The sequence below is a fragment of the Macrobrachium nipponense genome, chromosome 22 (assembly GCF_015104395.2).
Source record: "Macrobrachium nipponense isolate FS-2020 chromosome 22, ASM1510439v2, whole genome shotgun sequence".
Taxonomy (NCBI): domain Eukaryota; kingdom Metazoa; phylum Arthropoda; class Malacostraca; order Decapoda; family Palaemonidae; genus Macrobrachium; species Macrobrachium nipponense.
This window is the reverse complement of record NC_087213.1, coordinates 17,720,743-17,786,520: the sequence shown is the minus strand read 5'-3', so window position 1 is coordinate 17,786,520 and position 65,778 is coordinate 17,720,743. Positions and strand designations below refer to the sequence as shown.

At 35.6% G+C, this 65,778-nt stretch overlaps 1 protein-coding gene across 1 annotated transcript; it reads left to right on the top strand.

The window, feature by feature from the left end:
* The first annotated feature begins 5,265 nt into the window (after window positions 1-5,265).
* Window positions 5,266-46,315, top strand: LOC135198869 (clumping factor A-like). Its single transcript, XM_064226841.1, has 5 exons — window positions 5,266-5,373; window positions 31,647-31,768; window positions 45,091-45,704; window positions 45,745-45,939; window positions 45,975-46,315. Exons 1-5 carry the CDS (start codon window positions 5,266-5,268, stop codon window positions 46,313-46,315), a joined length of 1,380 nt encoding a protein of 459 aa, XP_064082911.1.
* The last annotated feature ends 19,463 nt before the right edge of the window (window positions 46,316-65,778 follow it).

Here is a 65,778-nt window from a genome sequence, read left to right as displayed (position 1 = left end):
ATTTCTTTTACTGTACCTCCGTTCATATTCTCTTTCTTCCATCTTAACTTCCTCGTGTCACACCTTAAAAACCTCCTTTTCTCTTAAGTTTCATCTCAGTGCTGAATGACTTCACAGGTCCCAGCGCTTGGCCTTTGGCCTAAATTTATTATATGTCTTCTAATTCCTTCCTCCAGCTTCCCTGTATTTTAGAAGAGGCAAAGTTGATTTTACATCTCGGTGGCCGCGAGAGGTTGCATCATGCGGTGGATTATGAGCAGACTTCGAGTACCCCGGTGGTCTTCGCGGTGGAGTTCCTCTAGTGATTCAAGGAGAAACTTGGGCCAACTTTGGCAGTCGCAGTGTCAGCCGAGTGAGATATTGTAGCCATTGTCCTTCAGAGTTCGTAATGGAAAGGTTTTGTTTGTTTGGGGTTTGGGGGGGGGGGGGTATAGGGTGGGACGGGAGGCCAGAGTATAGCACTGGAAAGAATTCTTACTATTTGGATGAATTTGTATGTTGCATACATGATGTGTTTGTAAATTTTCATGTATGTCTAGGATATATATATTCACAGATACTAAATCACACTTGTAGAATATTGAATACAGTCTACCTGGGGGTAACTGGAAACCGAAGGTGATGTGTGATATATATATATATATATATATATATATATATATATATATATATATATATATTATATATATAATTGTATATTAAATGGTAGACACCTTTATGGTAGTAAGCGGCACTACCGTGTTACCGAAGAGAGTCACAGCTAAATGATGCAAAGTAGAAGAGTTTGGACAAGTTTGAGAATATTTGTAGAAGTTATGATCAAGGATGTACTAAGGAGAACGATTAAGAAGCTGAAAAATGGGAAACGTACACTCGGCAAGGAAAGTTAAGATACAGTTTTTTTAAATCTTCGGACATATATTGTTCAATAATGCCACACCTGGCAACTCTAGAAAGAGGGTGGAGCTTCAAAATCATAGGGTTTGTTGCTTTTAGATCTCCATTAACTTTACACCATAAAGATTCTGTAGAGGTCTTATAATCATTTATACTTGGATGTAGAAACAGGCTCTATATTATTCGTTAATGTTGGTTTGGTAACGTCAGTTCAGGGTTGAATTTCGATCATCCTATTTCAAAACATACTGTGAAACCTTATTTATAACTAACGTTTGACACTAAACTGACGTAAAATTCATACGTAATTGAAGACGGATCTTAAACAATGAGAGAAAGTGTTTTAAAATTTGGGCAGTATTTGTGGAAATCGTGAGGAACAATACAGTAAAGAATGAAATATTATGACGATAGAGAGAGAGTGCGCAATCATAGGCCTATCGACAGTGATATTTAATTCATTATATTGACTTTGAGAGATTAAGTGATAATATTTTTTCAAATATTTCAAAAGTGGGAAGAGAGAGAGAGAGAGAGAGAGAGAGAGAGAGAGAGAGAGAGAGAGAGAGAGAGAGAGCGTGCAAGCATAGGCCTATCTATAGAGATAATTAATTCAATATATTTACTGTGAGAGATTTTGTGATAATATTATTTCAAATGTGTTTTAAAAGTGGAGAGAGAGAGAGAGAGGGAGAGAGAGAGCAAAATCTGCTTACGTGAAAGCTTAGGCCTATTTATAACTACTTAATTTCATTATGTTTTCTTTGGGAGATTGAGTGGTAATATATATTTTTACAGTATGTTTTAGAAGTGGAGAGAGAGAGAGGAGAGAGAGAGAGAGAGAGAGAGAGAGAGAGAGAGATTGTTAAAAGACGTGAAAATTGGGTTTCATCCACAAATCATTCACGAAAAAAGCTGTGTTAAGTAAAAGTATTTATTACCACAAATAACTCAATATGTATTGCACAGGCAATTAAAGTATTATATCGTGCAAAAAATGCTGATGTGTTAGGAGATCTTTTAACCTCGCGGCAAAGAAATGCAGTCGTGTAGGGCTGTAGGCTACTACGAACTGCTTTGTAATGGGAACAACCAGAAAATCTTTGAGCTGACATGCTACTTTAACCTTGATAAGGATTTATGCTTAAAGACAGTAGCTTTGTAAACAGCAACTAGCATTCGATCCATGTCAACGTCAAAGTAATCAAAGTGTGAAATCCGTTACGTAGCCAGTGTCCAGTACTGCGCTTTCCCGCTCGAAGTTCTAGGGCTCCTCCTCACATCTTAGGAAACGCTCTTGTGGATGCAACTAGATTTGCTCAACCTACCCTAGCCGTCGCAACATTGACTGCCATTGACGTCAGCTAACTTTAATCGCTTTGGAATACAAACATGAGTTTGTAGAAACTAAAATGATTGCATTCGCCACTTACGATGATGCAATAATATCCACGTTCATGAAGGAAAACGAGTAAATATTAACGTCGTGATACATAGTACTACAATCAGAAATTCACATTCTATCTACCGGATCTCGATGAACTAATCCATCTGAGAAATTCCAATTCGGACATATATCGTGTTTTTAAGTATCTGAACGGTTTTGTTTTGCAGTTTTAACTTATAAGATATAATTTTCAGTGTATTTTCATATTCTAGAGTACATTTAGCGATATTATGTCTTTCCAGTAAAAACAAATGGGAAATTCGATGAACGAAAGCTAATGAAAACTGTATCTTCACTTTTCTTGTCGAGTATACATGTAATGGGTTACAAGTGAGATAGTTTAATGGCGATGAAAGGTACGAGACTGGTTGATCATTGTGTGTAAGGCACGTCTGGTGAAGGAAAGGTTCCTGAGTAATAGGTGAGAGGAAGTATTGTTCTTTTGTATGATGATAAAGGTTACATAGTGGACTGTAGTGATCGTTGGGACGTAACTTTTCCCATTAATCCAGCCAATAAGCATGGCAGGATATTGATAAAAGTAAAACAGATGACAGAAGGACTGAAAATGTATAGAGCAGTGTGGTTTTAGGGAAGAGGATGTGTGAATCAAGTGTTTGTTGTGAGGGAAATTCGAAAGTAAGGTTTAATTCTCACCAAATACTATGTTTGTAATTTCACGCATCCAGATAAATTCTTCAGTAAATATGGAAAATGAAAGCTCTCTCGTGAAGAACAAGGCCAGCATTTTATGAAACTTAGAAATGCTTTTGGCTTTGAAAGCAATATGTTCTTCGAGAACTTTGAATTAAGAGTAAATACTCTCCAAATGACGGTACTTAGAGGGGAAACGTTAATTATACTGTTTGTGCAGGTGTGACACCTGATTGGAACACTGAATACATATAAATATATTTCATATATGTATTTTCATATATGTGAATACATATGAATATATTTCATGTGTTTTCATATATATATATATATATATATATATATATATATATATATATATATATATATATATATATATATTTCATTCACGTGTATTTGACAACATTAAACCCCGAGAGAGAGAGAGAGAGAGAGAGAGAGAGAGAGAGAGAGAGAGAGAGAGAGGTAATGTAAGGGAACTTGAGATCATTACGAGAATGGTTCCTCTTCTGTCAATGTACACCTTTCGATCTTCCCCAACACGTCTTGCTCTTACCGGCAGGTAATTTCCATTGGGCCTGGTGGGGAATGAGATAGATTCCCACCGATGTATATCACTTTAATTGCATCGCGGGGGTCATAATCCCCCAACGAGGAGTACACGTGCCATCGCCAACTGATTTACTGAGATAAACTCTGATGATTACCAATCCCCCCTCCCCTCCCAACTCTCTCTCTCTCTCTCTCTCTCTCTCTCTCTCTCTCTCTCTCTCTCTCTCTCTCCTTCTGAACAGCACTAAAAAGGAATTTCTTTATTCCTTTGTCCGTGTATAAGGTCAGATTCTCTCGTTTCCATTTTTTAAAGCCTATGTTTTGACTTTTGTTACTATCCTAACACTTTTGTTTTCAGACGAGATTTGTTACTGTTTTCGCCTTTTTGTTAGCACTGTAATACTTTTGTTTTCAACAAAATTTCCCCCCGCCTTTTTTTTTCATGAAAGTTGAGTAAAGCTCACCATATAGAATCTTCTTAGTTGCTTACTTGGCGTGAATTTATTTTTGTTAAGTATAGCAGCTGATTTTGTCTTTTTTGTGTCCGTTTATTTTTTTTATTTTTTGTTCGTTTTTGTATTTTTGATAGTAACCTTATTATTTTGGCCTACGTTTGATTGATTGCTTGGGAAGTATCTGGCGTAACACTTACTAGGGTTACTGATGCTATACCAGTCCAGTAAATGTCATTTCAAGCCCTTTAGTGTTAGCTGGAAGATAAAAATTTAGAGCAGGGAAAGTTGAATTTAGGCATATAAGTGTGAACAGTCCTGGAAGTACGTAAACTGTAGGTGGTCGGAGCTACCGCCCCCTCCTAACCTTGACCACTTGTGAGGCGTGCCTTTATAATAATCCTTCATATATTCAGAATAAGGAACTGAATATATAATTTTATTTTGTTGGCTTTATGAGGTAATAAATCCATTAGCAAAATCGAATCCCCCTTGGGGGTAAATCCTTCCAGTGAACCTCAAGCGGCGCACTGTAGGTATTGCCTTAAGGTTCTTTGCAGCGTCACTTCGGCCCCTAGCTCCAACCCCTTTCATTCCTCTTACTGTGCCTCCGTTCATATTCTCTTTCTTCCATCTTACTTTCTACCTTCTCCTAATAATTATTTCATAATGCAGCTTCTAGGTTTTCATCCTGTTACGCCTTTCAAACCTCTTTACACCTAATATCCTTATCAGCGCTGATGACCTCATAGAGCCCAGTGCTTGGCCTTTGGGCCTCAATTTGTATATATAAGTTTGTAATAGAAATTTATCTAAGACTTGTCTTCCTAGTTGATTTGATATTATACTGATCCTACGACTAATATACCCTCTGTTGCCAAGATGGCACCTAAGTGTTTAGAAAAAATAATAAATAAATAAATAAAGATAAAATTTACCCAAAAATCCAACGAAACATTTTGAGTTTTATGGTTTGCTCTGAAACTGTGAATTTCGAGTCGCCTGCATTTCATTTAGATTTGATGCAGGAGGATCATGAATCGGAAATATATTAATTTGGATTCAATTTTGGGCGGTCCAATTAAAGTGTTTTGGTGCAAAAAAAAAGAAATGTTTAACCTTGCTTTGTAAAAACCCTTCCGGAAATTGTTACTAGGGATAGAATGATAAAGTTATCTGATAATTGTAAAAAAAGAAAAACTGTGTTTTGATTAATGTCGACTTGAGCTTTGTTTTGAAGATGATCGACAGGTTGGCGCCGTGATGAACTCCGCTGTGGCATCTCATTTAGAGATTCTTACTCGAGACAGGAAGATGAGCAGTTCTGATATCAGGGATAATATCCCAATTAGCGTGCAGCGAGAGCTTCCGGTTTGTAACTGGACAGATCGAAGCTGTATATCATCAGTGACGTTCGAGTTACATTCTGTCAGCGTTAATTAACAACGCATTGTACATCGGACATATTCCGGCGGACAGGGGTTTCTTCCGTGTTATGTAGATCAGAGTTCGCATATGGAGCGGTGGGTTCCAGGTGGGGGGGGGGGGGGGGATGGGCTCATGCTATAAAGGGTGCTAGTTAACGTCGGGGGTACGTCGTTATTATGTTGGCTAAATTAATGATGCATCTGTCGTTATTCGCTTTAGATGTTGTCAACCGTCGCAATGAATCTCCCGTTTATTGCACCCCTCTCTCTCTCTCTCTCTCTCTCTCTCTCTCTCTTTCTGATAATAATGGCCTCGTTTTTAATACCATTTTATGTAGATCCCTTCAAAGATATTATTTTTTGATGATCTCATTAGTGATGTTATTTAATGATGGTATTAAAAGTAACAATATTTAATAACGGTCGTCATTATTGTAATTAAATGATGGGCTTATTATCGAGGTTGGTCGTTGATATATAACCCTCTCTCTCTCTCTCTCTCTCTCTCTCTCTCTCTCTCTCTCTCTCTCTCTCGGTGATCGTTTTGCGAATTCATTGATGTTCAGGCTGACAAACATATATCATTTGTTGAATGTATAAATAATACCCAAAATACATGTCGTTTCAAACGCGTCATGTTTTATTGATTATATTTGGGTCCTCGATTGCTTGGGATATGTAGAGCAAAACATTCGTTATCAGCAGACCTTTTCAAAACAGTTCTGTCGTTGTGAAATTTCATATTATATATTCCATTCTGATTGCGATCAAATATGAATTACAGATTTTCAGTAATGACCCAAAGACCTAGTGTGTGTGTGTGTGTGTGGTGTGTGTGTGTGTATATATATATATATATATATATATATTATATATCAGATATGATATGTATGTATATCATATATGTATATATATATATATATATATATATATATATATATATATATTTATTCATATATATTTATATAAATATATATCTATATATATTATATATGTTATTGATTTAAATTAACCTTTCCCTTCACATTTTTAGATGAGTGATCGTATTCAATCTTTGTCCTACTCGTTTTGTATGCACAGAATTGATCGAAGTCAAACTTGGTTCACATAGTGGCCGAAGTCAGTCGTTTTGTAGTAGTTGAGAGTGCATGAAAATTATATTTAAAAAAGTTCCTGAAACCCTAACGTATATTCATGAAATTGTGTTACTGACTCTAAACTGCAATTACCAACGTTTGTACAATAGCGTTTCTTTTCCTCCTCGTGAGATGGGAGATGGTTGGTTAGGAACTGAATCAGGAGGTCAGCTTTGTAGATGACTCAATTTCAGAAATCAAAGATTGATAAGACAGTTTGAACATATGCAAAAATGCGGATGATCAGTATTTTAAAATTACAGTAAGTGTATGTACCATACGTATACGTGGGCGTTTCCATCCTTGAGAGGTGGGAGAGGAATGATAAGAGAACTTATCAGTAGATAAGCTCAGGGGATGAATCAGATGAAAGAGTTAAAGGTCGATATGTTCGTTTGGGCGCCCTTGAGTCAGTGTGTAGAACCGTCAACATCATCCTAAAATGCTTGCTGAACCGGAAGTATATATTACATTTTGGGTCCTCCTCGCCTTTTCACACACACTGGAGGGGGGGGGGGGGGAGCCATGTGAATAAAAAATAAGGATTTCTTTAATAGTCTACTTTCGCTGGATTCCAGTGCCAAGCTTTAGGCTGTGCTTTGTGAAATTGCTCATGTTGGCAAAGATTGATGATGCTGAGTTAACCGGGCCTGTTGGGAGCTGACATTTTACACCGGAACACCATCCGGAGGTCGTGGCATTCTGTTCTGCTGCCGCTGCTGCCGCCTCGAAATTCTGCTTATTCTGTTTGTTCTGTTTGCATGCTTGGACGCTCGCGTGGAATGGGATCGCGAGGAATTCTTGAGAAACCTTTATGTTGTAAACGGTTCCCAACTCCTGGGAATCTGAGAGAGAGAGAGAGAGAATTTACTCCTTCATATGTCTTCTTTGCTTTCCCGAATTTTTTCCATTTAAAATACAACCCTACTGAAATATTCGTAAGGTAGTCCTATAAAGCTAACAGCTCACAACCCTTTGACACCTGGAAAGAGAGAGAGAGAGAGAGAGAGAGAGAGAGAGAGAGAGAGAGAGAGAGAGAGCGAATTTTATTTCTTCTAGACTTTTCTCCTCCTCAAATTATGTTCATCTATGAACGTTCTCAATTTAACCATTAAGTAATGTTTATAAGTCCATGGAATAAGACATTCTTTTCCTTATATAAATTCTTAGCGTGTCTTGTGCCATGAAGAACCTTGTCAGAAAAATATTCCACTCCTTTCCCATTCGTATCTGCAGTGTCCTTATTATAGTGTCTTAGCAGAAATTCACTCTCGACGTGGTTCGGAAGCCACATAAAGTCGTTGGTCCCGTTGTTGAATAACCACTGGTTCCGAGCAACGTTAAAACACCATACAAACAAACAAACAAAATACAGTCTCTTATCTGTTTTAGCGTCAATCGACTGCTGTCATCCAAGAACACAAGCCATTTAAACATATTAACAATGGCGAAGTCAGTCTTGAAGTGATTCACATCAACAGTGCATTTGACGTCTAGGCCAATCCCTTACGACGCTCCTGATTGGCTGTTGATAAGCCAATCGCAGGGCTGGAAACTTTCAGTCTCTCTCGAGAGTTCACATGGGTAGGATCTATGTTCCACCTCTCCTGAGGGATATGTCTTTCAAAAGTATCCCTCAGGAGAGGCGGAACATAGATCCTGGCCATGTGAACTCTCTCGAGAGACTGAGAATTTCCAGCCCTGTGATTGGCTTATCATCAGCCAATCAGGAGCGTCGTAAGGGACTGGCCTAGACATTAGATGCACGGGTGATGTGAATCTACTATAGGATGTTGTACTCTAAACATCGGCAAGGTCACTGTTAGAATGTTGTCTTTTCAGCGTTAAGGAAGTGTCTATTATTCTGGTGCGGTCGGTGTCATGTTTCTTTAATCCTGTCCAGATCAGAATGAGGATATTACACTATTGGACAGGAGCGCGTTAGTATAGATTATCTCCTTTTGGCAATGTTTTGCTGTTAAGAACTGCTATGTCAGCGTTAGCGTTGAACACTTACCAGTTCAGCGTTAGGCAGTTTGATTCCAGTCAGTAACCAGATGAGCATGAGATGGTTTAACTTATGTCTTCCTTTAATATCCAGATCAGTATTAAGCCGTTTTAAGTCTCTGTCTACTGTTAACAATAAAAAAAGGTCAGTAACCTATTAATTAAGTAATATTTTGTTGTGGACCTGTCTTCAACCATTAAGATTCCATCATATGCTACTATCACCTTCTTAATTCAAGTTTGTTATTATCCCTTTATAAGTTAGACGAACTCTGTAAACCCTAGAATTAACGAAAATTCTTTAACCATTAAGATGCGATCATATGCTACTATTACCTTGTTAATTCAAGTTTGTTATTGTCCCTTTATAAGTTGGACGAACTCTGTAAACCCTAGAATTAACTAACACTTTTTATTTCCCAATCTACTTGTTGGTTCTGTTATTACCCACATTACCCACCAGCTTAGATTTGATTTTCATCTGTTTAATTGACGCATTGACACTGGAATTATCTAATTTAAACCTTGCTTACGATAGCTAACCAGGTTAAGAAATATTTTCTCTCTCTCTCTCTCTCTCTCTCTCTCTCTCTGTTTATATATTTTCATTGATACATATATATACATTACGTTTATAGACACAATCACACACACACGCATATATATATATTATATATATATATATATATATATATGTGTGTGTGTGTGTGTGTGTGTGTGTGTGTGTTTATGTCTATAAACGTAATGTATATATATGTATCAATGTAAATATATAAACAGATAGAGAGAGAGAGAGAGAGAGAGAGAAGAGAGAGAGAGAGAGAGAGAGAGAGAGATTTCTTAATCTGGTTAGCTATCGTAAGCAAGGTTTAACTTAGATAATTCCTGTGTCAATGCTTCAGTTAAACAGATGAAAATCAAGTCTAAGCTGGTGCACAGAATGTGGGTAATGACAGAACCAACGAGTAGATTGGAAAATAAAAAGTGTTAGTTAATTCTAGGGTTTACAGAGTTCGTCCAACTTATAAAGGGACAATAACAAACTTGAATTAACAAAAATGTGTGTGTGTGTGTGCACTATATATGTATGTACGTGTAAAATAAAATTTGCATTGAAATTTTTACTTTTTGATCTCATTCGTCCATGACATAAGAAATAGAGAATTAAAGGTAACACTGCTTAGAATATACAATACGTAAAACTGGCTAATGCAACTAAAGGAATTCAAATTAAACTGACCTGTATTTCTTTGTTGTTTCAGGTACGTGGCCATGAATTGCAGATATGGAAATGGAGTTCTTTAGAGAGGTAAACAGCCCCGCCATCTTGATCGTAACCTTTCGAGTATGTAAACAAGCACCGCTCTATCTTTGTGTACCTTCCATGTATCAAAATATCGCTAATTGTTTGCTCCTCCTGATGGTTACTCTGGTCTCAACTGCTGGGCGCATGTTGTTGTAAAAGTATTAGGTGTTTACACGCTTGTTTCTTCTCCACATGGCCAATCATCGTAAACACTGGATATATTCCTTGTTTTTAAGGCAGCCTTTGACTTGAGAAAGTCGAAGGTTATTTTGACTTACTTTGGGAAGGATATTTTATTATTTCGTTTTCTGAGTTTTTCTTTTTTTATTCTAATTTGATGTCAACAATTGTGAACCGAAATTATGGGAATGGTTAGCCTGAATAAGATTAATAGAATTGCGAAAGATTGATTCCACCAGTGCTAGGCAACTTTTAAGTGTTATATAGTCTTAGCTCTTGTGTTACTTAGTTTGAAGTGCTCTCTCTCTCTCTCTCTCTCTCTCTCTCTCTCTCTCTCTCTCTCTCTCTCTCTAACCAGTAGTATGCGCTGTACGTAGTCAGCATACGATTGATTTCGCCAGTGTTATGCAACTTTAAAGTAAGTTATATAGTCTAAAGCTACTTAGTCAAGTTCTCTAGTCAGTTCTCTCTCTCTCTCTCTCTCTCTCTCTCTCTCTCTCTCTCTCTCTCAAACCTGTTATAGTATGTGCTGTACGTGGAGTCATTAATGGAAATTCAAGTTGGTTTTGAAAATTCGTAGCTGCTGACGAGGAGAAGTTGCAACTTCATTTCATCCGCTGCAGAGTAAACAGGGGCAGAGAATTCTCCCGGCTACATATAATAAAAAAAGAGGTCAGTTCTAAGCAACTGTTGTGTCCTAATTTATGGCTCTGCAACCTCTCCATCCGCCCCCTTCCGATAACCGATGAAAAGGGTCAGATGAACGGATAGAAAAGGAAAGGTTCGTGTGTCTGGGAGAAGGGTAGGGGAATAGCAGGTGGGTGGGGGAGAGGGTAGGGGGAGGGTGGTTGTCTGGGGGGAAAATGTAAAGACTTTGAGATTTGCATAACATTTGAATAGTGTATGCGAAGGAAATTGAGTTAAAGTACGCGTTAGGAAACGTTGGCGCGGATCGTGTTGTAAATCGTTCCTGAGCAGAAAACGTGTCAGAATATATATGGCGACTTTTTTTTTTTTTTTTTTTTACCAAAGCAGTAGCCTAATGCACTTTCTTGTCCTAGATATGAAGAAAATTGTGCCATATACGAAGAAAATTGTCTCATATATGAAGAAAATTGTTGTAGATTCGAAGAAAATTGTCCCAGATATGGAGAAAATTGTCCCAGATATGAAGAAAATTGTTCCATATGTGAAGAAAATTGTCCCATATACGGAGAAAATTGTCCCAGATACGAAGAAAATTGTCCCAGATATGAAGAAAATTGCCCCAGATATGAAGAAAATTGCCCCAGATATTTAGAAAATTGCCCCAGATATGAAGAAAATTGCCCCAGATACGAAGAAACTTGTCCTAGATATGAAGAAAATTGTCCGAGATATGAAGAAAATTGTCCCATATATGAAGAAAAGAGGGGCACTCAAAAGGAAGGAAGTGTTGAGTTTTAATGACCTTAAACTACGAAGGGAAGCAAACCCCAGTTGCCTTTTGACGGAAGGAAGGTCTTCAAACCCCGCAAAAACAGAAGCAGGGACAGAAGTCCGGAACCTGGTAGCCCCCAGTAAAGAAACAACCGGTGGACCATGTAATGCGAGCGAACGAACCATTTCCATAGAGTAAATGAGAGAAGAGGTCCTATAATACCGAGGAATTAGAGGGCGAAGTTGGTCGAATTAGTTCGGAATGTTCGGCGGAGTTTAATGACAGTTTTATCCATTCGGGACCCTTCGTCTTCGCGTCATAAAGAACTCGTGCGTGCTCTGCGCGGCGGCATTTTGATGCAATTAGTATCTTGCAGCTCAAGAAGGGGATTCCGATGATTATAGTTCCCAAACGAACCTTCAGACATGTTTACCTTTGCCCCTCACAGCTGAATTTGGCCCTGGTAAAATATTCTTGAATCCATTTTGAAAGCCGTGCAGAGGTTTTTGCTTATGTAGATATTTACTGAAAGGTTTTAATATCATCTCTCCGTTTCCTTCATTATTTTTTTTATATTTTAGCATGTAATTTTACGTAATTATGCATAGGAAGTTAATGAGACCAACTATATAGCCATGAGACGACAATTTACATAATCAAATCAATTAGCCAGTGACCATTAATGCTTGTTCAGGTTGAGTGTAAGAATAATGGTAAATGTCAATGAATAAAAAAAAACACAAAAAAAAAAAACTAGAAACAAAAAGTAACTAAAAAGACGACTGAGATTTTGAGTGACGGTGCATAATAAAATGAAAAGTGATTACATAGATAATGGACTGAAAGGACAAAGGGAGAACGAACGCTCCACACGGCCAGCTGTGTCACTGACTATTTATTTCTGTTCTTCACGATGTCTCGAGTCAAGTCAAGATGTTCCGATTTCTCAATTATTGGTGCTTTTATTTATTTATTTATTTATTTTAAAGACCTACTTTTCCCAAAAGTATTATTGTGAAGCCATTAGAATTACGCTGCAAGTTTTCTAAAATTATTATTATTATTATTATTATTATTATTATTATTATTATTATTATTATTATTATTATTATTATATTGTTAGATTTCTAGAATTATTATTATTATCAGTTCCTCGCTGGACGAGTGGTTAACATGCTCACCTACCGATTCGGTAGTCCCGAGTTCGATTCCCCCGATCTGCCAACGTGGAATCGGAAGAAATTGTTTCTGGTGATTAGAAATTCATTTCTCGATATAATGTGGTACGGATCTCACAATAAGCAGTAGGTCTCGTTGCTAGGTAACCAATTGGTTCATAGCCACGGAAAAATATCTAATCCTTTTGCCACCCCTAGGAGAGCTCTTAATCAGCTCAGTGGTCTGGTTAAACTAAGATATACTTAACTTTATTATTATTATTATTATTATTATTATTATTATTTTATTATTAATAAATCCAATAAAAATTCGAGGTGATTTTAAGTAGGAGCTTCAATGCTCATTTCACTTCTTCGTCCCTTTCCCACCATTTTCTACTCGTATAACTTTTATTGTTATTATTATTATTATTATTATTATTATTATATTTTATTATTTATTAATATTATTTTATTATTATTGGTTGGGAAAAACTCTCTATCGCGAGAGTATATACAATGTTCTAAGGGGTCCACAATAATAAAAAATGTTGCGCGTTCGTGTATAATTTTAAACTCTTTACAAAAGCTTTCGAACCCTTCCCTGGGTTCATCTTTGGACTGAAGATGAACCCAGGGAAGGGTTCGGAAGCTTTTTTGTAAAGAGTTTTAAGATGATACACGAACTCGCAACATTTTCATTATTGTGGACCCCTTAGAACATTATTAGTTATTATTATTAGTTATTATTATTATTATTTTATTATTATTATTATTATTATTATTAAATTAAAACTAAATCCTATAAAAATTCGAGGTGATTTTAAGTAGGAGCTTCAATGCTTATTTCATTCCTACGTCCCTTTCCCATTTTCTACTCTTAAGTCATTTTATCCTCGACCGCGTCGTAATGACACTGCATTTGAAGACCGCAGCGTGCAGTGAAATTGCCCTGCGTGCGATGAATCTTTTATGGGGATCGTGGACGCTGGAATCCATCCCAAATGAGCATTACTGGGAGAATATATTATACGATTTTTTTTTTTTTTTTACAATTGGTCCCTTCCCACTGAAGACAGACCTTTCCCGTGCCAAGGCTGATTGGCGATCGTAAAATGAATCAATGAGCGAGAAAATAAAGAGGAATTGATAGCTGACAATATATCCTACTGTTTGCAAAGCTATCGAAACGAAGAATTGAATATAGGAAGGAGCTTGTAAAAGGTATATGGTATTACAGAGACCATAAACGTCAACAAACGCGAGCAAAGGTAGAACAGAGCGAGGAAGGGAGCCGTTTCAAAAGCAACTCCCGTCTTCTACTACAGCAATAACTACTACTACTACTACTGAAACAAACACAAACGAAGGAGGAATAGAACGAACTGGGGAGCCGTTTCGAAGGTAAATCCTAACTACTACTACTACTATTTGGGAAGGGAGCCATTTCAAAAGGAAGACCCGTCTTCTACTACAGCAATTACTACTACTACTGAAACAAACACGAACAAAAGAGGAACTGAACGCGCTAGGGAGCCGTTTCAAAATTAATTAATACCGTAGGGGGGTAGTGCCGTCAGTGTACCTCATGCGGTGCACTGTAGGCAGTACTTAAGGTTCTTTGCAGTATGCCCTTGGCCCCTACCTGCAGCCACTGTCGTTTCTTTTACTTTACCTCCGTTCATATACTCTTTATCTTACTTTCCACCCTCTCCTAACACTTGATTCATAGTGCAACTGCGAGGTATTCCTCCTTCCTCCAGTTACATCTTTCAAACCTTTTACTATCAATTTTCGTTTCAGCGCTGAATGGCCTTAGATGCCTCAGTGCTTGGCATTAGGCCTAAGACCTATAAATCAATCAATACTGCAGAGGCATGGATAACAATAATATTAAATGCAGTTTACGGTATGATGCAACGCATTGTTTTTATCGGTGGCCGCGAGTTCGATTCTCGGGGATTCCAATGAGGTGTGAGAGATGTGTATTTCTGGTGGTAGAACCTCAATCTTGAAGTGGTTCGGAAGTCACGTCAAGCCGTTGGTCCCGTTGCTGAATAACCACTGGTTCAATGCAACGTCAAAAAATACTAGGCTATACATACAAACATACAAACAAACAGACCAATCCTCAGGTATAGTGAGTAAGCAAGTTTTAAGCAGTAGTATTCAGTGCGGTAGAGAAGGTTTTACATCCTCTGGATCTGATGTTCCATCATATTCGCTTTAAAAGTGAGAGTTTTCTCTCGCCGCCGGTGTGCAGTTGAAACTGTTAACGTAAAAAAGTATTGCAATGCACGGTTATAACAACACAGAAAGCGAACACACACGTGCATTTGCACACGATGAACTGGCAATAGTAACCTGATTTTTTTTTTTTCCACAGTGGTGGTAAAAATTAAGCATCATACATTTTTTTTCGTAATTCAGATTACAAAGCTTTCAGATGAAAGGGCGTTTATCAGTGGATGTCAAGGAACCTGTTCATTATTACAGGGTGGTGCCAAGTGGCACTAGAATCTCCTCGCCTCCTCTAAAAGTCTAAAGGAGTCGCGAGTTCGATCTGGATCTGGGCGGAAGCGTTTTACTTTTTACCTTTTTTGTTTTTTTTAATGGCTTGGTGCTGGCTACGCCACACTAAATCAATTTACTGAGAATTTGAAGTTGACGTCTTCTGAAATTAGTTCCTCATTGGGTGGGGAAGCAGCATGTTTATATATATATATATATATATATATATATATATATATATATATATATATATATATATATATATATATATATATATATATATATATTCAATTATGTCAGTGGCATGTGGCAATAAATATATTTGAGTTTACAGGAATAACAGCAAAGCAGAATGCTTCGAGACCTTTCACTTCCTTGCGACGCATTGTCCAGGAAATGTGTTGAAATAACACGGAAGCGCCTGATGTGTGAGTGTGTGTATTCGTGCGTAAAATATTCAGCTAAGCACAGCTAATTAATTCAAACATCCGAGAAGCATGGGAATATCGAAATGTCAATTTCTCACGCGACGTTTGAGATGTGTTGCTTCAGGACGGTTGTTTCGGAGTTAAGTATATCTTAGTTTCACCAGACCACTGAGCTGATTAAGAGCTCTCCTAGGGCTGGCCCGAAGGATTAGATGTTTTGACGTGGCTAGAAACCAATTGGTTACCTAGCAACGGGACCTATAGCTTATTGCGGGATCCGAACCACATTATATCGAGAAATGAATTTCTATCACCCGAAATAAATTCCTCTGGTTCCGCGATGGCCGAACCGAGAATCGGACTTCGGACCACCGGATTGGTAGCCGAGCGCGAAATCCACTCGTCCAGCTAGGAAATAGTTGACGTGGAGTGTAATGGCTGGCCGGAAACCACGAAGATTACTTTTAGTTTAACAATAATGGTAACGTACTTTTTGTTTTCGATGAGTGCCGGAGATGAAAGACAAGATTACGCTTCACAACACCGCCGTGTAATCAAAGGGAGTGCAGTTCGACTTTTATCTCTCTCTCTCTCTCTCTCTCTCTCTCTCTCTCTCTCTCTCTCTCTCTCCAGATGGTTCTTCTTCTCAACATGTTGCAGGATCATATGTTTTTTCCTATTTTTAGTTGTGTTGGATTCGTTTGGGTGGTTGACGTTATATTCTTGAATCGTTGATCCGAAATCTGGTAGTAGCAGATTGTGAAGATTATTATTTCCTAAGTTATGGTAAGTTTTAATAACTGAGCTCGGCATCTGCTTGGGCTATAGATGCTATTGACATAACCATGGATAATTTAAGAATATCTACATGCATTTAAAATTGTGATATATATATATATATATATATATATATATATATATATATATATATATAATATAGATATATTGTATATTATTAACATAATATCTATATATATATATATAATACACATATATATATTCACGGATCCAAGAATATGCAGTAAACAAAGTGCTTGAACACTCAAACGTCTAAATATGTGTAATTTTTGTAAGTTTTAATAATTAAGCTCGTATCTGCATGGACTATAGATGGTATTGACATAACCGTGGATACTTTAAACCATGGATACTTTAAAAACATCTACATGCATTTATATATATATATATATATATATATATATATATATATATATATATGTATGTATGTATGTATGTATGTATGTACTATACATATATATATGAAAATATATCAATTCCGAGGTAGAGCGAATTTAGATATTAAGGACATTTGTAGCTCGAAGGATATATAAATGAATCACGTTCGATGTGATAATTATTCATAACAAAAGGCTACGTGGGTCAAACGCTCGAATTGGCTAACATGGTAGACGGGGTTTCATATTGATTCTAATTACGAAAGCACCGAGTTCGAGGGTGATTTGTAAGGTCAGAATCGATATAAACTTACAGCGTGTCTGTTGGCTGATTGGATAGTGTCACTGTCTGTCCTGATTTCGTTCCCGTCCACTTGGACGGTGGTTCGATCCCATGGGGGTACGAAGTTATTATCAACTAAAAATTCCCTCCGGTACATATATGAAAATATATAAATTCCGAGGCAGAGCGAATTTAGGTATTAAAGGACATTTGTAGCCCAAATGATATATAAATTAATCACGGTTCGATGTGATAATTCTTCTATATATATTATATATAATAATATATATATGTATATATATATATATATATATATATATATATATATATATATATATTATATATATATATATATATATATATTCACGGATCCATGAAACATGCAAAACGATAGTGCTTGAACACTCACACGTTTAAATATGCGTAATTTTTGCTTAACGTGTACAAAGAAGAAGAGAAGGGATAGCAGGATTTTGAGCACACGTTCACTCGCTTTGGATAGACATACAAACACAAAACAAAGGGCAAAGAAAAGTAAAATAAAAATAGAAAACAGTGAAAAAAATAATAGTCCCTCTCGTACTTTTCCAAACAGACCTGTTTTTTTTTTTTTTTTGTATCCTCTCCCCTGCTGAGGTGAAATACATTTTACCTTATTCGTATCACGTTCGTCAAAACACATTTGCCCTTGCAATTCTATTTTCAACACCCCCTCTATCCATCTATCCATCTATCTGTCTGTCCCTGCTCGCCCTCCTGCGTCTCTCCCACAAGTGCATTGGGTTGTTTTGCGTTTGTGGATCTGTAGATTTTGTCCTGGATAGATGTTCTCTTTGTCTTCATTTCCCTCTACGCGCAGACTTTTTTAATCTTACAAAGCAAAGTGAAACAAGATGCAGTATGTGGATTTTATTTTGTAAGTTGTTTGGGTTTGGTGTTTTGATTTTTTTAGTATTTTTGGTTTTTGTTGTTTATATTTTAGTTTTCTGATTTTTTGCTTTTATTTTCATAGTTATTTGGTATTGCTGGTTTAAATTTCTTAGTATTATTGGTTTTGCTGTTTATATTATTTTTTATCTAAGGTTGTTGCTTTTATTTTCATAGTTATTTGGTTTTGTTGTTTTAATTTTCTTATTTTTTTATTTTGTTCTATATATTCTTTTAGTTATGTGATGTTTTTATTTTCATAGTCATTTGGTTATGTTGTTTTTATTTTTTAGTTATTAGATTTTGTTGTTTTTAATTTCTTAGTTATTAGGTTTTGTTTTTTATATTTTTGTTATCAGATGTTGCTTTAATTTTCATATTTATTTGGTTTTGTTGTTTTGAGTTTCTTAGTATTTTTGGTTGTTTATATTTTTTTATCTAATGTTTTTGCTTTTAGTTTCATAGCTATCTGGCTTTGTTGATTTGATTTGCTTAGTTATTTGGTTTTGTAGTATATATTCTTTTAGTTATCTGATGTTTTTATTTTCATAGTTATTTGGTTTTGTTGTTTGTAATATCTTAGTTATATGGTTTTGTAATGTTTTGTTATTTTGTAATCTTAGTTACTTTTCTTATTTTCTCACTTATTTGGTTTAGTTGTATATATTTTTTTTAGTTATGTGATGATGTTGTTTTTACTTGAATGGTTATTTGTTTTAGGTGTTTTTATTTTCTTATTATGCTTCATATTTACTTCGTCGTGTTATTGGTTCAGCAGAAATTTTTTTATCTTTTATCTGAATATCATGATGTTTCTCCACTAGCGAGTGATCTCTGGGGGAAATCGGATGTCATTGAACACAAAATACGGTCAATAATTCATCTTGTGACCCACAACACTACGTAGATACAGGGGGGTTGACAGATGGTGTCGATGGTGAAATATTCGCCAAAAATCGGAATAACACGTGGGCCATGTTATTCCATGTTTTGGTTGATTCCCTTTGGAGAAGCAATATTGTTTAAATAACCTCTCTCTCTCTCTCTCTCCTCTCTCTCTCTTCTCTCTCTTTTGCTCTCCTCTCGCTCTCTCTCTCTCTCTCTCTCTCTCTCTCTCTCTCTCTCTCTCTCTCTCCTGCATATTTCCGGCATTCATGGGTTTCGCTTTGTTGCCATCTTTTCGTCAGTGAATTCGAAAGAATTCTAGATTGGCTGCAAGTTTAGCCTGCCCCCCCCCCCCACCCCCCCCACCCCCCCCACCCCCCCACCGTGCAAAGAGAAAAATTAAAATAAAACTTTCAACTCTTCCTTCTCTCTTTAACTTGTTCCTGGTCAGTATGAAAAACTCTCTCTCTCTCTCTCTCTCACACACAAACTCGCAAAAAGGAGAGCGAGCGAAATTTTTGAGAGAAAAGTTCCTCACCAGGTTACGACGTGAAGGGATTGATAATGACTTGGAAAGTTGGACCTGTATTTTTCTTCATCATCAGGAGAGAGAGAGAGTGAGAGAGAGGCGTTCAGGGCATTGGTCGGTCCCGGGTTGGGGGAGGGTGGGGGTATGTCCTTCGTCCCGACGGAAGGCGATTCAGGGGCATGTTGTGTTGCTGTCCCAGTGGACGTTTTAGTTTTACGCTCGTATTGATTGCGTTTGTGATTTCATCGTAATTTGTATAACGCGTTGTTTGGGTCTTATGAGACATTTACGTTTTTTTTTTTTTTCACCTTAATTCTGTGTTAGTGATGTTTGAAGTATTCTGTTGAGTTGCATTCTTGCACTGAGCCTATTTGAAATATTTTGTTTAGTTGCATTCTTTTTTTGAATATTCTGTTAATTTGTATTTTTGTATTGATGCTATTTGAAATATACTGTTCAGTGATATTATTGTATTGCTGATAATTAAATTTGTTTAGTTGCGTTTTTTATTGAAATATTCTGTTAAGTTTGTATTGATGCTATTTAAATGAGTTTAGTTGCATTCTTGTACCGATGCTCCTTGATATTTTCTGCTTAACTGTAGTTTTGTACCGCTGCTATTTGAAATATTCTGTTTAGTTCCATTCTTGTATTGATGCTATTTGAAATATTCTGTTTAGTTCCATTCTTGTATTGATGCTATTTGAAATATTCTGTTTAGTTCCATTCTTATATTGATGCTATTTGAAATATTCTGTTTAGTTCCATTCTTGTATTGATGCTATTTGAAATATTCTGTTTAGTTCCATTCTTGTATTGATGCTATTTGAAATATTCTGTTTAGTTGCTATTTCTGTACGGACCGTATTTGAAATTTTTGCTTAGTTACATTCCCGTACTGATGCTATTTGAAATTTCCGTTTAGCTGTATAATTCCTGTATCGACTGCAGTTGAATTTTCGGTGTAGCTGTATTCTCGACTTTTGATGCTGTTTAACCTTTCAGTTCAGTTGCATTATTGTTGCATAAAATCTTTTTGACATTTCATTCCAGAGTTTTTGCTGTATTAATCTGTTTTAAATTTCGTTTCAGCTTTATGTAAACAATTGATTTTACGTTCTATTCATGCTTCGCTTTTTTTTTTTTATAGGAGGTTATCATTTAGTCCATGGCTTTTATTTATGATGTCAGTTTAGGTTCTTCTGGTATTCCTTATAATTTGAATTTCAAATTTAATTTTATCATGGCAAAATTGCTTTCATTTGAAAAGTCAATGTTTACGTGTCCACACTTTTACTTTCATATGACATTAAAATATTATTTTATGGCTATTATATTGCATGATTTTGAATTGGTTCCATTTTCATCTTTCTCTGTTTTTTTTTTTCATCCTTCTACCATTTATGATTTGCATTCCCCTTTACGCATCACCCTTCCGTGTGCCGTTTGCAGTATGGAAATTAATACGCGTCGAAATAAATACTCGCTGACTTATTATATATAACTATTTATCCTCTTTTAGTGATTGCTTTTATTTGTCTTGTCTGGAACGGACCGAGTTCAAAAATGAGCGCTCCAGCATCCAGAATTGATGGTTTAATTTTTTTTTTCGTAACCCACGATTTGAATATTCATAATGTGAATTGAAATTCAATAATTACCATTTAAACAATACGTGGCATTTCCAACCGGTTATTAAGGATGTAGGGACGGCGGGAGAGGCAGAATGAATTTTACATTTTGTGTATACATACATACATACATATACACACCCATACTTATATATATATATATATATATATATATATATATATATATATATATATATATTATATATATATTATATTCTATATATATATATATATATATATATATATATATATATATATATATATATATATATATATATATATATATATATATATATATATATATATATATGTATATGTATACAGCAAAAGCCACAGGGAAAATTTTAAAAAGAAAAGACAGAGTGCCAAGTACTTTCGTGTATTTAACACATCTTCGGGGCACAAAGATGTGTTAAATACACGAAAGTACTTGGCACTCTGTCTTTTCTTTTTTAAAATTTTCCCTGTGGCTTTTGCTGGTAAACAAAATCGCGTGCTTACTTTTGTGATTTTATAGTAATATATATGTATATATATACATACATAAAATCTAAAATTCATTCTGTCCTTCCCATATGTTTGTAAGTATGTATGTATGTGTGTGTAAAATATATATATATATATATATATATATATATATATATGTATATATGTATGTATAAATATATATTATACATACATATGTATATATATATATATATATATATATATGTATATATATATATGATTAATATACATACATACATACTAACCCCTCCCACAGTCGCTTTGCAAAGTTGCTGCCGCAGACGGTCAACTCTCATGGTTATATATATATATATATATATATATATATATATATATATATATATATATATATATATATATATATAGTGTTTTTCTTCGACCCTCCTCCGCCAATGAATATTTCCATCCCGACTTATGAAATGCAGCCGGTCATATTTTATTGAGCGCCAGTGAAATTATCGCGAAAAGGGGATTAATTTGAATGATTTGATGCAATTATATCGGCTTCCGATGGAATTTCGAACGAGGTAATCTCCTCTGTTTAACCGCATTTGCTGTTGCACGGATGCTTGGGAATTTTCCCTTTAGCGATTCATTTCTCTCCTCCTCCTCCTCCTCCTCGACGTCGTCTTCATGTGCTTGCAAATCGACATCGGCAGTCTATTATCGAATGTTGTCATTACTTATTGACTGCTGCGGACTTCGTACACGTCCATTAAGGACTCCATCCGTGCATCGTCCTGACAGGTTATGAAGCAATGGTGCTTGCTTGATTATATATATATATAATATATATATATATATATATATATATATATATATATATATATATATATATAATATATTGCATGTGTGTATGTACATACAAAAATGTCTCTCTCTCTCTCTCTCTCTCTCTCTCTCATCTCTCTCTCTCTCTATATATATATATATATATATCTATACTATATATATATATATATCTATATATATATATCTATATATATATATATATATATATATATATATATATATATATATATTTTTTTTTTTTTTTTTCTGTTTTCAGATAGAAAAGAGATCGATCAAATTTGAATATTCATATTAAAAAAGTTGCAAAAAAGTATCCACTTTTATGAATATATATATATATATATATATATATATATATATATATATATATATATATATATATATTTGTATTCTTTTATTCTATTTACAGATGAAAATAGATAGACCTAATTTGAATATCATTATTAAAAAACGTTGCCAAAAAATGATCCACCTTTATATAAAGGCTTAGGGATGTGTGTCATTCGTCTTGATTATTTTCCTTATATTTAAGGTTAAGACGTCAATTGACATTGAAAATTAGGCGGCTCACATGCTAGTTGTCAAGCGAGAATTTAATCCTGTAAAATGGTGATCATGTTGAGGAGAACTGAATGATCTCTGAGAGAATATAGATCTAAATATGTATTGAATGCATCAATATGTTCATGGTTGAAATAGGATCTCAAAATGAAATTGAGATCGAATATTGTTATTTTAAATAATTAACACAGTGAAGTAAGTATAGTGTTCTATGGTATGATCGTCTTTGTCTTATGTAAAAGAGTGGAATAAGCTTTAAAGGGGGCCAAATCACTACAGTTTATTCCTTACACACACACACACACACACCACAGATATAGAGAGAGAGAGAGAGAGAAAGGCCACGGGAATTTTTTTTTTTGTATAGTCTGTCACGCTCTGTTGGCGTAAAGGTCGGGTGATATATAGTACTATAATGTTTATACCATAGGACCACCAACGCAGTAAATTCCTCAAATATTTGGTCAGGATTTTGTGAACCTTTAAACAGCGAGGAATATCGCATTTCTTTTTTTTTTTTCTGGCTCTGGATCGGCGTAAATATATGAGACGCTATTTATCATTAACTGGATTTAAAGCGAGTCAATACTCCTTTGAGATATTTCCTAAAGGTCATCAGGTCATCATCCACTTCCACAGAATAAAATGAAATGAATACAAGAGAAGATGAAAAGAAGAAAATAACCAATATACAACAGTGTATACCACTCCGGATTTCCGTCGTAAAATGCCGGCAAATTTATGAAAGTGGTGAGCAACTGTTTGAAGAAGATAAAATAAGAAAAAAAAAAAACTTCAAATATGTCGTATGTGGGATCTCTCTTGCAGCGTTGAGGGCATTGTGTGGTATCTCCGCTTGGTGAACGAACTGCAATTCCATTTATGCTGTATTCATTTTTATTTATTTTAAATTCTCGCGTTCTGTGAAGAGACATACGAGTATATCCCAGTCTTTTATGTCACAGTTTATTTCTACAAGTTACTGCTTGGTGTTTATTATGCTGACGATGGCTGTGTTACTGCTAGGATTAGTTTGTATTTATTTTAGATATATTGTGCAAATAATAATAATAATAATAATAATAATAATAATAATAATAATAATAATAATAATAATAATAATAATAATAATAATAATACAGCAGCTCAGGAATAGTGGAATGGACGAAGGCAGAACTCCGCAGCATAGATCAGAAAACCAGGAAACATATGACAATACACAAAGCACTACACCCAAGAGCAAATACGGACAGACTATACATAACACGAAAGGAAGGAGGGAGAGGACTACTAAGTATAGAGGACTGCGTCAACATCGAGAACAGAGCACTGGGGCAATATCTGAAAACCAGTGAAGACGAGTGGCCAAAGAGTGCATGGGAAGAAGAACTAATAAAAGTAGACGAAGACCCAGAAATATACAGAGACAGGAGAATCATGGGAATGGCTACAGAGGGGAGAGCTAAAGAAGGAAACTGAAGGAATGATAACAGCGGCACAAGATCAGGCCCTAAGAACCAGATATATTCAAAGAACGATAGACGGAAATAACATCTCTCCCATATGTAGGAAGTGCAATACGAAAAATGAAACCATAAACCACATAGCAAGCGAATGCCCGGCACTTGCACAGAACCAGTACAAAAAGAGGCATGATTCAGTGGCAAAAGCCCTCCACTGGAGCCTGTGCAAGAAACATCAGCTACCTTGCAGTAATAAGTGGTACGAGCACCAACCAGAGGGTAGTGATAGAAAACGATCAGGCAAAGATCCTCTGGGACTATGGTATCAGAACGGATAGGGTGATACGTGCAAATAGACCAAACGTGACGTTGATTGACAAAGTCAAGAAGAAAGTATCACTCATTGATGTCGCAATACCATGGTACACCAGAGTTGGAAGAGAAAAGAAAGGGAAAAAAAATGGATAAGTATCAAGATCTGAAAATAGAAATAAGAAGAATATGGGATATGCCAGTGGAAATCGTACCCATAATCATAGGAGCACTAGGCACGATCCCAAGGTCCCAGAAAAGGAATCTACGAAAAAAAATAGAGGCTGAAGTAGCTCCAGGACTCATGCAGAAGAGTGTGATCCTAGAAACGGCGCACATAGTAAGAAAAGCGACCCGGAACCCCACACTATAAATACCACCCAGTCGAATTGGAGGACTGTGATAGAGCAAAAAAAAAAAAAATAATAATAATAATAATAATTATTATTATTATTATTATTATTATTATTATTATTATTATTATTATTATTATTATTATTATTATTATGCTAAGAATGCAGTTGGGATCACAACTTTAACATGAAACACCCCGTACTGATATTTTGATTCCTGATTAAGTTAACAAGTATGAATATTATCTGTACATATTATATATATATAATATAGTTATATATATATTAATATATATAATATATATATATAGATAGATAGATAGATAGATAGATAGATAGATAAGATAGATATACGCATACATGTATATATTGGGATTAATAGATACATAGACATATGTATGTATGCACATATTTATGTATATGCGTGGGAACGCCCGTGTGTGTGTGTTTGTGTACATTCCTGCCACAGCGATCTCGTAAGTTCCTGAATTTTCTTACCCTTTTAGACATATACACTCTCCACTGAAAACTTTAAATGCAAATGGGAAATAAACAATCTCCATACTGTCATAGACGTAAACACGTACACCCTTTAAGAGTCCATTTGTGTGTACGCATATTTGAAGAGAGAAGAGAGAGAGAGAGAGAGAGAGAGAGAGAGAGAGCTTGTTTATATTGGGTTGTAAAAGCATATTCTTTGCCTAATCCTTTCTGGTGACGAAAATATGATAATGAGCGCGGTATCTGTGAAGCGAAGCCTTATTTACATAGGAGAACCACTGCTTTATATGTTTATGTAATGTCTGACGTCAGTTTATGTACCTGAGACCGGGAGGGAACAGGACGCGAAATATTCCAAGTTTTTACGGACAACGAACGGGCTCGTTCCGGAGAAAATTTGGAAAACAATTCTCTCTCTCTCTCTCTCTCTCTCTCTCTCTCTCCTCTCTCTCTCTCTCTCTCTCTCTCTCTCTCTCTCTCCGTAACTTGTTTTGTTTCTGGGTTCATAAAGTTGTTATTCTCTCTATCTCTTTCTCTCTCCATATATATATATATGTATATATATATATATATATATATATATATATATATATATATATATATATATATATATCCTGTTTTGTGTTTACAGATTCATAAATTTATTCTCTCCTCTCTCTCTCTCTCTCTCTCTCTCCTCTCTCTCTCTCTCTCTCTCTCTCTCTCCTCTAGGTTCTTTGTAAAGGCATTTGCAAAGTTGTTATCACTAAAGGTTGAATAGTCAAGTTTTATGTTACAATTTATAATGTCTCATGAATGTATTTGCACCATTGCCCAGCCCAAGAATGGCTGTAGTATCTGAGTAAATTTGTAAGAACAATTTAAGTATTGTATACCAAGTAACTACATTGCTTTGAAAAATTACTTCATAAGATTTTGTGCTATTTAAGCACTGAAATAATTATCCGTAGAACATCTGTGCTACAAAGAAAAAATATGGATACAGATTATGTTACATGCATTATTATTATTATTATTATTATTATTATTATTATTATTATTATTATTATTATTATTATTATTATTATTATTATATGCTTATCTCTTTTCGTACGGTCATATTTCATAAATAAAACTTACGATGCGGTAAATCAAGAGTATGAAAAATCTTTTATTCATACGCGTTATTACAGAGATAAGAGAGAGAGAGAGAGAGAGAGAGAAGAGAGAGAGAGATAGATAGAGAGAGAGAGAGAGAGAGAAGAAGAGGAGGAGAGAGAGAGAGAGGAGAGGAGAGAGAGGAGGAAGAAATGCCGAAAGATGTTGCTGCCTCTGGGAGTTAAAATAGAGGCAAAGAGAAGAAACTGTATAAACGATAAATACCTTGTATCTAAATGTGTGTGTATGTATATATATATATATATCATATTATATATATATATATATATATATATATACATATATATATATATATGTATATGGTGTGTGTGTGTGTGTGTGTGTGTGTGTGTGTGTAAAGAACAAGGAATCGAAAGGCCTTGCAGAACTCCGTTGTTTCTCTTTCCTTCGTTGCGCACACACACACACACACACACACACACACACACACACATATATATATATATCTATATATATATATATATATATATATATATATATATGTGTGTGTGTGTGTGTGTGTGTGTGTGTGTGTGTGTGTGTGTGATACTTAACTGACGGTTTTTAGCAGTGGGATATCTTTGCAGCATTTGAGGCAGTTAGTCTTGTACCGGAATTTTTATTTTCCGACGTTCTTTACTTCAGTGTGTTATTAGATATGCGAAGCAGCCTGCAGTTATTAAAGTGTTTATTAGCTCTGAGTAATTTACATAACTTCAGACTTCGTTTTACCATCTTTGGCGGGGGGGTGGGGGGGTTTAATTCCATTTTTAATTCGAGATTTGGAACAGATCCATTCGACATTTCTCTCTCTCTCTCTCTCTCTCTCTCTCTCTCTCTCTCTCTCTCTCTCTCTCTCTCTCTCCCAGACCATCCAAGATTGGAAGATGCAAAATATACCGGAAGATGTACTAGCAACTCTCTGGTAGACATTAGAGGTGCCTCACACTGAGGGACCTGGGGCAAGGGAACCCGAACGAACTGTAAGGTCTGTAAGGTCTGTAAGGTCTCTCTCTCTCTCGCCCTTCGAAAGCTTCACCTAGAGATTGGAGAGTGAAGTATAGAAACATATATATATATATATATATATATATATATATATATATATATATATCGTATACATATATGTATATAAATGCACATATTATATATATATATAAAATTATATTTCTGTATATACCTACACACGTACAAATGGATGAAAAGCAAAACAAAATTAATATTTCAAAATCCAAGCTTTATATTATATCTAAAGTAAATTTGTTTGTGATCGTCTTTAGCTTAGTCTCCAGCGCTTTTTTATATATATAAAAAGTTTCCTATGAACAGATGCCCAGTTCTATTAAAACTTTGCAGGATTTGATTAAATGTCATCATGAAAATTGAATATCAGCCAGTGAGGGAAGGCCTCTCTCTCTCTCTCTCTCTCTCTCTCTCTCTCTCTCTCTCTCTCTCTCTCTCTCTCTCTCTCTCTCTCCTCTCTCTCTCTCTCTGACATACAGACACTTCCTTCGATGGTTTTACCTACAAACTAGAGACTGAAGTAGTTCCACCTCTCTCTCTCTCTCTCTCTCTCTCTCTCTCTCTCTCTCTCTCTCTCATACACACACACACACACATTCCCTCAATACCAAGAAATCGGAAACTGAAGTATGGACAGACAGACTCCTCCCCCCCCCCCTCTGTTTTTCTTTCACACACACACACACACACACACACACACGCAAAATAAAATTACCTTTATTTGCACAAGAAGAATGATTTTATGCGTAGAAATGTATGTGTAGAGAGATGCACTTATAACTAGGTATCAGCACAAGAACTTACTTAAATGTGTGTATGAAACGATTGTGTTATTTTCATTTTCCTCTGATTACCTTGTGTATTCACAAATGAATCGGTGCCTCTCTCTTCGTCTCTCTCTCTCTACCCTCTCCTCCTCTCCGCTCTCTCTTCTTCTCTCTCTCTCTCTCTCTTCTCTCTTTAATGACTTATAATTAAAATCTAATAAGGCCTTCAAAGAACCTCGTCGCTATTACTTATGTTAGAAACTAATAAAGTATGTTTTCGTCTTAAAAGACTTATCCTGGCGTTGTGACTTCATAAACGGCAGATATTCTCCTTTGTGGCATCTGAGCTGGCGTAATGAGCCTAATAGGAAAATCTCATTTATAAGAACTTAGTGCTAAATCTAACATTTTTTTCTTGTAAAAATTTATCATATTTATTTATTTTTTTATTTATTTTTTACTTAGGACAATTTTGAATTCGGTTGAACGATTAGAGTGTCGTATGATTTCTTATTGTTTCATTTTCAAAATGTACTGTATTTTTATTGTTTCATTTACAAAATGTAATGTATTTCTCATTGTTTCATTGTCAAAATGTAATGTATTTTTTGTGTGCATATTTTCAAAATAATTTTGGATTTTGTTTGTGGGGATATAATCTCATTTAGATATAAATATTTCAATTTCGAGTAATTAAAAGATAAACAGCTTCCATATAGCCTGTCTTCATTTCATGATACCTACGCTTTTATTCATTCATCTTCCTTGTGGTGTTTAATGGCTCGGGTTGTTTCTTTCTTCTTCGAGTTTCCCTCTGTAAGGATAATGAGAAAAAGTTAAGCTCTTTGTCAAGTTTAAACTCGATTACTCATTTAATGAATTTCTGTAGCCTCCAAAGTTAACTCCTCTCCTTCTCGGTCACCCAAACCCCCTTTGGGTGACGAACATTGCAGCCTGGCGGTGTCATGGATGTGAGATCACCAATATACAGTGGCTAATCGATCGTTAAATTCCGTCATTAATGTGATATTAGACGGTAAAGTGCCTGGTTTTGGCCCTGTGTGTGTGTGTATGTATGTACGTGTGTGTTAGGGGTTGGAGGGGATTGTGGGGAGGAGGCGTCAGTTGCGGACGTGTTACCCCTTGGGGGATCCTATTTATAAGTTTCCCTTATCGCGTACTCACACGTCTCTCTCTCTCTCTCTCTCTCTCTCTCTCTCTCTCTCTCTCTCTCTCTCTCGTTGCAACCTTGGGCTTTGGCCTCCTTCCGGCTTTGATATTGGACTGTGAAGTGCAACGCCGAATTCTGCTCCCAGTACGGTATTTTTTGTAGGTTGAATACTCTTGCGTATTGATGGGGGTACACGTTATTTTTCACTTACTCGGTGAGTAAACCTACGAACTACTTTGTTGTTTTTGTTGGGTGGGGGTTTAGGAAAGTCCTGTGGAAAACCCTAAAAATGTCTGGAAAAGGTGTTTCGCGTTGAGTTAAAGAAACAGGAAATTTGGGATAGGATATTTATGATTTATTTATCAGAATGAAAATTTATAAAATAAATTTTATGCATGTTAAACAGTACAGAACAATTATTTCTAATGAAATATAACCTATTTATTTTAATTTTCATTGGTGAAACAACGCAGTATTCGACTGTTATTTAGCAGTTTCCTCGATTGTATTGTTTGGCAACACACATTTCGTCAGAAGTATTGTCTCTAGGAAGGTTTTGTTGTCATAAAAAGTTTTAGTGTTGCTTATTCACTCTGAAGTAATTGCCGAATGTGTGAGTGAACGTGTCTCTTTGCAAGTTTCCTATTGTGATTCTTGTGAAAGGTACGTTTTGCAGATATTAGAAGTAAAGGTAATTGTAATATCCCAAGCACGACGCGTAAAATTAAATCTGGAAACCTTGGTTGGTGTAAATGATACAAGTGGTGCTCACTTGTTCTTTCTTGGTTTTATTTTTGCGTGATTATGTGATTTTTTTTTTGCTTTTCTGTAAAGGAAAACTGAGCCGGCTTTGTCTGTCCATCCGTCCTCACTTTATTATATCCGCCCTCAGATCTAAACACCTACTGAGGCTAGAGAGCTGCAAATTGGTATTTTGACCACCCACCCTCCAATCATCAAACGTACCAAATTGCAACCCTCTACACTCGGTCGTTTTTATTTTATTTAAGGTTAAAGTTAGCCAAGGATCGTGCATCCGGCAGCGCTTTCCGGAGGCATGGGACGCACCCTGACTCTGCCGCATCTGGTGAGCAACTGAAACCTATAGAAATCTCGATTTCGCAGAAGAAGCTTCGGCGCATTTTTTTTACTTGTTAAATAATATTGAACAAGTAAAAAATACGCCGAACGTATTACTGTGTACTAAGCACATAAATGGAATTAAGTGTCTTGTTACTTGATGAATTATTGTATTTTATTAATATTAACTTGAATCAAATTACTTGGCGTTACAATACCAGTTGTCATTGATTCATTGATGGCAAACAGGACACATGTTTAGTGTAGTCTACTCAAAACACCAAGCGATGTGAAGCTCTTATTCACGAATGATAAACTTTTGCAAGGAGGAAAAAGTAGTCGAGTGAAATATGACGTCGTAATACCAAAGGTAGTTCATGTAATGACAATAACCTGTACTTTTGAAGAATGTGGTTTTTATAAAAGAAGGAATGTTGGAGAGGAAGAGGGACGTGTCATGCGTTTTCGTCCGCTGGATCTCAGGAAATTAAAGGAAATGGAAATCCGTTCATCAGGAGGTGAAGTTTTCATTCCCAAGAAAATTGTCATCTCGTCTTTACTCATGGAGGTGAACGCAGCCCCCCCACCCCCCCAACCCCCCCAAAAAACCCCCCAAAAAAAAGAAAAAAGTAAATTTTTGTTTGTTTGTGACCCATGCGCATTATGCAACTTGAAATTTGAATATTTTTGTTTTAAATTAACGTAAATATCCGAAGCCGGCATGATTGAAGCTCCGCTCATGGTGTTGAACAGCACAAGGTTCCTCCAGTCACATTTAACTTCACTGATATAGTTTGCCTGTATTTATCATCACCTAAAAAAAAAAAAAAAAAAAAAAAAAAAGCCACAATCAACTGTATTGTAGACTTCGCTAGTTGCTGTGAAACGTCGGTAACTCTGCTATTCTGGTATATTTGAACTCTACGAACCTAACTTAACTGGTAAGTTTACAGGAATTTTTATTTATATCTCAAGATCGGCGGAGTAGGAAATTTAGGATTGTTACCTGTTCTGGAATTTGGAAAATCTGGTATAGCTGACAAACGTTCGGCCATTTTGGCCCAACCCAAGGTGGCCCACTATACAAGTATAGCCAGGTAAAGTAGAGTATACATAGAATATATCCAGGTACTTTATGTATACTCTACTTCACATGGGAATATGATACATTTCGTTATATTTAGAAATTTAAGAGTTTGTATTGATGTTATTCGTGTCGTTCAGGTGTTGTTTGTGAGACTGGTAGATCTATCACTTGATAAAGATGAAAAATTCATCGTACAAGCACTGCCGAGGAACAGTAATTAATAAAACAAATACTGCCACTTAAAGCTTCCATTTATTTTATTTTACGCAGGCAAAAACTGCTTATCTAGTGTAATCCAAGCTGAATCCAGTCCGTTTGTTATGAAACAAAGCGCGGAAGAATGTTTTCCAGATACTGGAGTATGAGAAACAAAATTAAGTAAATAACCAGTTCTTTGTTTGTTGTAGCTGAAGATGAAAGAACACTTAAGAAGCATTAAAGATGTTTTTTGCTTTGATGATGCCTCATTTATGAGCATTTGAATGAAGAGCTAGTTCCTCTGTGCGCACTCTGATGATATTTTTCTTTTAAGCTTTGCTTTTAAAAGTTGGTCATTGGTGAAAATGCCGAAATGGGTTCCGGTTGTGTGTGTGTGTGTGTGTGTGAGAGAGAGAGAGAGAGAGAGAGAGAGGGGGGGGGAGAAAAAAAAAAGTTATGGTCAAAATCGTTACTTCCGTATTTACCTGCATTTATGTCTGTGCTAAAATTAACGAATAACAGAAAAAAAAAAAAAACTGATAACATGTTCCAGGATATATTTTGTACGTCCATGCCACTAATGTATCGATATTGCAGAGTTAAAATACACATACCAGCGCTGTCTGGAAAGCGGTGTTTGCAAAACGTGAGGGATAAAGAATGTCGTGGTAAACGGTTATTGTTATTAGTAAGAATACTTTGCCAGTCCAATATACGACGAGCACAGCACGTTCGAAAGATGCTTAGAAGAAGTTTAGAGATGTAGAAAACACTTGTGTAAAAAAGTCATAATTCTCTCTCTCTTCTCTCTCTCTCTCTCTCTCTCTCTCTCTCTCTCTCTCTCTCTCTCTCTCTCTCTCTCGTTTGTGGTAGAAGTTTTAAAAGACTCAGAACTTTGGTAGAATGGAAGTTGTCCAGTTCATGCAACGTAAAAACACCATACAAACAAACAGATAAGGGGGAAATATGCAAGTCGTCTGCCCGATACATTACATTGTATGAAGTATTATTTTTTTTCTCGCGGTTTGAGAACGCACTGAAAAATAGGGGACGCGAAAGTAGAAAGTGGCATTTATTAGTTTTAAAAAGCAGATTTTACCGTCTCCGAGTCAAGATGTTGTTTAGATATGCAACAGGAATGCTTGGTGGAAATGGGACCGATAAGAACCATATTCGTCTCCTGGGAATACTCCAAATGATTTTGCCCTCTTGACCAAGTTTTCACTTTATTATTATTATTATTATTATTCAGAAGGCCAACCCCTGTTCATGTGAAACAAGCCTGTAGAGGCTATTAACTTGGAATTCGAGCTTCCAAAGAATACGTTGTCCTTTGTGAAAGAATTTCTGGTAAATGATAGAAAAATACAGAAAGAAGAGATCAGTTATCCGAAAGGGAAAATAGAAGATAGTTAAGCAAATAAAGAGATAAAAATATAAATAAATCTTTAAAATAAAAGGTGTATTGTTTTAGGGTATTGCACTCAGTGTTTCATTTTGAGGAATTTCGTCTACTAGTGTGACTTTCTGGTGACATCTGGCAACCCTCCGTGGCTTTTCCGACCACAGGCCACGGCATTGAGGAATTAAACTCTTCACTATGGCTGTTTTATATTTTATTATGAAAATAAAGTTTATAAAACATATCCTGCTTATTTATAGAAATGAATTTTATTGAAATCCTTTATTTTCTTCGTCTAAAATACTTTATGTTAAGCTAGTGACGTGTAGTTTTTTTTATGTCACGGAAAATAATTGTACATTAGGAAATACGTATTCGAACCATTAAATCATAAATAACGCTAACAAATCTGAAGAACTGCTTATGGAAACATTGCTAAAAGTCAATTTTGTGAAGAAAAAATGGCATCGCTGATTGCACTACATCATCGCTGAAACTTTTTTGGTTCTAATTGTACAGCATCCAGAGTTTCTAAAGTAACAAAGCTTCCTAGTCTTAATTTTGGTTTCATGGCCAAACTTTCAAGTCATTTTGCTATCATAATTAATCTTGCAAGTTCTGCTTATGCTCTCGCAATCACACTTTCAAGTTCTGAGTTTGTCGTGGTACCATGAGCAGCATAATATTTTTGAATTTTAAAACTGAGCATTTCTTGATCGCTTATAGAAATCCTAGTGTCTGTCTGTATGGTTATAAAGCCCGTGGCGTCTTGTTATTTAAATGGTGTTTGCTTTACGTTACGAATCCGGCTTAAATCATCCGTTTGCTTTCAGTCAGACATGCGTTTTTATGCTTGAAGGCAAACAGATCCATCAAATTCAAGTTTGACGCCCTGAATGACCTCACAGATCCCAGCACTTGGCCTTTGGCCTTAACTCTACATCCCATTCCATTCAAGTTTTACTATTGGGAAATTTGTTGACACTGGCATATCTGACATGATTAAGTTACTTGCATTACTTGGAGGTGTCATGTAGTTCAGTTATGTAAAGAGCACCTTCACTGGGCCACTGTCATTACCAAGGACACCCTTTCTCCAAAAGCACCTGCATACCAAGATAGCTTCCTTTGCCTTCATCAGGATTTCCTTACTGAGTTACGATTGCTTCCAAAATTTCATGTGTGTAAGATATATATATATATATATATATATTTATGTGTGTGTGTATTAAATATTAATCAATACAAATCTAATATTTTAACCATAATTCAGTTTTAGCCGTTCAGTGCTTTTATTACTCTATTCAATTTTCCATAGAATTCCCTGATGATGTGATTATGAATCACCGAAAACGTAGGGAAAGCAACAATAGAGGTATGAGTCCCTAACGCAATCCTGCCCTTGACTGCAATTTGTGTGTGTATACACACACACACACACACATATATATATATATATATATATATATATATATATATATATATATATATACACACACACACACATATATATATATATATATATATATATATATATATATATGAAACTTATCTTAGTGACTATAATGGGAATTACCCTCTGCGACGTCCTCTCTCTCTCTCTCTCTCTCTCTCTCTCTCTCTCTCTCTCTCTCTCTCTCTCTTTTTTTTTCTTTATTTTATGATGCAGGAGATTTTCCAAGCACTTGTCCCGAAGGAGATCGTCAAAGCGCCTCCTTGAGAATTGCAGTTAAACAAAAGTCACCGATATAAAACTGCGGCGTTCTGACGAGGCGAATGGCTTTGTCCTCGGCGTCGCGGAGAAACGTCCATATTCGCGTTGCAGTTCTCAAGGAGACGGAAAACACCGGTGAGTGACATGAAGCGGAAGTAGGATGTTAAAACTGAAGTGAAAAATATACTGAAGAAAAGTGACGAGTGAGAAAGACGAGTAAGCGTTCTCAGAAGTCACTGCGGTCTTTAATGAATGCGAACCTCCCTTGGCAGTACTTGGTATCAATGTATACTTCGTTAATGACTTAAGAATTGCGCAAGAAAAGGTCCAAGAGATAAGCACATTTGAAAAGACACAACTGATACTTTTATAGAGATGCGAACTTTTATCCGAAACGAGAAGGAGGAAAGGCAGATGAAAGCACCATTTCAAATTTCAACTTCTTGAAGGCAATGACTCTTTAAGAGAGAGAGAGAGAGAGAGAGAGAGAGAGAGAGAGAGAGAGAGAGAGAGAGAGAGAGAGTCAGGGTCCTGAATATGTAGGAAAAATCAAGGGGGAGCGGGTTGAAGAAATCGAGGGGAGAAAATGTCTCTATATTAGAGAGAGAGAGAGAGAGAGAGAGAGAGAGAGAGAGAGAGAGAGAGAGAGTGACTGGTAGATAAGTTACACAGTGAACCTATTCGGGTAGAGTATGACAGACCTTTCCTAATTTACACAATGTTAATACTAAACTTCTGAGTACCTGCTAATTTTATCTTTAAGGCTAACGATAACTACTTACTATGCAGTGCAAATTTAACGTTTTCTAAGTTGCAAGAATGTACCATATCCTTGTAGATGTTGTAGTTAGGCATCGGTTACTAAAGTTCCGATTATATTCTGACTGTTCCCTCATGCGGTTGTGACACTCAGAACACTGTTTTAGCGTCTTGGCGCACGGGGATATAATTAGATTAAGGCGAGACTTCTCATATTCTGAGGCCCCTACGTCAAGGGATCTGATATTTATGTTCTGGAGAACAGCTTACGTCTTATTAAAGTGTCCCGTTAAGTTTAATTCCATGTACGTTTTGTTGTGCAGTGTAGACCACTAAACTTTGTATTTTCTAAACTAACAGTTGTCAACTCCGAAAGTTGTAAAAAACGAGGGAGTATGAAAAAGAGGGGTTACGACCCCCTTAGATGCAGCCCCTCGAATTTCGGTTTTTACTTAAAACCTTCCTTTGGGGGGAAGGGGAGTCTATGGTAAAAATTTGGTAGCCTTAGCTTTCATAGCCTGGGCGTGCATAACGAACAAACAAACAAACAGACAACCTTTTCAGTTGAGCCTGGGACTCTGTACGTATAGACAATATCTTCCTTAAGGCATTAAGGCAACGATGAACCAGCGTCGGTTTAGCGGTTACCCCAGGCATCACCTAAGGGCGTATATCCCACTATACATTTCGCTAATGTAACTCCTTCTGTCATTCACTAATTGATAAGGGTGGAGGTTAGTCCTCCGAAATAAAGTCCTTAGCTTTAAACCAGAGTGTTTTAACGGGCCTTTCATACTTATATAATATATATATATATATATATTATATATATATATATATATATATATATATAATGTATATATATATATATATATATATATATATATATATAATTATAGATTATGCTGTGGTATATATCAAATTCCCAACATTCTCTCAACACATCATGGTACATTCTTATAATCCGTTCCAATACCCAAAACCCCGAAATATCCAGTGCAGTCTATCTCGATAACTCTGGCGTTATGATATTATGAATCAGCGCCAGAGATCGTGGCTGAGGGAAATGAATTAAATCACGATTTGGTTGATGTCGGTGGGAAGGAGAATTTAATGGGGAATGAGCATTGTGATTATGGAAATACTAATATTTCGATCATTTATGTCTCCATGAGGAACTCTCTCTCTCTCTCTCTCTCTCTCTCTCTCTCAATCTCTCTCTCTCTCTCTCTGTTTATATATATGAGTGGTATGTGTTATTTGATTATAGTGTGTAAATATATAATATATTTCTATAAATATATATATATATATATATATGTGTGGTATATATATATATATATATATATATAATATATATATTGGTGTGTGTGTAATAATGCGTGTGTATAATATATATATATACTATATATATATATATAATATATATAAATGTATATATTTAATATGTATAGTATATATATGTATGTAAATATTATATATTGTAAAATTATTGAAACTGCAAGTCACATTACCTAAAGCCATATCTAGTGATAGTATCAGGACCATCCTAATTTGTCTGTTTCCTAAATACTTCGAATATGATTCCTCCTGGAAGCCTTTAAATCCGAAGAAAATGGAAAGCGCGAATTCCCCGTCTCAAGTGGGAGTTTAGGTGGAGATGATTTTCAAGACCTAATGTGGTGAGGTCAGTCAATCATCGGGGTTCGAATCCTTCATGAGATTTATTTATTTATTAATTTTTTATTCGCGTCCTTATGGAAAAGTTCTACTGACGGTGGAAAAAAGTGTCGAATTCCTAATTATATATATATATATAGAATATAATATATATATATATATATATATATATAATATATATATATATATATATATGTGTGTAGAGAGAGAGAGAGAGAGATACTAGTATTCAGCTACAGTGTAATAAACTTTGTGTAAAAAAAAGCCCTGTAATCCATTCCATAGAGAGAGAGAGAGAGAGAGAGAGAGAGAGAGAGAGAGAGATAGAGAGAAGCATTGATATTCAATGATGCAGTGTACAAATATTCAGTAAAACCTGTAATACGTGGAGAGAGAGAGAGAGAGAGAGAGAGAGAGAGAGAGAATGAGAGAGAGAGAGAGAGAGAGATTAATCCACAGAGTTTGATATAAACCTTTATTTCTGGACCCTACAAATCCGCGACTAAATGAAGACGAATTTGTTCTCATTATGGATCGTTTTCTCTTTAATCAAGGAACTGCTCCTGTTTTTTCTTTTCTTTTTTTTTTGGGGGGGCGGGAGGGGCGAGGGGGGGTTGGGGGTAGAGGGTCTCTCCTATGAGGTAAAGAGGTAAAAAAAAAAAAAAGCTCTCGACTTTCTTGGGTAAACGTTATCTGGAAGTTCTGGCGGATAAAAATGGCCTTTTGTTCTCTTTTCGCGGTTTAATGTTTAATGGAGTCTTGTTTGGCCATGACCTAAAGTTCACTTCGAGTGTGGAGAAAATTCGTGAAAAGACCGAAGGGAGGAATACGCGCATGCGCACGCGCATCATTTGCAGGGTTGTTTGAAAAGATACAAATTGGTGATGTACACCAACGTTCTGGTGATAGAAGTTCACTCTCGCCGTGGTTCGGAAGTCACGTAAAGCCGTTGGTCCCGTTGCTGAATAACCACTGGTTCCATGCACCGTAAAAACATCATACGAACAAACAAACAATATACACCAACGTAGCGTAGGGTTGTTTGAATTGATAGAGGCTTGGAATATATGAACCTGCATTTGGTCATACACATTTACGTTGTTGTAATTAAAGGAAAATATACACAACAAAACATGCAAGAACAACATTAACTGGGTTGTTTGATAAGGCCGAAGTGATCACACACACACACACACACACACACACACACACAGAGTAATACTGCTTATTGACATCAGTGATAAGTATTTATTTTATACGTTGTTTACATGAAGTTTCTCTAGTCGATACGTTTTCAATTAACAGATAAATGGAAGACAGTTGTTCAGAATGAGATTTTATATTGGACTTGGATAAAATGACGCTAAGATATATTTTTTTTAGTCTCCTAACTACTGTTCCCATATAGCTATTTTTCATGTATTTGGACTTGTATAAAATGACTCTAAGGTATTTTTTATTTCAGTCTCCTACTAGTGTTTCCATATCGTTATTTTTCATGTATTTGGACTAGTATAGAATGACTCTAAGGTATATTTTTCTCAGTCTCCTACTAGTGTTTCCATATAGCTAGCGATTTTTCATGTACTCCGACAAGTGTTCCCATATAGCTATTTTTCAGGTATTTGTATAGTCCATTAATTGATATGTAAAAGTTGCCCCCCCCCCCCCTCTCTCTCTCTCTCTCTCTCTCTCTCTCTCTCTCTCTCTCTCTCTCTCTCTCTCTCTCTCTCTCGGTCACAGGGCATTCGTATATGATAACTTATATTGATATAGAATCGTATCCCCGTAACAAGTGAAGTGTCATCGCTTCCGCATGAATGCTTTCATGAACTGGGCATTCATTGATCGTTCCCGAAATGAAGAATGCTACAACATTGGTCCCGGGAAATTTGCATATAATTGCTTAATTAATGGCGGTTCTTTTGCATATTCATACACTATGCAGGATTTTTTTTAATGAAAGTATTTTGCCTTTGGTCTTTTATTAGCTGTTTTATTCAGGCTTAATTTAGGTTTCTGGTGGTGTTCTTCCGCGTTCAAAACATTTAAGAAAATTGTGAATTTCGGAGTTTGTATTGATCGGAGATTTTTTTGAGGGGTGGTGGTTGGGGTGGTGTTGGAGACATATGTTGACTTTACGTGTCATGCCTAATGTTCGTTTATAAAGGAAAGAGTCATGATTATAGGAAAGAGATTTATTTGTGTGTAAGAGTTTTCATTTTTTGAAAAAGAAGTTTTAGAATTGAAAAATGTTCGCATCGCGACTGATTGACTGATTTGAGTTCAATTACGCTGATTTTAGCACGTTACTGACCTTAACTGATTTGATTTCAAATTACGCAAATTTTTAGCAGAGTCAGCAGCGATTTCGGAAGAAGGACCATTACAATTTTAGTTTTCTAATGAGACCACGACAAACAAAAAGATCTTCTGTTCGATATTGCTAATATGTTTCTCATGTTCTTCTTTTGTTTCCCCTATTTTCTGGCATTCTTCTAGGCTGCCAATTGTCCGTTGCCCTTTATAAAAATAATCTTACTATTATGTTTATTTACGCATAAGCTATGCGTAAGTGCATTTGGAGTATTTTCTTATGTGTTCTTTTTAAAACGTTTATTTATTTATTTATTTATTTATTTATTTATTTACTAATTTATTAATAGTATGTTTATTTATGCATAAGCTATGTGTAAGTGCTTGTGTGAGTATTTCCTTATGTGTTCTTTTTAAAACGTTTATTTATTTATTTATCTATTTAGTTATTTATTGATTTATTTATTTCTTAATAGTACGTCATTTATGCATAAGCTATGTGTAAGTGCTTGTGTGAGTATTTCCTTGTGTTGCTTTTTTAAAAACGTTTTTACGTTTATTTATTTATTTATTTATTTATTTTCTTACTGCAGTGGTCACTTGAAGTGAACTCACTCTTTTCCCCTTGGCCCTTTCTAGATCTAATCTTAATGGTTTTCTGCAGTGGGTAAAATGTTTCCCCTCTTTCTGTCCAGTTTTTTTTTTTTATTTTTTTCACTTTTTTCGCTTAACCTTTTCACAATTCAGTAAGAAAAAATACTAACCCGCAGATTGTTTTTTTTGTCTTACGTTTCTAAGAATTTGAAGTTTATCTAGAAACTGTTTCAATTCGGCGCAGTGTTTATATCCCTGTATATATATTTTTTGTGAGATCTGATGCTTTATTTATTTATTTGTATATTTATTTATTTTTGTAAAATGTGATTCATGACTAGCATTTTACCTTTATATTATTATTATTATATTATTATTATTATTATTATTATTATTATTATTATTATTATTATTATTATTCAGAGGATGAACCCCCTACTATTTGTAGTGTTATATATCTTGTACTGACGCATATATAAATGATGTCTATTCGACCCGACCTGAACTTTTTTTTTTTTTTTTTTTTTTTTTTTTTTGGTAATACCATCCACAAATTAGTATCCTCTTGATCATCACGAATTCGACATCTCTGGAGACCCCGCCATATCCCTCCCACATCCCGACCTTTTCTTAATTTCACCCCCACCCCCGTCCCCCCCACCCCATCTTAAGACGTCACTGGATAGCCTCCGGGGGATATTGTAATGAGGTTTCGCGAAACCAATTAGTAGACAACCGCGCGTAACGCGACCCTACCTGACCTCTCAACGTGCGTGTCTCTTGGTTATCTACCTGCTGACATATCCCCACTCCCATCAACCCTTCCCCCCCCCACCCCAACCTCATCGATATTTGCACTATCTCTGTCATCTCTACGTTTTGTCCTTTGGTTGTCTCCTCCTTCCCTCTTTCGTTATCTTGTTTTTCTCGTTTCAATCCTTCCTGTTTTAACTTAGTTTCTCTCTTCTGCGTTGTACTTCCTTTCTTCCATCTACGTTCCTTCTTTTCTTTTCTTTCTGTCTCTTCCCTCTCTGCTGCTCTTACCCCTTTCTTGTCTCTCTCTTCACCCACGTTTCTTGCAGTCTCCTATCATTTGTCTCTCTCTCCATCTGCCACCTTATTAATTCTGCTTTCGTTTATGTATCTAACCATCTCACCTCTTGTATTTTTTCTTTATGTCTGCCTGCTGCCTCTTTCTCCCCTCTCTTTCTCTCTTTTTTTTGTTTTTTTTTTCCCTCTGTCTCTTCCCCTTGGGTTTTCTTTCCCCCTCCCTCCCCTCCCCTCCCCCCTCCCCCCCTCCCCCTTCCCCCTCCCTACAGGTGTTAGAGTCCTTTTCTATTCGTAGAAACTTTTCCGAAAGCTAATTATGCTTGCGTTCCCCTCCCACCCCTCCCCCCTCTCTCTCTCTCTCTCTCTCTCTCTCTCTCTCTCTCTCTCTCTCTCTCTCTCTCTCTCATCCCCGGGCTGGAATCTTGGAAATTTTATGGCACCCATGACTTAGCAGTGAATTGGATGGCACCTGGTTGTTTGTATATGTGGTGGATCGCATGGGGATAAAAAAAGGAATGAAAAAGAAAGGCCGGACAGAAGTGAAAGGCGTTAATAATCAGTATTTCGTCCAAATATATCAATCAAATCAATTAAAAACGGTAATGCTTGAATGAAGGAATAATTCAAATGATAATTCTTTGCGCGTGCGCTGTTACTTGTGTGTGTGTGTATGTGTGTGTGTGTGTGTTTGTATGGGTATCTGTATGTGTGTTTGTATGGAGTGTTTGAAGAGTCAAAAGCTTCGTCTTGTTATGAGCATATTTTCGACGTCTGCTATCATTAATCTTTTCTCATAAAATGGAAAATAATGAAAGTAAACTTGAAAGGTGCGAAGTACGTTTTTCCCTCTCTAATAATAAATCTCTTCTTTCTGTATTTTTTAATACCTTCTATTTCTTCTTTCAAATGAACAGCATATCCTTTGGAAGCTTGAATTTCAAGTCACTGGCAGCTGTGGGCTTGTTCCATATGAATGGGGTTCGTTTTAATAATAATAATAATAATAATAATAATAATAATAATAATAATAATAATAATAATAATAATAATAAAAAAGCCGCCTTCAACAGCAGTTACTTCCGTTTAATATACGTTTATAATAAAGAGATAAAATGGAATAATTTTATTTTCAATTTCGGTGACCTTACTGTAGGGTGAATTCCATCTCTCTAAATTTGTAGAAACAGCAGAAATGACAGGCATCTCCACCGTGGCCCGTGTTTCCAATACATGCTCCTGCATCTATGTACTCGCTGATTGAGTTCCATTGATTTTTTTTACCTCTTCAAGGCAGCATTTCCATAAAATGACGTCCGATGCATTTCCACTAGGAAGGTGTCACCTTTGTGATGCTAAAATTTTAAAATAATGATAAAACTTTGGCAGTCTTTAATATTATTAAAACCGTTATACGAATCAATAGTATGCCTAAAAATCATGTAAATTTACCTTTTCTTGATAAGTGTTTAAAGAGTATTACATTCCAAGGCCGTTGATTATTCTTTTTTTTATCCACGTATTCTTTGTTAGATTACAAAAATACAAATTGAAGGTTATCTATTCAAAGCATCCGTTGTTTACTTGTGTGAAGCTGACACGCTCATTTGATAGCTTTATACCCTATAATGACAATCTCCTTAATGGAATACCAGCCATTAGGCTCTGTTCAGCTGTTTTAGCGATGCACTCGTGATTTTCGTGAAATTGTCACACTTTTTCACATAACTTCATAGTGTCTTGGGTTTTCGTCACGTTCTTTCCCGAAAGATCAAATTTAACTAGAATTCGACAGCTTCTTATCGTTGGTATTTTAAGGTTTCAATCCGAAAATAGCTGTGGTTTATAATCTCAGTTTCTCAGTTAATTTTGTTTGCAGAGAGGTAAATTTTTTTTTTCAGAAGTCTCATTCCTTCATTGTTGTCTGTATCAAAACTTGTATCTAGTTTTACGTATTTTCCAATGTTTCTTCTTTCCCCTGGTTCTTTCTTTGACCCATATTTTCCCTTTTCTTTATATATTCTTTTAACCGAATATCCACTCCATATGTAAGGCTTATAAATAGAACTAGACAAAAATAACGAGGGAAAGAGAGAAAAGCGAAAGTGGAAAATGTCTTGAGGAGTAAGATACAGTAGGAATATGATAATATCATTAGAATATCCGGTTTGCAGAATTAGTACCTCAGCAAATAATGCTTTGCTGAAATATCAGGTTTCGTTTAAAAGACAAAAATGTAAAAAAATGCCAAAATTGAAAATAAAGATGTAAAAAAAAATACCAAAATGTAAAAGAAATACTAAAAATGGCGTGTTCGGTATGGTCTTGACCTGCCACCTCTGTGGCCACGACTTCTATTCTCGGGCATTCCGCTGAAGGTTAGATATGTGTATTTCGTGTGATAGAAGTTCACTCTTGACGTGGTTCGGAAGTCACGTAAAGCCGTTGGTCCCGTTGCTGAATAACCACTGGTTCCATGCAACGTAAAAACACCATACAAACAAACTAACTCCATATGAAATTATTATCGCACTTTCTTATTAATAATTTTAATGTTTATTTGGATTTCCTTATTATTGCAAACTATTTTTTTTTTTTTAAATTCATCCACATGCTGAATTCCTTTATTTGGTTATAATAATAATAACTGCATCACCCCTTGTACGCAAAATTAACCCTAACCCAACAATTTTTATTAGTCTCCCCACCCGGGGGGGGGGGGGGTCGTCGCCGTAGCTGGGAGACTCGTAATTTGGCCTCGGCGCAAATTTTTATCAAACTCCTGTCACTCTAATCTACTCTGAAAGTTTCTAAGAATTTCCATTAGTTCACCGTCGGCGCACCCTGTCAAAAGCATTTTTTGGGAGTCGGGAGAATTAGCATGGCGTTTTATGGTCTTTCCTCTCTCTGCATTTTTCTCTTTCCCGTTTTCGTTGCGCCGCCATGTTTATTCATTCCGTGTCCTGAAGTGGACGAAAAATAGTCATTGCTTTATGAGCGATCTACACCATTTGCTCGTCGTATCGCGATTATATAAGCGCCAGTCCCTGCTAATTGATTCTTGTTTTTTTTTCTCTCTCTTTTTTTACATTTTTAGTATTATTTACATTTTTGGTATTTTTTTTTAAATTTTGGTAATTTGAGTTTTACATTTTTTTTTTTTTTTTTTTACATTTTTTGGTGTTTTTTACATTTTTTGGAAAAAAAATTCTTCATTTTTGGGAGTTTCAATTCATTTTTAGTTTTTTTTTCCATTTTGCTATTTTTTTACATTTGGTATTTTTTACATTTTTAGTTTTTTTTTTTTTACATTTTTGACATTTAAAAAAATTTAGGCGTTTTTTTTTTCATTTTTGGGACTTTCATTTCATTTTTAGTATTTCTTTTACATTTTGGTATTTTTTTACATTTTTTTTTTAATTTTGGCATTTTTTTACATTTTTGTCTTTTAAACGAAACCTGATATTTCAGCAAAGTATTATTTGCCGAGGTACTAATTCTGCAAATCGGATATTCTTATTATGATATTATCATATTCCTACTGTATCTTACTCCTCAAGACATTTTCCACTTTCGTTTTTCTCTCTTTCCCTCGTTATTTTTATCTAGTTTTCTTTATAAGTCTATTCCATTATCATCTGCATCTCCCGTCGGCTGATACTGATGATGATTCTGATGCTGATTTGCCATGTGATGATGATACTGATTATCGAGATGATTCTGATGCTGATTCTCGTAATGATAACTTTGATGCCGATTCTCGAGATGATAATTCTGATGGTGATTCTCGAGATGATGATTCTGATGCCGATTCTCGAGAAGATCATTCTGATGCTGATTCTCGAGATGACTCTGATAATGATTCTCGAGATGATAATTCTCATTATGATTCTCGAGTTGAATCTGATGCTGACTCTCTAGAAGATCATTCTGATGCCGATTCTCGAGAAAATTCTGTCTTTGATTCTCGAGATGATGATTCCGATGCTGATTCTCGAGAAGATTCTGATCATGATTCTCGAGATGATGATTCTGATGCTGATTCTCGAGATGATGATGATGCTGATTCTCGAGATGATTCTTATGATAATTCTCGTGAAGAATCTGATACTGACTCCTTCGATAATAATTCTGATGGCGATTCTCGAGAAGATTCTGACATTGATTCTAGAAATGATAATTCCGATGCCGATTCTCGAGATGATTCTGATGCTGATTCTCCAGATGATTCTGAATGCTGATTCTACAGATAATAATTTTAATGCCGATTTTCTAGATGATAATTCTGACGTTGACTCTCGAGAAGATAATTCTGATGCCGATTCTCGAGCCGATTCTGATGCTGATTCTCGAGATGAATCTTCTGCTGATTCTATAGATGATAATTTTAATGCCGATTTTCTAGATGATAATTCCGACGCTGATTCTCGAGTCGATTCTGATGCTGATTCTCGAGATAATTCTGATGATTGTATTCTCGAGATAATTCTGATGCTGATTCTCGAGATGCTAATCCCGACGCTGATTCTCAAGCCGATTCTGATGCTGATTCTCGAGATGATTCTGATGCTGATTCTCGATCTGATGATGATGCTGAACCTCGAGATAATTCTAATGCTGATTCTCAAGATGATCCTGATTATGACGGTTCTGTTGCCCGTTCTCGAGATGATAATTCTGGTGCTGATTTTCGAGATGATAATTCCGATGCCGATTCTCGAGAAGATTCCGATGCTGATTCTCGAGATGATTCTGATGATGCTGATGCTGCCATCTGTGAGACGATTCCCCCTGGGGGACCGATCTGCATCTTACCCAGGTATCCCATTGTCGGGGAATCGTCTTGAGGACCAGATCTAATTGACGAAAATGACGTTAGGGTTCGAAATGAGGAGGGAAAAATACCAAAAGATAACGAAATGCACTTGGGGAAATGAGAAGAGAGAGAGAGAGAGAGATGAGAGAGATAGAGAGAGAGAGAGAGAGAGAGAGAGAGAGAGAGAGAAGGGGGGGAATGTCTCCTGAATATGTAGGAATACTCAAGGGGGAGAAGAGAAAAATGCCTGTTTTTGAGAGAGAAAGAGAGGAGGATTCTCCTGAATATGTAGGAATAATCAAGGGGGAGGAGGCTGAAGAAATCGGGAGGAGAAAATGCCTGTATAACGGAGAGAGAGAGAGAGTCCCTAAAATAAACTATGAGAATGAAAAGATGCATCCTGATTGTTTTTTTGCAAGGGTATATATATATATATATATATATATATATATATATATTATATATATATATATATATATATATATATATATATAACTAGGAACTTCTCAGTTTTCATACGAGAAATAAGCCGGTTCTTCGCCAGCGCCACTCGGGAAGAAAAAAATGATCTTTTTCTTTCCTGTGCCACTGAGGGAAAATATTATGAAACATTCACCAAGGAATTTATGACAAGAGACGGCCTTAATAGCTGCAAGGAAAGTTGATGATGCAGTTGTGTTCCTTGCTCGCCTGCCTGCCTGACTGCCTACATTCTTTCTCTCTCTCTCTCTCTCTCTCTCTCTCTCTCTCTCTCTCTCTCTCTCTCTCTCTCTCTCTTATCATAAGCAGATATTTTCTTCCCTCGATTTCTACAACTCCTTACATTCTGCTTCATATTCAGGAATCAGATGTTCTCTCTCTCTCTCTCTCTCTCTCTCTCTCTCTCTCTCTCTCTCTCTCTCTCTCTTATCATAAGCAGATATTTTCATCCCTCGATTTCTACAACTCCTCCTTACATTCTGTTTCATATTCAGGAATCAGATGTTCTCTCTCTCTCTCTCTCTCTCTCTCTCTCTCTCTCTCTCTCTCTCTCTCTCTCATTTTAATGTTCAGGCCTATCTCTTCCATCGAAATAACTTTTAATTATACCAAAACTTAACAGGCTATTATGCTCTACACAGAAATAACAGTAAAACAAAATAATGCAATGAAAATTGCTGAAAGATTTAATGAAGATAAAAATGAAATGGGTTAAAAACTTGAACTGCATTTTTTACGGCCTGAAGTCTAACCTACTGAATTTTTTTTAAGGAAACTGAAAAAAGAGGAATAAGTGAAATGAAACCTATTTGAAAAAAACTGTCGTCATTTTCGGTTATTAAAGTGTGTATACGAAATTTGTTCAGTGCTAAGACAAATGCGACATCATTTGGAAATTGTGAAAGTTACGAGAGAACGGCTTTGTCGATTAAAAGATTAGAAAATCACCAATGAAACAAAGGTTACATTAATAACATGGTATGGAAGCTACAATAACACCTAGCAGGCCGCGTCCAAACTTCGTACGTCGCAAACATCATATTATGTAGTGACAATTTGTCATTAATTAAAAAGTTACTCTAAATTGCACGCGGATGCTAGCTGTTGCATGCTATGAATGGCAATACCTGTACTCTAGGTTTTGTAACCAAGGAAAGGTTTCACACATCACATTTAGGTGGGTACTTCCGAATTTGGTAATTAACAGGACATGTTCCTTTAAATTTAAATAGGCTTGTGTCACCTACATGCTCGATACACCTAGTATGCGCTGTGTTTTTAGTAGTTATTAATGATTTTTTTATTGTAAGTAACGTGGTATGCATTCAAATATTTATTTTGAATGTGTGTACAGCGCCGATAGCCCACTTTAAGTTGTAATAAAATTGAAAGTACTGAAATGAGACTGAAAATAGCAATGTGAAATTGAAAACAGTAAAATGAAATTGAAAATATTAAAATGAAATTGAAAAAGCAAAATGAACTGGAACAAATACTATTTAATTGAAAATAGTAGAATGTAATTGAAAAGTAAAAGGAAATGGGAAAAATGCTATTTAGTTGAAAAATAGTAAAATGAAACTGAAAACAGTAAAATGAAATTGAAGATAGTAAGATGAAATTGAAAAAAAAGTAAAACGCAACTGAAAACAGTAAAATGAAACTGAAAATATGAAGATAAAATTGAAAAAGGTAAAATGAAACTGAAGACAGTAAAATGAAATTGAAAATAGTAAGATGAAATTAAGAAATTAAAATGAAATTGAAAATAATAAGATGAAATTGAAAAGAGTAAAATAGAACTGAAAACAGTAAAATGAAATTGAAAATAGTAAGATGAAATTGAAAAACAAAATAAATTTAAAATAGTAAGTTGACATTGAAAAAATTAAAATGAAATTGAAAATAGTAAGATGAAATTTAAAAAGTAAAATGAAACTGAAGACAGTAAAATGAAATTAAAAACAGTAAGATAAAACTGAAAAAAAGTAAAATGAAACTGAAAACAGTAAAATGAAATTGAATATAGTAAGATGAAATTGAAAAAAAGTAAAATTATATTTAAAATAGTAAGATGAAACTTAAAAAAGTAAAATGCAAATGAAAATAGTAAAATGAAATCGTAAATAGTAAAAAAGTAAAAACGCAAAATAACTTGATGTTGCCGTCACTTTTGATGGAACATGTGTACTACATTGGTACACAAATAACTGAAGCCTGAAGGCAGTGTGTTAGACACGCACTTACTAAGCCCAAAGGCTTCGGAATGTCGAGGAGTTAGTGGCTGACGTAAAAATACCCCCATTAACCACCAGCCCTGCCCTAATACGAGGTCAACACCACCACCCGAGCACAGAAGTTTTCTCCTCAACCTCCTTGGTTTATGCGATAGACGTGAATGAATTTTTTCTTTCTTAGGACCCTCATTTATTCTGGGCTATAAGGATTTTATGTCCGTTCGACTTAGGTTGACTTTTTTTTTTTTTTTTTTTTTTGTAAAAAAAAAATGTTTTACATTCCGGATTCCGATACGAATTCCAAATATTGATGCGTAGTGTGAACGTAGAATGTCGGAGTGGAATACATTATGAACGAGGTGGACATAGGAGATAGCTTCAATAATTATACTTTCCACCGAAAGCCACAAATTCAGAATAGGTATATATTTAAAGACTGAAATTCCCAGTCCAAATTTTCCAGTTGTCTTTCTCCAGTTTCAGTTAGTTTTTCGGTAACTACCGTGATGAGAACGGCAATGATAATAATCATCAAAAGTTTAAGATTCCGTTTGCATAGATTTTCGGTGAAGGTTCATCACCGACTGGGGATAAATATATACCGGAAAATGCGACTGTCATTAACTTCTCATTTCCGCTTTTCTGAAGCTCCCTCGAATTCGCAGCGTTTTGGGTCATTTTCCGTTTCCGGTCCCAAGTCGCGGTCCTTAAGAAACTCCTTTTTTCTCGCATTCCTGACAAACTAGCAGGCTCATTTTAAATCACAAGTGAAACTTAACTCATTTTAAATCGTCGTAAGCGCCTCAGTGGCGTGGTTGGTATAGTGTTGGCGTCCCACCTCGGTGGTCGCGGGTTCGAGTCTCGGCCATTCCTTTGAGGAGTGAGAGATGTGTATTTCTGGTGATAGAGGTTCACTCTCGACGTGGTTCGGAAGTCACGTAAAGCCGTTTGGTCCCGTTGCTGAATAACCACCGGTTCCATGCACCGTAAAAACACCATACAAACAATCATTTTAAATCGTAAGTGAAGCTTAACTCACTTTAAACCATACGCCTAATAAACTTATTCTAAAGCAGATCCCCCGTAGGGCGGGCAGGATGGGGTAGTGCCGTCAGTGCGCCTCGTGCGCCTCACTGTAAGCATTACTTAAGGTTCTTTTATAGCACTTACGTTCAAACTCTCTTTCTTCCACTTGATCCATAGTCTAACTGCAATGTTTTCCTCCTGTTACACTTCTCAAACATTTTTGCTTACTCGGGGAGTAAACCTACAAACTACTTTGTTGTTGTTCTTGTTTTTGTTGTTGTTGTTGTTGTATTAGAAAAAGGTGTTTCACGTTGAGTTAAAGATACAGGAATTTTAGGATAGGATATTTATGATTTATTTATTAGAGTGAAAATGTAAAAAATAAATAATATGCATATTAAGCAGCACAGAAAATTTATTTCTTATAAAATATAGCGTATTTTTTTCTATTTTCTTAGGTGACACAACGCTCTATTTGACCATAGATTTAGCACGCGTCTCGAGTAAGCTGGAGGCCGGATCACGCCTTCTTACTGTCAGTTCCTTTTCAGAGCTAAATGACCTCTTAAGTCCCAGCGCTTGGTCTTGAGCCTAAATTTTATATTCAATTTAAAGCGGACTCTTTGTGAATTATGCATCTAACGAACTCTGTTTCATCTCCATCTATATTTTTTTTTATTATATAAACATAATTTTCCTAATCAAGTCCTTTTGAATTCAGAGTTCCTCAAGGAGCCTCATTAGGTATATTCAAGCTTTCTCTGGCTTGTGCCGCATGATTTTATTAGGTTAAAACTCTCCCTTTTTTATAGAGACGTGTCCCTCGACAAAGTAGTAATTTGCGGTGTTTCAAGATCCCATGCATTCGTTTACGAAAACTGCCCAAAACTTGTATATAAATAGATGAATTGATGATGTAATTACTATTTCATTTCTCTAATTTCTCCAAGGCACGTTTATTTTATCAGTCAAATATTTGTAGGATGGAATTCCGCTTATATCTTCTTCTTTCCCAACGTTATCCCTACATCAAGGGGTCGGTTGCCTGATGCGTCTTCTCCTCCACCGCCTTCTACATAGGCATCATCCTCATATACCAGTATGCTCCAAGTATCTCTCTCTCTCTCTCTCTCACTTCCAATTATTTGTTGGTATATAAACATGCACAGAAACGCACAGTATATAATGTAGATATAAATATATTATATATATATAGTATATTATAATTATTATATAATATATATTATATATCTGTATATTGTATTATATATAATTTTTAATAGTTTATATTATATGTATATATATATGTGTATTGATATTTAGTGTGTTTACATACATATTATATATATATAGATCTTCCAGGCTGCATATATGAAATTCCTTGCAAAAAATGTGATAAAGTCTATTACGGACAAACCGGTAAATCTCTTTCACAACGTCTCAAACAGCATCAATATTCTGTGAGAACTGGGCAAATATCGAATGCATTATTCGTATATATGAGAGATTTAGACCATCCTATTAATTGGAGTCAAGCAAGAGCCTTAATCCCATGTAATGACACAGTTAAAAGGAATATCATTGAATCTTGTTTCATCAAGTCAAATAATGGAAATGTTCTAGATTTAAGTCTTGGTTTATTTAAACTTGATGCTTTCATAATGAAAAAAGTTGTAGATAAATATAAGCAACAAAATTAATATATTCAGTTTTTACATGTTTTGGACTGTAAAGAAACTTTGTAATTTCGGTTAAGGGTCAATCTGTTTAGGTTTGTGACCGTGTGATATCCGATAATCCTGGATTATCTCTTTTAATTTTTACCCTTTGACAATTAACCATCTGGTTTTCTTGATCTTGGGTTGTACCTGAGACCTTTCTCTCGAATTGTACCTCGTTAACTCCTTGACAATGTCTGAGTAAAGACGAAAGCGCTTGGATTTCTGACTATCATTTTCCTGTGGAATTCGCTTACATATATATATATATATATAATATATATAATATATATATATATATATATATATATATATATATATATATATATATATATATATATATATATATAGTGTGTGTATGTATTGTGTAGTCCTTTTTTCTCGCATGTGTAAAAGTCGTGTTCACTTCCGTTAATATATATTTGTTGTGGGGTTCTGTGTCCGTTATTGTATTTATCTTAGTGTGAATGAATTGAATTTCCCTCTGGAGTTCTCTTTTTTTATGTCATTTTTCCGCGACATTTAATTTTCGCAATGCTACACAGATTCAGATTCTTTTAATCTTTTCCCAGCTGTTCATTCGCGTTTTCTCCCCCTATTGTTATTTTGCGTTTCTCCTTTTCCCTTTGTTATTAAGGTTTTTGTTTCGTGATGGCGTTCGCTTGTTGCAAGCCGTTTTGCGTAAGGTAATAGCTGGTCCTCATTTCTAGGCGTGTTGCTTGAATGCATTTTCATGCAATAGGTATTGTTGCCAAACGAACGTTAGAATTTGAACAACTATTGCTGTTGTTGTTGTTGTTGTTGTTATTATATTAAACTTGTTGTTGTTGTTGTTGTTGTTTTTAGATTAAACTTGTTGTTGTTGTTGTTTTTTAGATTAACCTTGTTGTTTTTTTTTTCTCTTTTTTTAGATGAAACTTGCCTCGTATCTTCACGGTTTCACCCCTGAACGAAAACTATGTTGTATTTTTATCCCGTGAAAGAGAACTTGGGCCCATTTCCGAATATTTTAAAGTGGGATATTTACGTAGCTTTGTTCTGCCGGGTTATTTAAAAGTATGGGCCCATTTTCCATTTGTTTCCTATCTTTACAATTGTTGTTTTATCTCTCTCTCTATTTTTTTTTTTTTTTTTTTTTAGTATTCACCCGCTCTCAAAGGTAAACCTCAAAGTGGGTGAAATTAAAGTAAATTGTTGACAGGGTACGTGTAGTTAAACCGCTTTTGTTCAACACGTATGGTCTATAGTATATGACATTGGATGTTTTTATTTATTTATGTATTTATTTATTTATTTATTTATTTTTAATAATTTTTTTGAGTTAGGTCCTAAATTATAATATAATTATAATATTATATATATATACTATTATATATATTATATAATATATATATTTTTTTTTTTTTTTTTTTTTTTTTTTTTTTTTTGTTTTTTTTTTTTTTTTTTTTTTGTTATTGGTCCTAAAAACATTTTCCCAAATGAAGACTTATATATCGACGGGGTCAACATCCTGATAGGTTTAATTTCCTTGGTTGTAAATGACGAGGAGAAATCACCTGTTCCAATCACGAAAGGAAATTTGATTCGATTTTTGTACCCGGATGTCCTTTTTCGGGTAACAAGTGACTGTGCTGGAGGCGGACTTCCCTACCATGTCCTCTGAGAACAGGAAAAGGTAAGGATGTTGTCACAACGAAGGATATTGCTATTTTTATTACACATTGCCGTCATTTCCTATTAAATTCTGGCGTTATATTTATAGCAAGATCGAGAGACATTCGTTAAAGATAAAGTTAGATTTTCAATGCCATTGTTGCTCATTAATTGTAATATTTAAGCATCGACGTCATATTTTACAATGAATTTATGAAAAACCGGTACAAAGTATGGAAGCAAACATAATTTTTGAATTATAGCTTACTGTTAGTTCCGAAATTGCCAGAGAGAGAGAGAGAGAGAGAGAGAGAGAGAGAGAGAGAGAGAGAGAGAGAGAGAGAGAGAAAAGTATATAAATATATGTGCCATATTTCATTTACACCTTGGATCGAGGTACGATCGGTATGCTTTGTCCCTTAATCAATTTCCGTGCCGTCAATACAAAAATAGTTTATTGAATTTATCGGAAACGTAAACCTTCCGTATGAGAGAGGGATGATTACGGATTGTGGGTCCTCTCTCTCTCTCTCTCTCTCTCTCTCTCTCTCTCTCTCTCTCTCTCTAACATGTCAGAAGCAGGAATTTATTTAAAATATTGGCTTTCGTACATTCACCTGAAACTATCCTGAAATATTTATGTAAAAGATAAAGGCTTGAATTACAGATTTTGTTTTCTGTAGAGAAAGCTAAACTTTTTAAAAAATAACAAGGGTATTTTATTAAATAAATTTACCCCGTTAGTTCCGACATGTGAGTTTTGAAAGAGAAAGGAAATAAAAAGAATGAGTAAATGATCATTGAAAGATCTTTCTTTCAAGGTATTTCTGTTGTCAGTCTTTTTTTAATTTATTTTTTATTTTTTATTTTATTTTTTTAGGATTGGATCATCTGTTTGGGAGGTGAAAATATTTACCATAAAATCATAATTGGTGGTTTTTACGGCCATAGTTTTTGTGACGCAACGTGTTGGAAAAACATTAATCTCTTAGTGAAAGTTCCTGACTTTTTATTTTATTTATTTTATTATTTACTTATCTTTATTGAAACGAATTTCGCGAGACTCCATAGAAAGGAAATGAAGTGAATTCGGTAGCGTTTAGCTTTGCTTCTAGTATAGTTTTTGACGGATATTTTTCATCTTTTACCAATTTTTTTGTCATTCTTTGACTTTCGATTTAGTTTTGTTATCTCTTTGACCTTTCGACCTCTTTCTGAACAGTCTTGTTTTATTGGCCGTCGGCTTTGTTTTCATTTAATATATTTATTTATTTATTGTTGTTATTTTTTGCTCTACTTGTCATTTATAGGTCTTTGGTTACTGTGGTTACCATTCATTGACCTTTGACTTTTTTGTTTCGTTGGCTTTGGATTTTTTTGGGGGGAAGAAAATGGCTGTTAATTTTCGTATTATACCACTTATTTGTTATTTTTTCTTCGCTTTGTCACTATCTATTAGCTGTTCGCTTTTGACTTCTTTTCATCATCTTTGGCTTTTGAGTTGAAACCACGTGGTAATGGATGAGCCCCATGTGCAGAAGATTTCTAAAACGAATCGGATCTAGCCCAATTGCTCACCCACAACGTGGGTGAACTCTCTCAAATTCCTTTAATTTTGAGTTCCTTCCTAAGACGGGGATGACCTCCATGTGATTAAAATAAACGTTGTAGATTAAAGCCGTATTCGTTTATCTATAAGTTAAGATGATCAACCAATATTCTTTTCAGCTAGGAAGCCTATTTCACAGTTTATTTTGTAATATGTTACGGGTGAGATTAGCTAGCTAAGAATAACCCTAACATTGCTGTCACATACTTTGGTAGGTTAGGGTTTGTTTATTATTGTCCTTTGGGGAATTATTCTATAAGCCTGTACAGTACATAACAGATTATGGGAATTAGGCTGATTAACGTAGCAAAGACTTGATTGAGAACTGGGTTTCTTCATACACCAGTGAAGTACAAAGCCTGGTGGTGTAGGTATGTAATCTGTTCTAAATTGCATTTCAGGTTCAATGGAAATTGATATATATATATATATCTATATATATATATATATATATATATATATCTACATCTATATAGATATATATATATCATACATACATACATATATATATCTATATGTGTGTGTGTGTATAATATATTATATATAATATTGTAGTATGTATGTATGTATATATCTATATAGTTTATGTATGTATGTATGATATATAATATTATAGTATATAGATATATATATGTATATATATATATATATGTATGTATATGTATGTATATATATATATATAGATATATATATATATATATTCTATATATTATGATATAGATATATATATATATATACATATATATATAGAGAGAGAGAGAGAGTTAAGAGAGAGAGAGAGAGAGAGAGAGAGAGAGAGATAGATATATATCTAAATAGATATTATATATATATATATTATCATATATATATATATATATATATATAGATAGATATATACACACACACATATATATAAATATATATCTATATAGATAGATAAATATATATATATATATATAATGTATATACGTGTGCTTAAATTTGCATACCTAATGCAAAAACTTAGGTAAAGGACTAAAAGAAAATCAGGTACTCAGCATCTTATATATAAATATGTATATATTATATATATATATATATATTCTATATTATAATGATATTAATATAATATATATAGAGAGAGAGAGAGAGAGAGAGAGAGAGAGAGAGAGAGAGAGAGAGAGAGAGAGAGTGTGTGTGTGTGTGTGTATAAATAAATGTCTATATATATATGTGTGAGTGTGTTTGTGTGTGTATGTGCTAAGTAGTTCTATAAAATATGTTTGTGCTCAGTGGTTATTGTCATGGTCTGTAGTTTAATATTCACCCAACGGATCTATTAAGACCCATCATTTACGTAACCTACTTTCTTGTATCTTTCTCTATGAATTTTATTCAGATGGATTGTTTGCACCTTGAATTTAAGATGACTATATTTCGAAAACTTTTATCACTGACTATACTCTGTTTTTTTCCATCTGTCCACCCGCCTGTGGTGTTTGCGTATGGTAACACTACGTCCTGGGCTTTAGATAGTTACGCTATGTGTAAGTTTTAGGTAAATAAAAGGATACCTGGGTGTACATTTCCAACTGAAAAGTGTTTTAATTTACTGTATGCGAATTACACCGTTAATATTCGAAATAGGATATTGTTATTATTGTTGAATGTAAGCTGAATGTAACTATCTAAAGCTTGGGACGCAGTGTTACCATACGCAAACACCACAGAGTAACACCTGAGGACATATTGTAATCCTTTCACTGTTCTTTCCATCATGCGTTAATTTTTTGCAAGTTTCTAATTCATTTATGTCCTTTTATTCCTTAAATGTATTATAGTAATAATATTGTTCAGTTCAGTGGAGTGTAGGGATTCATACTTTGTTTTTCAAGCTGCCATCTTCTGTCACGTTCCAAGTTTGCATGACGTCATCATCGGCATCCCATTGACGTCATATGCGTTTTGTTAGAGTTGAATTGATTGGTTGTCAGCGCTCGGAAATGGCAGTTGTTGCCCAAAAATTCAACTCGAATCATTTTGACCAACTTGCAACGATTGAAGAACCGCAATGCATGTGTGTGAAAGCACAGCTTTACTTGGCGGTTTTGGTGTCAAAGTTTGTGTCGAGGCTGTTTTCAAGAACAATGTTTTTTTTTTCTTTCTTTCTTTAAGGTTACCCCCTCAAAACTCGATGAAACATTTCCACTCATTTTATTAGAGAGAGAGAGAGAGAGAGAGAGAGAGAGAGAGAGAGAGAGAGATACAAGGAGTTACAAGGATTAAGATATTTCCAAGACTTGTTAGTCCATCCGTGGAGACATCGTATGCGCCCTTATCTCTAGGAGCAGGTTTTAGAGAGAGAGAGAGAGAGAGAGAGAGAGAGAGAGAGAGAGAGAGAGAGAGAGAGACTTCAACCTCTCTCTCTCTCTCTCTCTCTCTCTCTCTCTCTCTCTCTCTCTCTCTCTCTCTCAGAAATCAATTTATGGAATTGAAACTAGAGGAAATTTGAGTGTATTTTTCTACTATTACTTAGTTCGGAAAGAATTCACCTTTCCTTATGACACTTTTCTCATTTGATAACAACGAATCTAAAGCTTTAAGTTATGCCTTTATAACCAATCTGTCGGTGGTTGGCTTCACAAAGTAAGAAAGCTATATAACCACTTGTTTGCAGAGCATCTTCAAGGGGAAGAAGTTGAGTAGATACTCTTATAGTCTACTGCAAAACTGACGTCTCGAAGAAGTACTTCCACTTGGGAGTTAGTGGGGATAATCGGTGTTTTCCCGTAGAAGATAGACGTTTACGAGCCTCTCTTAAAATAAAGTAATGACGGCGTGTGCAACGTAGAAACTAAGCATTAAGGATCTTTTATGAACGTGTAGTCAGCTAAGTTAGTGTGAGCCTTCCTGTTTTACGTATCGAGTCCATAAATTTTTTTTTTAATTGAATGGTAAATCTTCTTAGCCTCCCTTTTTAATGAAAAGTTAAGTCATCGCCGAGAGCTTATAGAGCGTATTACAATATTTTTTGAATGGCAAGTTATTTTTTAAAAGACATTGTGTTCACTAAGCGTTAATGCTTTTATTAATATTTATGACCCCTTGAGAGAGAGATTTATTTTTTATTTTTCCAGAGTCTTTCATAAGAAAAATGTAACTTGTCTGGTATTTTTAAGCTTTATAAACTTTATTCGATTATGAATTAATTGTTGATAGTTTTTTTCTTTGTGATAAGTTAGTTCTCTAACGTGTAAAGTTTTCTTTTTTATTTTTTATATTTAAAAATCTGTTGTGTTTTTTTTTTTTATCAGTTTCTGTTTAGATGATATTAGTAAGGCTTTAATCACGCATATATACCGATGATAATCAGTGGATATGAAAGACTTTCAACGGGTAAGTATTAAACACACACTGGCCCAAACCATATAATTGAGTTAGTTCTAAATCGTTTCATGGTCATTGTATTTACAATCTGCCAATGTCCAGGGCTGCTTTCTCTGATGTTCACGCAAAAATTCTGTGAACAAGCGAGCGCTTTTTTCCGGTGTTATTTTCTTTCATAGAATTAAAAGCGGATATTGGAGAAAGTATTCAGTATATCTTCCTACTTTTAAAACACATCTGTGTTCAAAGACCTGATGAACCCTGTCTGCTGAATACGCTGTGCTTTTCTTCCCGCCCCGGTCTCTGCATTCATAGAGAGAGAGAGAGAGAGAGAGAGAGAAGAGAGAGGTGGGCGGTTGATATCTCTGCTATAAAACGTACCTCGGTTTCACTGTGCTTTCCAAGGACTGGCGAACTCTTTCCTCAAAAATTCGTCATGTTTTCGCCCTGGTCTGCGCGTTCGGAGTGGGAAAGGAAAAGTAGAGAGAGAGAGAGAGGGAGAGTGAGAGAGAGAGAGTCTTTGGCATGCGTTCCTCCTGACACCGCCTTCCGTTCCGTTCGACCATTGTGGGCGGCTGCTTTATCAGACTACTTTAGGGGAAGTTATGGCCTCCATATTACGTAGCTCATTATCGTTGAGGTAGTTTTATGCCGCTATGAAGCGACTACTAACTCATGTTGCTACCCAACACCACAAATGTCTCGGTAAATTGTGGTGGTGGGGGAGGAGGAGAAAGAGCGGGTTTGTAAACCAGGTTTTTATTTCATTATTTTTTTTAACTGGTTAGGGGCCGTTTATATAAAAACATTACTCTTTGTCGTGTATTCATGTACATGGACATTAATTCTCACTTATACTCTTCTATAAGTTTTGCATCATTGTTGTCAAGTTATAGACAATATTTCTTTATTATAATCGTCATTAAAGTTAAGAAATTTTTTTTACAATAAATGTAAAAAGTTGTTAAGGACCATTTTTCGTATACAAGTGTGCAAGGTATCTATATGACTTTTTAAAATAAATATATACAGTGTATATTTTGTATGATAATTGACACTTCCAAACATGAATAAGCATTAACACTGTTTGTTGACGTTTTCCACATAATTTTGGCGCGTATTTGTGGCGTAAAATTTCAAAACTTATATATTGTATGTTTTGCGTAACTGGGAACCATTCATTAACTGGAATAATTATGAACGTGTGCGATCGAACTTATTATTGATTCTCCGATAATTCTTAATAACCGACTGAATTTCAGAACTATCAGAGAATAACAATTTTAGGTTTCTGTGAAGGAACACAATTGTGACGGCTTTGTCTGTCCGCCCTCAGAGATTAATATACTACTGAGGCTAGAGGGCTGCAAATTGGTATGTTGGTCTTGCACCCACCAGTCATCAAACATACCAAACCGCCGCCCTCTAGCTTGAGTATTTTTGATTTTATTTAAGGTTAAAGTCACTTCTGGCACCGCTGTAGGTATACCAACAACACAGGCCACCCCCTGACCTTGACTGGGTTTCATGGGCCGCGACTAACAGTTTCATGGACCGTGGCTGAAAGTTTCATTCAGCATTATACGCTGTAAGTGTATGTACAGAAATGAATAGTCAACTAATTTCAGGTTTAATAGTTTTGCTTTTGAAATGAGTTATCGTGCTGCCAAGACAAGAAGAGGCCGGTCAGGAGACGTCCCGTAATAAACCTTCACGTAAAATCCTTTTAGTTGGAGGCGCGGAAGTGCGTATCCCCCAACCGAACGCCCTAATGGCGTAGGAGCCGGCAAGGAGAGAGAGGAACCTCCTGAGGGGAACGGTGTGTAAGACACCCGCAAGAGGAAATTTTATGGTAATGTATACAAGAGAAGGAGGGAGTTTACTTTTTAAGACTCCGCTACCGACGACAGCTAAGACGTTCAACCCCCCCCCCCCACCCCCCCAACCAATTCAGTCCTGCAGAACATCGCTCTTTCTCACTTTTCCTGCGGGACGACTGAATAATTGCGTTATAACTTCTCCTGGAATATTTTTTTACGGTTATTTTTCGAGTGGAGGTGAGGTAAAGATGTACTAACGCCTTGCGTATGATATGTGTTTACATCTTTTGAGTGTGTGTGTGTGTTTGTGTGTGTGTGTGTGTGTGTGTGTGTGTGTGTGTGAAGCTGCTATTATATACTGAGTTCTCTTCAAAGAGGCTTCATCCGGTTCTTCCATAATTCAGGCGCTACCCCATTGCTTGGGGAAGCAACACACATAGACAAACACACACGTATATGTATATATATATATATATATATATATGTATGTATGTGTGTGTGCACTGCATATATTGTGGGTTTGTTCGAATTCTAATATTATTTAGCATACAATAAGTGTTCACTATAGCACACACATCCCAAACAGGTTTTAGGCGAGGAAACGACTTGGCGCTCGTTTGGACCAGTGTTTGGCACGTAAATCCAGCAAGAGTCAAAGTTCTCCACGTCAAGTCGCTGACTTGTTTTCAACCTGTTAGTAATATGCAACCGGTATGATACCGGACGTACTTATGACATATTTTATTACTTTTAATATTTTGCCTTTTTTATCTTTATCATTTTGAACACTGCTCTCAACAGCCACATTTATGACATATTTTACTTTTAACGTTTTGCTTTTTTACCTTTATCATTTTGGTCACTGTTCCCAATAGCCACTGGAATGCTGTATATTACTCCTTTTCTGGTAAATTGTTATGACTCAAAACTCATAGCAAGTTTCCAGAAAAGAAGTAAAAGACAGCATTCAAGTGGCTGTTGAGAGCAGTGTCCAAAATGATAAAGGTAAAAAAGCAAAATGTTAAAAGTAAGATATGTCATAAATGTGGCCGTTGAGAGCATTGTCTAAAATGATAAAGGTAAAAAAGCAAAATGTTAAAAGTAAGATATGTCATAAATGTGGCTGTTGAGAGCAGTGTCCAAAATGATAAAGGTAAAAAAGCAAAATGTTAAAAGTAAGATATGTCATAAATGTGGCTGCATAGAGCAGTGTCCAAAATGTTAAAAGTAAGATATGTCATAAATGTGGCTGTTGAGAGCAGTGTCCAAAATGATAAAGGTAAAAAGGAAAAATGTCAAAAGTAAAATAATATTATGTCATAAATACGTCCGGCTTCATACCGGTTGCATATTACAAACTGGTTGAAAAAAAGTGAGCGACTTGACATCCAGAACGAACCTTTGACTCTAGCTGGATAGACGTATAAATCACTTGTCTAGAATAGAATAAGCGAATCGAATCGATTCAATTCAAGAAGAATCAACACGATTCTATGTGAACTTTTGCACCAAGCGATTCGGCATGATTTGAAATTTTCGATTCACTGTATGTAAACGGTTACATTGAAATCAATTTGGCGAATCAAGACAAATCATGAGTTGTGTTGATTCTTCATGAATTGAATTGATTCGATTCACTCGGGTAGACTGTTACGTACATTGAAATTAGTCTGGCGAATCAAGACGAATCATGAATCGTGTTGATTCTTCATGAATTGAATCGATGTTTGGGATGTGTGTGCAATATTTTTCCGACGTTTATCTATGTCATATTTTACTGCAGTGGGGACTCGCCCTAACATTTTCTTTATTTCTTTCTATCTTTCTTTAAATCTTCAGCTGAAAACACTTATGGACAGAACCAGCTGTCTTTACATAAATCCAAGAGGTCTCCAAATAGTAACCAGCCTAGAGAGAGAGAGAGAGAGAGAGAGAGAGAGAGAGAGAGAGAGAGAGAGAGAGAGAGAGAGAGAGCTATTTTAAAGAAAGGTGATAAATAAATTTGAGGACTCGTAGAGTTCCAAACAGGAAAAAACCGAGGTACTGAACGTTCCTTTATAAGTTTGAAACTCCTCTGCAAGGAAGATTAATGTCGGTCATAATAGCGAGTCATGACAAGAACCGGAATATCTTAAGAGACGTAGCGTAGAAGAGGCTATGATTGAAGCAGGTTGACAATGGTGCTTGAAAGCGCCTCAGTGGCGTGGTCGGTATGGTGTTGGCGCACCACTTCGGTGGCCGCGAGTTCGATTCTCGGTCATTCCTTTGATGGGTTAGAAATGTGTATTTACGGTGGTAGAAGTTCACTCTCGACGTGGTTTGGAAGTCACGTAAAGCCGTTGGTCCCGTTGCTGAATAACCACTGGTTCACGTAACGTAAAAACACAATACAAACAAAAAACAAAACGAAAATAATTGGTGGGTAAGGAGGGTGAAGTGATGATTGTACTACCTAGCTACGGCGAAGAAGATAACATTACGGAAATGTATGTAATTGAAATGAATTGTGATTAATTACTGCTATGATCTGAATTTAATAGCATCTGCTAGGTTGGCGTAAAGTTTTGCGTGAATATAAGAAAATGTTGTACCGAATAAATATGAAACTTTTCTTTTCTGTTTTCTTGTTTGAGGTGCATCTTCTTGATGGCGCCTCCTGAAGGCCCCATTTGCTTTGCATGACAAATGCAGCTATGCGTTTGTTGAGACGTCTGGGCCAGTGGCACAAGTTTTGCATAATCTTCAGTTATGTTAATATAATATATATATATATATATATATATATATATATATATATAAACATAGCTGAAGATTTTATATATATATATAATATTGTGTGTGAAAAATTGTTCAGTCAAGTTTTGTTAAATCGGTTTTAGTTTTATGTCAACGTACATGGGAGTTGCCCGAGCTTGGAGGGATGATTTGGGATTAGCAATCCAAGCTTAGAATTTTAGAAGCTATATACACACATTTATAAAACTGATCATTGTAAAAATCATATTCCTAAATTTGATCGGTAATTACCAAAGGCATGATTATATCTCAGGAAGCTGTTTTGATAAAAGTAGGCATTTCAACTAGAGAAAATTAAGTAAATTTATGTAAAGTACATTTCTTGTAAAGGAATTCTCTCCAGGAAATGCTTGCTTGATGCTAAATTGAGCTGTCTGTTCAGGTGACTGAGTGACTAATGTCCCTTTTCTCCCTTCGCTGAGTCCATCCATTAAGGGAGTCTTGCGTCTGGCAGACAGTCGCCTCAGATATATTCCTTGAAAACATAGTGGATCCTGAGCAGCTGATCCAGGTACGATAGTGACTACCCACCTGAAGAAGGATAATAATGCGCGAGCACCCGATTTACCATCTGTCTTTCTGCCTCCTGTCTTCCTGCCTAGTCTCAAGGTCTGGTACCCTGTTAATCTTTACGCCATTTCCTTACCATAGCTCTAGATTTTTGGCTATACGAAATTGAAAGTGCCATCAATACTTCGCACGCGATGCACTGTAAGCATTACCTGAGCGTCTTTGCAGGTCCTTGCAGCGTCCCTTCCGCCCTTAGCTACAACCCATTTCATTCCTTTTTACTGTACCTCCATGGATATTCTCTTTCTTCCATCTTACTTTCCACCCTCTCTTAACTAGTGTTTCGGTGTGTAATTGCGAGCTATTCCTGCTTTTTATTTTCAGTTCCTTTTCCAGGGCTGAATGACCTCATAGTTCCCAGCAATCGGCCTCTGTTCTAAATTTAGTAATCTGTATGTATTTGTTTTGCATCTTCCACTGATGGAGTCGATGTGGAGAGTGAGATCAACATCTTTCATAAGTATCAAAGTCCAGATAGGAATTTGTTAACGCTGGGTGCACTACGTATTACCAACGCTTTAGCTTTGATCACTAACGTCTGTTTAAAAAAACGATTTCTTTCTTAATGCAACAGAGAATATTCTATTTCACAGAGTCTGATTTCTTTATGGTCCTCGAGGTTTAGCTGTCTAAAAATCGTAATTCCAATTAGGCTACCAAAAAACATGAAAATAAAGGAGATTATCATTTTTGAGGGAGGTGAAAAGACAATGTGGTTTATGAAGATTTTTCTCATATATGTATTTTCTGTTTTTTATTGGCTGTCTTATAATGTCTTCCACTGCTAAGAACGAAAAGTAAAACATTGACAACGATGCGTTGTATGAATCAGTGTTAGCTCAGACAAGGAAGGTCTAGAGTAGAAGCAACCTTTCTAGTACCTGTCTGGAAGGTCTGGAGTAGGATGAACCTTTTTGGTACCTGTCTGGAAGGTCTAGAGTAAGATTAACCTTTATAGTACATGTCTAGAAGATCTAGATTAGGATCAACCTTTCTAGTACCTGTCTGGAAGGTTTAGAGTAGGAGCAACCTTTCTAGTACATGTCTGGAAGGTGTAGGGTAAGAGTAACCTTTATAGTACCTGTCTTGAAGGTCTAGATAGTACTTGTCTGGAAGGTCTAGAGTAGGATCAACTTTTCTAGTACATGTCTGGAAGGCCAAGAGTAGGATTAACCTTCCTAGTACCTGTCTGGAAGGTCTAGAATAGGATCAACCTTTCTAGTACATTTCTGGAAAGTCAAGAGTAGTGTCAACCCTTCTAGTACCTGTCTGGAAGGTCTAGAATAGGATCAACCTTTCTAGTACATTTCTGGAAAGTCAAGAGTAGTGTCAACCCTTCTAGTACCTGTCTGGAAGTTCTAGAATAGGATCAACTTTTCTAGTACATGTCTGGAAGGCCAAGAGTAGGATTAACCTTCCTAGTACCTGTCTGGAAGGTCTAGAATAGGATCAACCTTTCTAGTACATTTCTGGAAAGTCTAGAGTAGTGTCAACCCTTCTAGTACCTGTCTGGAAGGTCAAGAATAGGAGCAACCTAGAGTAAGATCAGCCTTTCTAGTACAGTTCTGGAAAGTCTAGAGTAGGATCAACTTTCCTATTACCTGTCTGGAAGGTATAGAGTAGGAGCAACCTTTCCAGTACATGTCTGGAAAACGTAACGAGGCTCAGAGATGACGAAAAGAAGAGTGATCCCACGTAGTAGTATGACTTGAGTAGTGTATGGAGTACTCAGGGTATAGTAATGAAAGTGAACTATCATTTCTCAAACCCAAAATAAAACATTAGAAAAAGGCATCATAATAAAGCACACATTTCTGAAGACTATTTCATTGATAGGTGAGCTTGAACTCCATAACCATCAATCAAAATCAATGAATGAAAGGGGTGACTAGAAAAAAAAGGGACCACAGTGACAAATTTAGTTTCCTAATTTAGTAGCGCTATTTGCATTATGAAGACTGAAATAAAGGTTACATTGTGTTCCGTAGCTTATAAATAGAGCAAGTGGGATATTGCATATCACTTTTTAAGTGCCAGGGTAAAAAAAGTTATGGGGATTTTTTTATTCTCTTGCCTTTGTTGTTCAATAATTTTCATTCCTCATTTAAGTGACAACAATTGTGTATAATCCAATAACCATTTTATTTACTTACATTTTTTGTGTTTTATATATTCATTGCTAAGCACATTTTACGAGAGAGAGAGAGAGAGAGAGAGAGAGAGAGAGAGAGAGAGAG

Excerpts from the sequence above, each read along its gene's own strand:
- LOC135198869 (XM_064226841.1), top strand. The coding sequence starts at position 5,266 with ATGAACTCCGCTGTGGCATCTCATTTAGAGATTCTTACTCGAGACAGG. Across the intron at positions 31,769-45,090 it reads CACTATACAAGTATAGCCAG|TCTATTCCATTATCATCTGC; the intron begins GTAAAGTAGAGT and ends TTTCTTTATAAG. Across the intron at positions 45,705-45,744 it reads TTCTCCAGATGATTCTGAAT|ATGATAATTCTGACGTTGAC; the intron begins GCTGATTCTACA and ends CCGATTTTCTAG.